The 70,554-nt window shown below is 50.0% G+C and overlaps 1 protein-coding gene and 1 pseudogene across 5 annotated transcripts; both read left to right on the top strand.

Annotated features, from left to right (window-relative positions):
* Positions 1–17,496: 17,496 nt before the first annotated feature.
* Positions 17,497–21,897, top strand: LOC132211733 (protein maelstrom homolog; annotated as a pseudogene).
* Positions 21,898–30,131: 8,234 nt separating this feature from the next.
* Positions 30,132–49,807, top strand: PTGS1 (prostaglandin-endoperoxide synthase 1). 5 transcript variants are annotated; one of them, XM_059657734.1, is made up of 11 exons: positions 30,132–30,258; positions 30,351–30,422; positions 36,612–36,728; positions 37,122–37,262; positions 37,464–37,607; positions 39,716–39,897; positions 40,010–40,093; positions 41,810–42,056; positions 44,257–44,543; positions 47,259–47,406; positions 48,726–49,807. In XM_059657734.1, exons 1-11 carry the CDS (start codon positions 30,159–30,161, stop codon positions 49,079–49,081), a joined length of 1,878 nt encoding a protein of 625 aa, XP_059513717.1. In that variant the 5' UTR covers positions 30,132–30,158; the 3' UTR covers positions 49,082–49,807. The 5 variants fall into 5 exon arrangements, with proteins under 5 accessions (XP_059513717.1, XP_059513718.1, XP_059513719.1 ...); XM_059657735.1 differs by lacking the exon at positions 37,464–37,607; XM_059657737.1 differs by lacking the exons at positions 30,132–30,258; positions 30,351–30,422 and adding an exon at positions 31,307–31,428.
* Positions 49,808–70,554: the final 20,747 nt, after the last annotated feature.

Here is a 70,554-nt window from a genome sequence, read left to right as displayed (position 1 = left end):
CAAGGTTTGACCTGGACGGCCTTCCAACCTCCCCCTTGCTCTGGCTCCAGACACACTGACTTCTCTCACTTTCTGTACATCCTTTCTCTGACTTGCTCACTTCTGTACATCCTTTAGGTCTCAACCCAATGTCACTGCTTCCAGGCAGCCTTCCCTGACCGCCCCAGGTTGGGTTCCCACCCCCTGTCAGCTGCTCCCACAGCCTAGGACTATCCCCAGCCCCTTCCTGGCCCATTTGATTATAGGTAATGTCTTCCATGTCTGTCTCCTTCCCCAACGCTGAGCTGCAGGAGGGCAGGGACTATCTTATCGGCATCACCAGCTCGGTGCCCGGAGTGAAGCCTGGCACCCATGTGCACTCCACAGGTATTTGCTGAGTGATTGAACACACCTATTTGGCTGTTCATTGAAATGGATTTATTCATTCAACAAATATTTATTGAGCATCTACTAAGTGTCAAGTCGGGTTCTCTACACTCCACAGTAGTGAACAAACCTCAGAATCTCCCCCCCCCCCCACTCCTGGGGATCACATTCTACTTGGAGGACGCAGACATTAAACAGATAAAGAAATAATACAATGGCAGACACAGTTCAGTGCTATGAAGGAAAACAAAGCAGCTGTAAGGGAAGAACAGTGTGTGTGTGTGTGTGTGTGTGTGTGTGTGTGTGTGTGTGTGTGTGTGTTAGTGACACTTCTGTGAGGAGGGGAGGGTCCTGAGAGACCCCGGACCCTCCCCCCTCTTGGGCAGGCTGGGCCCCAGTTGTGTCCAGGTGTGACAGTCCCAGATCCCCACATCCTCCCTGCCTTCCAGGGTGGGAGCAAGGAAGCCCGAAGAGGCCTTTGGGAGGGAGGCTATGGAGCGAGTGCGACAGCCGAAGCTGCTCTTCACAGCAGCTGTGATTGGGCTCTTTCTGCGCGGCGACAGGCGGCGATTGCTTTGTGCGGGGAGGACTGATTGTGGCCGGGCGATTGGCACCCACAGATCGCGGCCGCCCGGGTTTACCGCGCACCCCCAGCGCCGCGGCGGGCCGTGCGCAACGCGCCAGCCCAATCTCGCCTCCTATATTCAGAGTTGATTAGACGCTATTTCTGCCTGGATTTTCAGAAGGCTCAAGAGCTTTTTTAATCACTACAGTGGCTCATTACGGTTTCGCAGTGACACTCATGTCCTTCAGTTCTCTTCTCAGATTAGATTCTATAGTCAGATGAATATTGGATGATTTCATTACATACAAATGCAATCAACAGTTTTGCATAAATTTCTTCTCTTTTCTTGAGTTTCAATTGACCCCAGCACCCATGGTGGCAGGCGCGATCCACATGCAAATGAGCTGCGTTTGCAGCCGCGGAGAGGGAGCGGGAGGAGGCGGCTCTTGCGCCAGCCCTGGAGCGAGCCAGCCTTGATTGCTCAGCTTTGGGCGAGGCCCTTGGAGGAGGGGGCGCAGCTCCAGGGGCAGCCGCCATGGCCCAGGGCACCCCGTGCGGGGCTGAGGTACCTGCTGGCGAACCGAGGCGCGGAGATGCTCAGAGTGGGGCCGGCTCTCTCTGGGCGGAGGAGTGTGGAGATGGAGCCTGGCAGCCCGGCCCTTAGCCGTGTGCTCAGGGTGCTTGGGCGGGGGGGGGGGGGGGGGGGGGGGGGGGCGCTAGTTAACAGCTGGTATGGACATGTTTCAACATTTTAACAACTGGTAGGGCCTTAACAGTGCGTTCCTGCTGGTTGCTAGCTCTAAGCCAATGAATGCCGCCGCCATTACCATCATCCACACCACCACCACCACCACCACCACCACCACCATCATCATCATCATCATCATCATCATGATCATCATCATCATCATCATCATGGTTTCCCCGGTAGGGCTCAGGGCTCAAGCCATGGCCGTGAATGAGGACAACCAGCCAAAGTCAAAGCCAGCCCAAGGCAGATGGGAAAGGGGAGCCTGGGAAAATACCCCCCCTTCTTGATTTCTCTCCTTTTGTGGATGGAGAAGCAGGATGGTCTCCGAAGGCCTCCTTTACCAGGAGACTGAATCCCATGCACAGCTATGGCAGCCGGGGCTTGCTCCCCCCTGCGGCCGGGAGCTCTCTCCCTGAGCAGCCTCGCCGCTTACTCAGCACCTTGCTGAGAAGCCGCTTCTGTGAGCTCCCCGGCCCTGGCCCTGTGCTGTCTGATCCCACAGCCCCTTCTCCTGAGGTCAGCCGTGGGGATGTGCTCTGAGGAGTCACCTTTTCTGGGGCTGCAGCCTCCCACCTGGTCTGTCCTCCAGACGCTCCTAGTGGCTGTCACAGTTCAAAATCCAAGCCCAGACTCAACACCAGGCACGAGGCTGGAAGATCACATGCGGAGAGCTGTGTGTGGTCAGGGCACCCAGGCTAAGAGCTGCGCCCCTGGGGTGCGGGGAGGGGAAGCCCCAAATGGAAGCTGTGGATCTGAGGTTCTGCCGGGACAGGGGTCTGTGCATCCCGAACCTCACTTCCCTCAGCAGGTTCTTTATGAAAGCTCAGTGACATGACACAGTGTAGGATCCCGACCCAGAGAGAGACATGCGATTGATAGACAAGGAGTCAGGGACCCAGGAGAGATGGGACCCAGCTCCAGTCATCATCATGGACACGATGGAGCCCTGAAGTGGGTGGAGCCAGAGCCACAGCCATGGATGCGGCCCAGGCCCCTATCACTGCCTCCCTAGATCAGAATCCGAACTACTGAGGTCTGGAGAGAGGAGAGTTGGGCATAGAGTCACAGCATCGAAGCCAGAGCCTCCTGCTGCAGTCTGGGGGCTGCTTCCCTCTCCTCTGGCCCCCTGAGGACCACTCCCTGGTCATTCTGTCCTTCTGTGCACAGTCTCTCGACACCTTCTTCCCAGCGGAAGGGACCCACCCCGCACTGCCTGTGCGTCTGCCTTCTGTTGCTCTCCGCTTCCCCACACCCCCTTCCTGTGCAGCTCTGCGTGCCTCTCTCTGCCCTGCCTCTCCCGGTCTCCATCCTTAACTCTGCCTGCCTTTCCGTCTCTGTGTCCCTTCCTCTCCTTCCTCCCTCTCTGCCCCTGGTCCTCTCTCCGTCTCTCTGTGTCTGTTCCTTGCTCTTAGTGCCTGTGTTTCCAGAGCTGGCCTCTGATGGGATTGGTAGATTTGAGACCTTGGGCTGCCCCCCTGGGAGCTCTGGCCCCTGGAAGGAGGAGGCTGTGGGTGGGGATTGGTTTCTGAACTCCCTGAGCCTCCGTGTGGTGGCCAGTCCTGGGCCATCCATTTCTCTCCCAGTCAAGGATCACGGGAGAGCCATCCTGTTTCTTTCATCACAGGACTTTCCTCACTCTGGCCTGCAAGAGGGGGTGGGAGGCAGGGGTGGGCAGGGGCGAGGAAGGACTCCTCCACTTGACTGGGGTCATGCTATCCAGGCTGATCTTCAAGTTGGGTCCAGACCTGCTGCTGTTGGTGGCAGGCTCCCCCCATGGGAGCGCCCCTCCTGCCCACCCTCCCTGCAGCTCCTCCTGGCCCAGTGGAAATCTGGTCCGCTCCCCCCTCCCTTCCCCCTCTCCTCCCCCCTCACCTCTCTCTCACCCAGGCATGGAGGATTGCTTTCCTAGGATTCCCCTGCTTCCCAACCCCCGGCCTTGGCAGACAGGAAAGAGCGGGGCTCTAGAGGCTGGCAGGCCTGGGCTCTAGAGGCTGGCAGGTCCGTGCCAACCCCAGTCCTGCCACTTGCTGCTGGATCATCTCAGGTGAGAGATGTAAGCTTCCTGAGCCCAGTTTCCTCCTGTGAAAATGCAGGTAACCCTTCTCTCCTGGCAAGACTGGTGTGAGAAAAGTTACGTAAGCGTACCTGGTACAGAGTTGGGCACAGAGTAGACATGCATTAAAGCACTGTTATGAATACAGGAATGAGTAAATGATGAATGAATGGCAGAATTTAGACATGCATAAATGGGGCACGGGGGGAGGAAGACCAGGCATCAAAAATGGCACAAGCGAGGGCATGGAGGGCAGAAATCTTAGAGAGGGAACAGGGAGCCGTGAGTGCTCAGCACGAATGCAGAGCCCGGAGTCCCAGTGCAGAGCCCAGAGTCTCGGGGAGTGGGGACAGGACCGGGCAGAGCAGAAGGGCCTCCTGAGTGCCAGCGAGGCACGAGGCCCCACGTGTGATTGCAGCAGCAGCTACCGGGAGCAGAGGCCCCATGCTAACGCATTCATGAGCGCTACCTCGGTTCACCTTCACCACAGCCCTCTGAGGGAGGTGCCATTATTCCCACTGACAGAGGAGGAAATGGAGACTTAGAGAAGTCAAGTGGTTTTCCTGGGTCACACAGCTAAAAACAGTCCCAGCCAGGACTGGATTTGAGAGAGAGAGGAAGGGAAAGAGAGAGAAAAAGAATGGTTGCCTTTGTATATGCCCCAACCGGGAATCAAACCGGCAAACATGGGACTGTGCCCTGACTGGGAACTGAGTCCAGCACTTTTTGGTGCACGGGGAGACACTCCAACCAACGGAGCCACGCTGGCCAGGGCCCCAGCCAGGATTTGAATGCTGGTCTCCAAAGCTTGTCCTCAGTCCCCTTCCAAAGGGAGGGCCCCTTCTCCCCCAATTTCTGGGCGGGTAATGCCATGAGAATAAAATGGCTTAAAAAGACTCCCCGTTAGTGAAGGCGAGTGAAGAAGTGCATGATGAAAAGCTCCAAATAAATATCAAGAAGAGAGCAGCTTGGCACAAATGCACCAGGGAAGGCTTCCTGGAGGGAGCTGGGCACAGAGGCAGAGACAGGGCCCTGAGTAAGGGTGGCGGTGGGGTGTGCACCCGGATGACACGGGAGCACAATGGCTCTGCTGCCCCACAGCCTGGGCTGGGGCTCCTGACTGGGACCTGCTTTTTCCTGGGGTCCAGTTCCTTGGCCCCAGAAAAGCAGGACGGACAGGTTTCCAGTGACTCCGGACCTGGGCCCATTCCCAGCCCTGCCGCCCTCTTGCTGCAGGATTTGGGCCTTGCCCACCTTGTCCACCTGAGAAAGGGGGGCTGTGCTCACAAGCTGGGTGCAGCTGAAGGTCAGAGCGAGCAGAGCAGCACGCGGCCAGGTTCAGGGCCAGCTCTGAGCAATGTGGCCCCTCCCTTCCAGGGCACCGTACCCCTGGAGCAGGCGCAGAACCCCACTTCAGAGCGTGTGTGCGGTGGTCAGACCCTGAAGCCAGGCTGCCCCACTCCTTCTTGCTGTGAGAGCTTGAATGTTACTTAACCTAGTTCTATACAGTTTCCTCATCTGTACAATAAAGATGACAGAGTAAGCCAGGGTCCCTTATTTAAAACCAGTGACGGCAGATGGTTTCAGAGCTTTTCTGATTGTGAAGTCTAACACCCAAACCCCATCTACTGTACAGCCGAGCTGTGGGGTCTGGGGCATTTCTTATAATCAAATTTATTCATCATTTTTTTTTCAACGAAACATATAAATGTCCATACCAGGGAGTGAAATGAAGACCAAAAATAGTCATTTTGGCACCACATAATTTGACACCAAACCGAGGTGAAACTTTCTGGCCACCTAAGCTTTTAGGACTTCAGCCTTGCGGAGAAGGGCTTGTGGGTCTGGAGTATTTGTCTGATGGGGCTGGCGTGTGGATAAAACGAGTTAGTACACGCAAGGCACTCAGAGCCAGGCCTGGCACAGCGTGAGTGCGCAATGCTCAAGGTCCTCCCATGGCTCCCCTGTCCTCAGGGTAATGTGCAGTCAATTTCACATGAGGCCCTTCATGACTGGAGCCCTGTCTCCAGCCTCAGGTCTTCCTCTGCCCTGCACACCCTACACTTTAGCTTCGCTATCTCTTTTCAGTTTCTCAGATACACTGGGCTCTCTCTGCAGGCCGGTGCACTTGCTGTGTCTTCTGCCTGAAACGCTCCCCTTCCTGATCCCCTTTTCTTCCTTCCTTCCTTCCTGCCTTCCTTCCTTCCTTCCTGCCTTCCTTCCTTCCTTCCTTCCTTCCTTAAATATATTTTTATTGATTTCAGAGAGGAAGAGAGAGGAAGAGATAGAAACATCAATGATGAGAGGGAATCATTGATTGGCTGCTTCCTGCACGCCCTCCACTGGGGATTGAGCCCGAAACCTGGGCTTGTGCCCTGACTAGCAATCGAACCCGTGACCTCCTGGTTTATAGGTTGATGTTCAACCACTGGCCCCGCCGGCTGGGCCCAACCCCCTTTTCTTTTTTTTTTTTAAAATATATTTTATTGATTTTTTACAGAGAGCAAGGGAGAGAGATAGAGAGTTAGAAACATCGATGAGAGAGAAACATCGATCAGCTGCCCCCTGCACATCTCCCACTGGGGATATGCCCGCAACCCAGGCACAGGCCCCTGACCAGAATCGAACCCAGGACCCTTCAGTCCGCAGGCCGACGCTCTATCCACTGAGCCAAACGGGTTCCGGCCCTTTTCTTAATTGTTTCTTCCTGTAGGTTTCACAGCTCTCACCTAAGCACAAATCACATGCTGGGAAAGTTGCTGGTCTCCTCCGCAGCTTTCTGGGAAAGCAGTAGCCACATGCACATCTGTCTCTGGCATACAGTCGGCGTTGAATAAATGAGCATCCTCACCCGTCAGTGGCATTGTCATTAGCCCAGGGACTGAATATGTGTTTGTTGAATGAAACACAAGTCTGGAAGGAAGATCCCACCCCCCCTATGCACCCCAGGAGAAGATTCTTGGAATGTTCTTTCCCTCCCTCCTCCCCTTCCTTCCTCCTTCCCTTCTTTCCTCTCCAAATTCCTTAAGTGATTTTTAAACAGGGACCCAGTCCATGCAGGGGGCCAGTGAGGCCTCCAGGATCACAGGCCCTGGGGGAGGTGGAATGAGTACATTAGGCAGAAACCATTGTTCAGGGTTAGTAGAGGCCTCTGGGGCCTGGGGAGCAGGGGGGTGGGGTGAAGGGGGCCTCTGGAATCCTGGACAATTGCTATAAAATAAACTCCATAATCAGGTAAACGCGCTCGTGTGGGGGATGGTTGCTCTGCAGCTGTGGGCATCCTCCCGGCCGGAGGGGACCTGTCTAATCTCAGGGTAATGAGAACGTGGGTCCAATTACGACGAAGGGCCGGGCCCAGGCTGGGCCGGAGTCGGGGAGCTGGGCCCCTGGCAGCGGAATTAGAACATTTAAGCTGTCAGGCCGAATCCGGGACAGGCCTGATTACCTGGTCCACTGAGGGGCCGCTTTGGTTTGGTGTCGACTATAATTTCCTGGCCGCCAGCCGTGAAGCCAGGGGCCACCTTCTCTCCTATGCGATGGGGGTCTAGCCCCTGCCTCTCTGACCTCCATCCCGCCAGACCCGCCCAGGGGGGCTCCGCTGGGCCTCCCAAGGTGTCTGTGTGGGACAGGAAGCGGAACAGGTACATGAGTGTGTGTGATCCGTGGACACAGGTTAAGGCCGTGTATGAATGACACGTGCACAAGAGGTGGCTACGGTACACGTGGTATGGATACTCTGGGTATGTGTCAGTGATACAAGACACGTGTCCACATGGATTATGTGCAGCAGAACCAGCAATGGGGTGTGTGGGGGATTCATGCACATGGGCTCTATGTACAGGATACCTGTGTGTGGACAAGTGTACAGAGCAGGGCCGCATGTACATAGGTTATATGTGGTGTGTGCTCACAGTTGTGTGTCCTGATCTGTAAGGGCCATGAAAGCAGGGATCAAGTCCACCTTGCAGACTGCTGACCCCCCAGCACCTGTCTGGTGAATAGGTGCTGATTGCACAAATGCTGAGAGAATTCATATCTGTAGGAAATGGGAGCTATGTGGTGCATGTATTAAAGGCAAGAGCGTATGGAGTTGGCATGGAACGGGCTGGCGTGTGTGTGTGTGTGTACGCGCGTGTGTGTGTGTGCGCGCGCATGTTACTTGTCCTCGTTGTGTGACAGGGGGCATGAGCAGTGGAATGCTTCAAGGATCTGAACTATGTGAGCTCGAGGCCTGCCTCCTCCACTCAGACTGTGTGATCGCAGACAAATCATTTAGCCTCTCTGAGCCTGACTTTTCTCAGCTGTGAAATGGATTATAATAAGACTCACAGCTAGCATTCATTGAGCTCTTACTATGCGCCATTGCTGTACTCTCCAGGCTTCTCAGGCATGATGGTCTTACTGACTTTTCACAATAACCCTCGTACTAAGTTTGGCTATTGCCCCACTTTACAGGCGGGGAGGCCGACGCTCTCAGATGTTAGAGATGGTGAAGCCAGGGCTCAAACATGGGCAACCTGACTGCAAGGTGAGCTTTTACTGCCAGGATAGCAGACAGTGCCTATTGCATAGGGCTGTCCTAAGGATTGACCGTGACCATACAAGTAACGCACTTAGTGCTGCCTCTTGTCATGTAGTAAGCGCTGTGAATGTTACTATATTATTCGCACAACACGTGTGTATGGGATGTGTAAAACAGGTGCAAAGACTGTGTGGGAAATGTGCATGTAGTATATCTGAGTAAGAGAGTCCATAGGTAGGTGTATTTGTGGATGTGTATAGTATATGCCATCCATTCAAACAAGGTTTATGATACATGTACTTGCGTATATGCACGTGATATATTTCACACAATGAACACAAGATGTGTAAATAGTGTATTATGAAATTGACAAGTTGCTTATGAAATGAGAAAAAAATGCATACTTGAGGTGTTGGATATATAAGCCGACATTGGCCCTGTCCTTATGCCTTGAGGAACATTTGCAAATGGGGTGGTCATAGATATCTGAGCTGCACAGAGGTGACAAACAGATATAGATATGCACAGAGTGTATATGCACAGATATACATGCCACCCATATGCAATGCATTGTATGTGGTCTGGCATGGGCACATGTATGCAAAGTGCTTATGCACAGGTAGAAAGAGAGGCACTCCGACAGACACGCTGTGTTTGTGTAATGCACGCACTTGAGGGCAGACTGTAGTCTCTTTTAGATGAATATATTTGTTTCATGTTCTGTGTCTCTGCTTAAATGTTGCCTTCTCAGTTGAAATACCCATAACCACCCTATTGAGAACAGACCCAGTTTCCCATGCCAGGCCCTTCTTTACTTTCTCTCCCCGCAAAATACTATCCCTTTTAAATATACTATACAATTCAGTTGTTGATGATGTTCATTGCTTTCTCCCTAGAATGTAAGTTCAGGGAACCAAGGACTTATCTCAGGTTTGTTCACGGCGGAATCCCCCAGCACAGGACCCGGCACCTTAGAGATGCCCACGCACCATCTGTGGCGTCGACAAGTGGATGTCTGCGCGCCTGCAATGCAGCTGCAGGGGCCGATGCGGGCAGGCGCTGGGACCCAGGCGCACAGCTCAGCCAGGTGGCTGAGCCCCAGGGCAGGGTGACCACCAGGGTGGCGGGCTGGGCGCACGTACACACGCACTTAAACGGAGAGCTCTGTGCACGTGTAAGTGACAGACGTGCACCAGCTGCCGCCAGGCCAGCGCTGGGTCACCTCCGCCCCTGCCCGTGGCCCTGGGTCGGCCCCGAGGCCCCTCCCCGCCCCTGCAGTCTCCCGGGGCGCGACCCGGTGTACCGGCGCGGGCGGCCGGGCTCCGGCCCATTTCCCGGCGGCCCAGGGCGGGGAGCGGGAGCTGGAGCGCGGCCGGCCCGGCCGGGCGGCAGGAAGCGGCGCATTGTTCGCGGGCCGCGGCCCCGGGCAGGGAGTTCCCGGCCCCGCGCGGACATAAAAGGAGAAAGCAGCGCCCGCGCAGCGGCCGATCTCCCGCGGCCTGGGCGCCCGAGGAAGCGCGGCCCCGCGCTCCGCTGACCCCGGCATCCGCTCCGCCCGCCCGGGAAGGTGGGACGCGCCCCGCCCTGCGGCTCGCGAGGCCCGGGTTCGAGTCCTGGCCCGCCGCCGCCCGAGCTGCGTGTTCTCACGTGAAAATGAAACAAGCGCGTGGAAGCCCCCTGAGCGAGTCCCCCGCCGCCCCCCCATCTCCCCAGCCCCCACTCCAGCTTGCTTGTCCCACTGAAACCTCGCTGGGTGCCTCCCTCAGTCCCTGCAGGAGAAAAGCGCACAGAGATCCAGGCTGCATGGGGAACCCTCCTACCGACCAAAGGAAACCCACCAGCCCAGCTGGAGCGACACCCCTTTGTGCAAACGGGCTGCCCAGGACAGGGAACTACACTTGGGGGGGGAACTCGGTCTGCAGGCACCGTATGGATGGGGAAACTGAGGTCTGGAGAGGAAACACTTGCTCAAGGTCATCAAGCACAGAACTGTATCCTGCAGACATTTTACACATCCGGGCTTCCTCCCTGAGCTTAGAAATACGGCCATTTTTTGTGGCTGTTGGTTGTAAAATAGATCAAACGAACATGGTTACTGATCTGTATCTTTTCAAACCAGCTCTACCCTGTTACCTCTGGAGGTGGGCATGGGTAAACTGAGGCCCAGAGAGGTAAAGTGTCCGGCCCAAGCAGGTTGGGGAGTGGGGTGGGGTGCGGCAAGAAGGTCTTCTCCTGGGCCTGCTTTAGGAGATGTTAGTTCTGACAACTCTGGCACCTTAACTTTGGGTGGGGATGTACTTACACGAGGATTAAGATCTAATCAAGGCAGGAAAAGTAAGGGATTAGCAAGCCCAGCCCAGCTCAGCCCAGCCCTGCCCACAGCACTGAGCTTTGTTCTCCAGGCTTGGATACTCTTGCCTCCCCGAGAAGGAAAAGGCAGCATTTCCACCATTTCCACAGAGGCCCAGAGAGGCTAAGTGACTTGCACCAAGTCACACAGCAAAAGGCTATGAAGCAGTGGCCCTGCACCCACAGTCAGACCTCTCCCCCTAGAGAGAACCCCTCCATTGAGTCCTACAAGGTGAGGGACCTGTCTTGGGGTGCCTTCCCCTCGCTGGGCCAGGATATTCTGATTATAGAGAATGGCCTTCCCTCCACCCCTGCCCCCGCCCAGCCCGGGAATCCTACACCCGGGGTAATTGAGATCAGATGCGGCTGTGACCCATGGCATGCTCCCCAGGAACCTGGAAGCATTTATTGTCTGGAAGGGAATCCAGGGCCCACTCTCGGCCGCCCTCCCTCCCTTGCTGCCTTCTCCCAGGCGGCTGAAGGTGGACGGGGGCTCTGAGGAGCCTCTGGTGCTGCTCGGGGGTTAGTGCAATGGCCTTGATGAATACGACTGCTGAAAGCGCCTTCCTGGCTTCCTCTTTCCTGGGGATACGGTTACAGGGGGCCCGACTTCCTGCCCAGCCCGCCCAACTGTGCAGTGTGGATCTGTAGGCTCTCCAGCCAGGCAGCTCCACAGCCTCCTGTCAGCGGGGGCAGCAGCGGGCCCCATCTCATTCAGAGCTCAGCTCAAATGTCACCTCCTCAGGGAGGCCCTCCCTGACCACCCTATCTGAACTAGCCCACCTACTGGCAGTCTCGCCCTCTCCCTCTGTTTAATTTTCTTCACGTGACGTATCTCTAGCTGGTTCAGCTGGTTGATTCCTTTTTCTTTTCTTATAAGTATTTATGTCTTGACATTCCCACTCTCCCCTCAAGAATCTGAGCCCCGTGAGGCTTTGTCTTGTTCACTGCTCTATTTGTGGAGCCTAGAACTGTGTCTGGAACACTGTAGGTGCTCAGTAAATACCGACCGAGTGAACAAAGCCATGCGTGGGTCCCCACCTTTGGCCTCTGAATTTGAAACTTGACTGTGAATCTCTGCTCTGAGCTGAGGGTTGTCATCCTTGATCTCCACCCTCTGGTTCAGGGGTCCTCAAACTACGGCCCGCAGGCCACATGCAAATACAAATATTGTATTTGTTCCCGTTTTGTTTTTTTACTTCAAAATAAGATATGTGCGGTGTGCATAGGAATTTGTTCATAGTTTTTTTTTTTTTTAAACTATAGTCCGGCCCTCCAACGGTCTGAGGGACAGTGAACTGGCCCCCTGTTTAAAAAGTTTGAGGACCCCTGCTCTAGTTTATCTCGCTTCCTCCGCCTCCATTTCACATTTCTGGAATAAAATTCCAGTTTCTGATGCTCACTCTTCTAATGCTCCTGTATTTTTTTGGCTCAGGGTCTCATCGAGGAGCCGCGGGCTGACTCTGGCCTCACATCCCTGATCCCTCGTCTTTGCCTTCGTCTCCCCAGCCGGTACTGTGTGGCTGTGGGCACCTCTCGCTCTTCCTAAGCCAGCAGAACTGTTCTTCAGACAGAAGCTTACATGAGAAGCCCAGTATATGAGACAGATGAGAGCGAAGGTGGGTGGTGGGGGAGGGGCCGATCCGGATGCCTGGCTTTTCCCATGCCCTCCCCCCCGCCCCCCTGTTGTCCTGACACACCTTTGCAGGTCCCTACAGCTTCGAAGAACATCGTTTGAAAAACCCTGGATTTGATGATTTCTCAGTCCCTTTTAGTTCCGTAATTCCCCAATGTCATTTCCCAGAGGCCTGGTCCTAGGCGTTCGTTTTAGTCATTCGTTTACGGGACATTAATAGGCCACAGTTGTGTTCTAGGCTTTTGCTCTGATCCCTTCTCTCCAATTTCTTGTGTCCAGTTTCTGGCTCCCTTTCCTCATGCAACAAGCAGTCTGGGAGCACAGTTCGCGTGCCAGGGCCAGGGCATCTCAGAGAAGGTGGGCAGGGTGACTTAAGAAAAAGGCACTCCCTACTGGACAAATGCAGCTCGCTGGACCCCTGCAGACCCGGCAGAAAGTGCCCTTGAGTAAAGAGAAAGGTGACTGCCTTCTTGGTGGACTGTGCCGTGCCAGCACGGCCACGGGTGAACCTGAGAGGGGGCAGTGAAGGATTGAGAAAAGACAGACAAGAGGATGAAAGCTGGGTCTAGCTGCTTTCTGATGGAGAGACAGCATCACGGCCTGCAAGCCGAGCCTTTATTTTATAGCCAGATTTCACGAGGCAAAATAAGGGCGTGGTCAAGATGTTTACAACGTTCTCGTTCTCGTGGGGTTCGAATCTACTCAGTTACTTGCACCTGATCAAGCTTTGTTTACTTGCTGCACCTCCGGCAGCTCGCGGCTGATATCACTTAGCCACGTGGGACCACAGGTTCCGACCATAACCTGTCCAAACACCGTAGCCGCTCTCCGCAGTGGACAAAGCGCCAGGTGCAGGCTGGCTGGATTTCAGGCCCCTCGTGTGTGCAGGAACTTCATGGGTGGCTCCCTGGGTGTGCAACCTATGCCTGGTTTAATGCCCTGTCATTGTTCTGAAATTTAAAAATAATTTGCAACAAGGGATGGCGCATTTTCATCGGCCCCGCGAATTATGTAGCGAGTCCTGACCCTGCACACAGTGCTGCTTAGATGACAGCAGCCCCCATTCCACAGAGGGGAAGCCGAGGCCAGGAAAGGTGGACGATCTGCTAGTGCGGCTGGGGGAGGCCTGGACACACTCAGCTACGGGGCAGTCGGGCCTGGCCCCCCCCCCCCGCCCCCCGAGACGCTCAGGAGCAGGAGGGAGAGACGTGGGAGGCACATGTAGAACGTGAGGTGTGCAGAGCCAGAGGAAGTGCTGTTGGCTTGTTGGGAGTGCTGACCACAGCAGGGGCTGGTGACTGAGGTATGGGACCCTGTGGGGGAGGGATGACTCTCTCCATCCGGGGCTTTGGAGAAGGCTTCTTGGGGCAGGTGACAAAAGACCTGATTAAGGGATGAGGAGGCTTTGAAGCAGGAGTGGGGAGGGAAGGGCCGCCCCAAGGGAAAGTCCAGCACAGGCAGAGACAGAGAAGCAGGGGAGAGTGTGGTGTGGATGGGAGAGTGGGGGTTGGAGGGTGGGCGATGGCACTGGAGAGGCAGAGAGTGAAGGACCTCGAATGCCGAATGCCGGGGTGAGGGGTCTGGCCTTTATCCTTTGTGTTGGCTTGGGAGGGCCCCAACCCCCAAGACTAGAACAGATTCACATACATTTTGTCTATTTTATATATGGGGTGGAGGTGGGGGACACAGGATTTTGTTTGTAAAAGAAGATGTTACCTGGGCCTGGCCGGTGTGGCCCATTTGGTTGTAGCATCATCCCTAAAGGTGGTGGGTTTGATTCCTCGTCAGGGCACGCACCCATGTTTGGGTTCCATCCCGGTGTGTATGCATCAGGCTACCAATGATGTTTCTCTCTCCCTTCCTCTCTCTGAAATTAATAATAATAAAAATAGATGTTGCTTCTACAAATGTGTGTGAAAGCCATGGCCGATAGGGGTGAAAAGCCAGAGAAGGGGTTAAAAGTTCCCCTGTCAGCTTCTGGCTCCCTTGCAAGGCTCGCACTCGACCGGGGAGAAACGGGAGCCTGAGAGAGCGGCAGGAGCTGGCTCCCGGTCACAGGCAATACTTAGAACCCAGGACTCCTGTCTCCTAGATCAGGGCTCTGTTGACGCTGTAGGTGCGGGAACTCAGTCACAGGCCCCTGGGTGAGGCTTTCCTAGTGGGTCTGCATGCCCAGCTGAGAGCTTCTCCCTCCTCCAGCCAGCCTTCCTGGAAAAGGGCGGCCTGTGCTGCCACCTGGTGGCCACTGTGAGGTAGGTGAGGACGCCGCCTCTGCTCTGGAACTAGAACACTAGTTCTATGCCTGGGGCGTGGGGGTGGCCCTGTTCTGGGCCATTGACCCTGTGGAACTCTGGGGTCATTAATGATGGTGTAGCCCACCCCAAATCGGTTCTTCCTTCTGTCTTCCCTGCCTTAGTCTTCTAATTGTCTAATCTGGAAGTCTGGGTGTTACCCTCAGCTCCTCCTGCCCCCTTCTGCCCTAACTCCAGTCTGTCCCTAAGTCCTGTCAAGTCTACCTTTTAGGCAGACCTGGAGCATGTCCAGAGCTCTCCATCCCCAAGACCATGGCTCAGGTCCGGCTGCCATCGTCCTCACCTGCTCCGCTGCAGTAGCCTCGCGTTTGGTCTTCTCCCCACTTGGGCCTGTCTGCAGTCCAGTCTGCATTTGCATCCAGAGGGACCTTGCTAAAGCCCTCCGCTGTGCATGCCACTCTCTGCTGAAACCATCGATGGATCCTCATTGACCTCAGGACAAAGATCAGCCTCTTTGCAAGGAAACCCCTCTGGGAAATGCTCCCGGCAAAGCCGCCAGTCCCACCTCTCTGCCGCCCCCAGGTGGGCAGTATGTGCAGTGGCTACAGGCACAGACTCCAGTGCATGGATACATGCTTTCAAATCGCACCTCTGTCTGTGGCTTGCCAACTGTGTGACGTAGGCCAGGCAACCTGGGGCTATTGTGAGGATTAAATGAATGATCAGGGAAGCAGCTGCTGTAAGTTAGGCCCATGACAAGCTTGAGGGCACAGTCTGCCCGTGAAGCTGCCCTCCCTCCTGACACCAACCGGAAGTTCAGGAGGTGCCCTCAAATGGCCCTCAGGTCTGGCAATTTGCTGGAAACATTCTCAAAACTCAACGAAACTCTCACACGGACAGTTATGGGTCAGCAGGGGGAAAGGATAAGACGCAGGTCGGCCAAAGGAAGAGCTCTACAGGGCAGAGTCCCTGGGGCCCACAGCTAGAAGGGCAGAGGCAGGGCCGGACCTCCTGGAGGAATCTAGCCTCCCGAAGCAGTCATGAAGGTGACCGCAGCCGGCCCACCTCTGAGGGGCCATCGCCATCCCTCAGAGGAAGCCACCTGCGCCCTGAGGCCTGCGGCAAAGCCAGGGAAGCAGACTTCAGTTTCAGGTGTCAGGACCTTTCAGGAATGACTGCCTGGTGGCGGGTGTGAACAAGGCCAGTCCCGTGAGATCTGACACAGGGACAGCGACCTGGCCTGTCTTGAGGTCCAGGCAGGCGCTGAGAGGGGTGGAAGCAGGGCTCAGATCCCTCCTCCTTGTCTACCCCCAGCTCTGCTGGGCCCAGGGTAGGGGTGGAGAGAGGGGTGCTGGGAAAGGAGAAGGAAGAGCAGAGGTCAGCGGGGAGCAGCAGGAAGAGGGAAGGAGGGCCTCTGGAGGGAGCTGGGACTCTGGCTGAGCTGTTGGTTCTGAGGAGCAGGGCACTCCGAGTCGTGGGGTGAGAATTTGGCCTCTTGGGCGTAAGGGGCAAGCACTCTGCCCTGAGAGCCTGCTGGGGAAGGGCCCATCAAAGGCCAGGAGCCCCGGATTCAGGCTGTTTCTCTGCCTCGTGTCCTTTGGCAAACGCCTTCCCTCTCTGGGCTGCAGTCTCCTGGTCTGTTCAGTGGAGGTTTGGGCCCAGTGATGTGAGCCCCTTCTGCAGAGTCAGGAAGCAGGGGGCTTAGAGAAGTGGCGTGAGGGTACTGGAGGTCAGGTCAGGACTGGCCCTGGTGGCCCCTGTCCATGGGTCTAGATAGAATCTAGTTCCTCCCCCTGCCCCCCCTCCCCCTCCCAGCTTCTCTTCTGCTCTCCCCTGCCACCCCCAACCCCCCAGCCTTTTCTTCTCCTTTTCTATTTTCAGACATCCTAGAGTTATGAGAGAGGCCCAGGCCGGTGTCTTCCCAGGAACCTGAGCTGCTGAGACAGGCTCAGGCCAGTGTCTTCCTAGGAACCTGAGCTGCTGAGAGAGGCCCAGGCCAGTGTCTTCCTAGGAACCTGAGCTGCTGAGAGAGGCATCTTCAGCCCAGTTAGACCGGCAGGGAGTCCTGGCTTAGGAGAGAGCTGGGCCCTCACTTCTGGCTGGAGAAGGGCCTTTCCCCTGGCCTTGCTCTGGCCCAGGCCCTTGGGGCACCGGTTTCTGCTGGAGCCCAGATAAACCTGGAGCTGGTCGTGGGTGGATCCGGGGAGGAATGCAGTCCTCGCCCCGCCCTCGCCCATCAGGGTTCAGCCTGACCAACACCAGGAGAGTCTTGGGGGCTGTGCCTGGCTGGGCAGGGAGCCGGAGGCCAAGGGCTGAACTCCAGTCTGGCTGAACTGCCAGCCCTGCCCCTCAGGCACCCGGCTCTGTTTCAGGACTCCAGCCCTGGCTTCCTCCTCCCCCTGGACTAGGTGGGCTTCCCCTTGGCTCTTAGAATCACTACACACTGGGTCCTGACTCCAAGAGGTGAGAAGGTCAGGGTGAGAGATGAATGACCCTCACCAAAGGGGCACCCAGGATGCTTCTTGCCTCCTTTCTTCCCTGACCCCCAGCAAATACATTTTACTATCGGGGGGAGGGGGAGTCAGGGGGAGGCACTGCTCTGTGATGGTGTGCAAGGCAGGCCTCCCTTGATTGTGGAGGTGACCTTTGGGGGTGGACGCTTGGTTCTTCCACATCCCTCCCAGCCAGTCCTTCCTTCCCTGGGGTCAGAGTCCAGGGCCTCCACCTCAGGCGGCCTCCTCCTCTCTCCACGAACTCTGAATGGCCGGGGAGAGTCCCCTGCAGTCTCTGGGACTCGGTTTCCCCATCCGTAAAATGAGAAGATTGGCCTGAATTCCCTTCCAGCTCCATTGTATTCTGATTTCCGAAGGGGGCAGCAGTTTTCGCTCCTGGGTTCAGGTGGCCTGGGTGGCTATTGCTCCCTTGACAGGGAAGAGGTTTAGGGGGTGAAGGATGGAGGCCTCTCTGTTCGGGAGCAATAACTCCCAGCCAGAACGTGGAACATGAAGCAGATTGTGCCAGAAGTAGAGACCGAGATGGAGAGGAACGCAGTCAGCAAGAGGGACACAGATAGCAACACAGACACAGTGAAAGAGGAAGAGAGCGTCCCAGAGATGAAGAGACAGGGCCCTCCCCCAAGACTGAGGCAGAGATAATGGCAGAGACAGAGATCAGAGACCAGACAGAGATAAAGGTAGGGATAGGGCAGAGCCATAAAGGAGTAGAAAAATAGCCAGGAACAGTGTTCTGTTCCCTGAGGGTGGGGTTGGGTCAAGCCAGATCTTGCTTTTGTCTGCAAGGTGATCCTTCTGCCCATTACATCGTACCCTCCCTGCCCCTAACCTAAATGTCCTCCAGACCTCACCTCCCTGGGGTAGTGGGTACAGATATGAGAACCCACGTAGGCTTGGCATCTCTGAGGCTTCATGGCCGTGGAGTTTCATTAAAGTGTAGGGGTAAATGGTGGGGCATCAGAGAGGAATGAAGGTTATTGCCTGCAGGGGGATGTGATTAAAAAGAGCAAGGAGGTGGGAAGCCCAAAGAAAAATGTCCTTCTTTCTTAAAAAAAATTTTTTTTATTGCTGATAGTGTTACAGATATTCCCATTCACCCCCATTTACTCCCCTCGTCCCAGCCTCTAACGTCCACCCCCCCCCCCCCAAGATATTCACTATCTTATTGCCTGTGTCTATGGACTATGCATATAAGTTCTTTGGTTTATCTCTCCTCATCCCCCCAACCCCACATCAAGGTATGTCAGTCCTCATCTTTCTTTAGATCAGGCATTGACCCCCTGTCTCACTATTTAAGGAATAATGGGGAATCTGGTAGTGGGGGGAGGGTTGAGAGGCAGGTATTTAGTGTTGGAAGGAAGGAGGAGATATAAAAGGAGAGCCGAGCCAGGTAGACATGGGATCAGTTGAGTTAGGTTAAGTGTCGTTGGTTTGGTTTGGGTGGAGTGGAATAGAATTGTGTTATTTCATATTGGGGTGGGTTTGGTTGGATAGAATGGAGTTGGATTTGGGTGGAGCTGAGTTGAGCTGGCTTGCCATGAATTTAGTAGAGTTAAGCCAACTTGGGTTGTGTCAAAATGGGTTAGGTTTGGTTGAGTGGAGTGGAGTTTGATTGATTTGGGTGGATTGAGTGGAAAGAAGTCGAGCTGGGTTGGTTTGAGTTGAATTTAGGATAATTGAGGTGGACTGAATTGAGTTGAATTAGGTTGGGTTGGCCTGTATAAGAAAGTTTAAAGATGCCAAGTAGACAGGTGTAAGGAGGAGTCCAGATCCAGCATAATTTAGATTATGCTGCCAGGGGGAAAAAAAGGTGGAGTGAGATACCAATGGGGAGAGAGCTGATGAGGGGAGATATCCAAGGCTGACATCCTGGCAGATTTGTGAGTCTGGGTTTGGGATATAAATTATCTAGTTCAGTGTTTCTCCATCTTTTTATACTACACATCTGTGGTGTGGAAGCTCACTATAGCTGTGATCTGCATCTTGGCATGGGAGGAGGGGAATACCAGAGTTTCATCACATGTATGTATATGCTCACGTGTGCACTCCCAGTGCTCTGCCCTTCCCCATCCTCTGTCTCTGTTCCTCTGAGGCTCACCCCCTTGTCTGAGAGCTCTCTGAGAGCACATGTCTTCTGCATCCCAGCTAGAGGTTGGCCAAGATGCCATCTCACGCATCTTTGTAGGATGGATGGAGCGGAATTGAAAGGAATCACAGAGTAGGGCGGTCACTTCTTGTGCTGCACCAGCATGGCCACGGGTGAACCTGAGTGGGGACGGCTGAAAGGCTTAGAAAAGACAGACAAGAGAATGAAAGCTGGGTCTCGGTGGGACGCTGCTTCTCTGAGAGACAGCGCCAGCGCCCACAAGCCGTGTCTTTATTTTATAGCAGATTCCACAAGGCAAAGTAAGGGCGTGATCAAGATGTTTACAACATCCTCATGGGTTTCAATCCTACTCAACTACATGCACCTGAACTCTATCAAGCCCACATCACTCAGGCACGTGGGGCCACGTGTTCGGACCATAGGTTCACGCTTTCAACTACAGCTGTTGGCTATAATTGTGCTGGGAGGGCCTTGCCCTCCAAGCTGGGACTTGCACGTGGCAATGAGAGGACTGTGCCTTCTCATCAGTCCAAGGCTTGAACCTGTCCAAAACACTGTAGCAGCTCCCCACAACTCCTGTGCGCTGGGTGCTAGGTGCCCCAAGGAGACACCCAGTTCCTTTCCTGAGAGTGGCTTGGGGGAGGAGTACAGGTGTGGAGGCTTTGGAGCGACCACAGAGATCGTGCTCCTCTCCGCAAAGAGTGGGAGACTGTGGGCAGACAGCTCACCAGCCTTCACTCACCACCCAGTTCTTTCTTGTGGTCCTGTGGTCCTGGCCACATGGCTGGGCCTCCTCCCTCCCAACCCGTTGGTGAATCACATACACGCACACACACACCACAGCACTGGGCAGCCCCATGAGAGCTCAGGTTGGACAGAGTGGAGACTGGAAAGCCCCTCCCTGTGCAGGAACTCTGAGACGTAGGAATCCCTGCAGCTCCTCTCACTCGTTCATTCTTGGCTTAAGAATCTGTATTTGTAGGGGAAGGAAAACGCAGAGAAGACAGAATTCTGGGGCTGCAGTTGAACAACCAGAAAACCTTAGCCAAGTGACCTCACCTCTTGAGTGAGTTTCTTCAAGTGTAAAGTGTGCATAATGTGCTCTTACAGGGTAAGGGGGACAGTCAAGGAAGATAACAAATATGAAAGTTTTTGTAAACAGAAAATGTGTGTGTGTGTGTGTGTGTGTAAAGTCATTCATTCATTGGCTCACTTATTTAACAAACAGTGCTCTTGAAATATCAGTCAATGTCCTAAGCATTTCACAAGAATTAACCCATTTAATACTCTTAACAACCCTCTAAAGATGTTACTAATACTGTCCCCATTTTCTAGACAAGGAAACTGAGGCACAGAAGTGTTAAGCAATTTGCTCAATACCGTAAAGCCAGTCAGTGGTAGTGTTGGGGTTTGTAACCAGTCCTGTTTGACTTCAGTTCCTTCTTTCCTTCCTTCCTTCCTTCCTTCCTTCCTTCCTTCCTTCCTTCCTTCCTTCCTTCCTTCCTTCCTCCCTCCCTCCCTCCCTCCCTCCCTCCCTCCCTCCCTCCCTCCCTTCCTTCCTTCCTTCCTTCCTTCCTTCCTTCCTTCCTTCCTTCCTTCCTTCCTTCCTTCCTTCCCTCGTTCCATTCCTTGGTCACATATTTATTAAGCGGTCTCTGTGTCACGCCCTGGGTCTGCTGAAAGGGACCAGACTTGGTCAGTGTGCTGTGGTGGGCCCTGTACAGAGGCAGAAGTGGCCTCCTGCAGGGGTGGGGTTTGGAATCACATTGTCAGGCTGCAAGTGATTCAAGTCACAAGATTCCTATTTCAAACTTTGAATCTGGATGTGACCAAGCAACTGTGCTACAAAACCTCTATGGGTTCATTCATCCGAACCCAGGGAAGTGGCCACCTATCTACTGTAAGTCTGACGATCGAGCCAGAGTCAACTGGTGCCTGAAGCACATGGAGAAGGGGTCGGAAATCAGGCAAAATCTGGAACTTCTCACTGTCGAGGATCTTGCAGTGGGGATCTACCAGCAAAAGTTCCTCAAGGAGCCCTCCAAGACCTGGGTTTGGAGCCTCCTCGACGTGGCCATGGGGGATTATTCTAGCAACACAAGGTGCAAGTGGCACGAGGAAAATGACATTCTCTTCTGCGCCTTAGCTGTTTGCAAGAAAATTGCGTACGGCATCAGCAATTCTCTGGCCACGCTCTTTGGAATCCAGCTCACAGGGGCCCACGTGCCCTTGCAGGATGACGAGGCCAGCAACAGGGTGACACCCAAAATGGTCATATTGGATGCAGGGCGGTGCCAGAAGCTAAGGTTTGAGAGCTCAGGATTCTCTCATTTCAACTATTCTAATCAGGAACCAAGATCAAACACCCCCCCTGGTGACTACCCTTCTGAGGTGAAGGTTTCAGGCCCGAAAAGCAGTGTTGGGGGGGGGGGGCAAGAGGGATCACGCGCCTGCTAGAGCGCATCTCGGGCTCCTCCAGCAGCGTCCCCAGGTTCTCCAGCTGTGAGACCGCGCTCTCTCCTTCCCTGTCCCCGAAGGATGGGTACAAGTCCTTCTCCCCCCTGTCTTAATGATGGTACTTCTTCAATTCTGGGAAAATAGCAGGCCCGCTTCCCTCTGATTGCAGTCCCGGACGGCAGAGCAGGCCCCTGGTACATGCCGCCCTCTGAAACGGCCTGCCTTGCAGAGAATCCTGTTTCGTAGATTAAAAGTAATTGTGGTTGGAGAAGATTTGGCATTTTTGCTTTTTTCTCGAGGGCTTGCTCTGCTTCCTGACTGTGTAATGGGAATGAGGGGTGGGCAAACTTTTTGACTCGAGGGCCACAATGGGTTCTTAAACTGGACCAGAGGGTCGGAACAAAAGCATGGATGGAGTGTTTGTGTGAACTAATATAAATTCAAATTAAACATCATTACATAAAAGGGTACGGTCTTTTTTTTTTTTTTTTTAGTTTTATTCATTTCAAACGGGCCGGATCCGGCCCGTGGGCCGTAGTTTGCCCACGGCTGCCTTGGAAGGTTGACCTCCAAGGACCAAACTGGCCTTTTCAGAGGAGTGCTTTTGCAAATGTTACATTGTGCTCATCTTTTCCTCCACAATAAAGGTATTGAATGTCTGTTATGAAAGGTGTTAAAATAGTGTTGCTGTACTTCTTCCCATTATGACATGTAGAACCTTTCTCTTTAGACCTGCTGGCTGTTTTCATTGCAAATATCTAAAAAATTTGCCTTTAATAAAAATAAAGTTTTGTTAAAAAAAACACCTTTTTTTTTAAACAAAAAAACCTGAGTGGGCTCCTGATACATTCCCAGGCAGCATGGGCAGTTCTTGGCTGTGGCCATGACTGAGTGTACTCGTAGCCAGCTAAACTTCCTGCCCTGTGTGGGGCAACCCTACACGAAATGTCAATGGTGCCTCATGGAGAAGTCATTCAGAGAAACAGCACTGGTGCTTGAGTCCTCCCTGCCAGTTGAAACTGCATGGCTTGGACAAGTGGCTTTACCTTTCCGAGTCTCAGCTTCCATCCATCTCTGAGAAGCACGGTTGGAGTGAGTATGCCTGTCTAGTACCCAGCAGTATCTGGCGTGCTTTGGTTGTTCAACAAACCTGAACATCTTTTCCTGCTCGAGGCAATACCAGAAATGCGGAGGAGAAGCAGCTAGGAGTCCAGCATCCCTCCAAACCCTCCCCCCTCCCTCTGGGGACGTTCTGATGCCTGCTGGGCTCCAGGCAGGCTGGAGAGCTCGCTCCCACATGGTCCTTCTCTCCATCCAGGCTCCTCACCAAAGGCAAGACAGCCCCCCTTCCTACCAGCCCAGGGGCTGCAGGCAAAAGCCACCGCACCTTGCTGAGCCTGGCTTCCTTGTCCGTCACAGGGAGAAACAGAGCACTGGTGGGCATCAGTTGCTTCTGGCTGTCCCTCGTCCCTTCCTTCTTCTTTTGATAATAGCACCCAGTTTTCTTTGGGGGAACATCCCTCTCCCATTTGCAGTTCACGTGGGCACACAGTCTAGGACTGGCCAGTCAGAATCAGGCATTTGGTTCAGGGAGGCACATGAGCTAAGCCAGAGCAATCAGAAGTGCCAAGTAAAGGGGCATTTTCCTTTCATTTGGGATTGGGGTACCAGGGCAGAGTCCTTGGGGAGCACCCCTGAGAGTGAAGCTAACTAGAGGGGAACAAAAAGATGAGAGAGAGAGAAGGAGTGAAGGAGGAAGAGCTAGAGCTAGAGCTAGAGCGAGAGACTGACACCTGGATGCAGCCATACCTGTCTCTAGATTTCCAGCTTGGGAGCCAACATTTCCCCTTCTTTTGCTAAAATCAGTTGGAAACAGGTATCTGTCACTTGTAATAGAAATAATCCTGACTTACTCAGGGGCTAAACACACCTACGTCAAAAGATTGTCACGTGGATCAAAAGATAATAACACAAGTGAGAATGTTTTTGTAAACTGTACTGGCGGCACCGAATGACGATAAAATATTAATGAGGCGTTAAAGCAGGAACACACATTCCAGGCGAACGATGAGTCAGTCCAGCTCTACTAGTATTTGAAAGGCTCAAGAAAATGGACTTTTCAGGCTCATGCCTGAGAACCGAAGAGTTCTTTAGAAGCTCGAATTATTGCCCATTACACGTTCAGTTTGCTGGGTGTGAATTTTCAAAGGATGAGATGTCTCCTGGCATTGGGGCACGTCTGTGTCTCATGTGACTTATTCTGAGGTTGGTCATTTTACAGGAGGCCTTGGGACAGAGGAAAGATACCTGGCCTGTTTGGACAAGTCCCTGCCTTGCTCTGAGTCTCCGAGTCTGCCACCAGAGGCAGGTGGGTTGGACCTTCTAGGGAGCTCCTGGCTCTGACCTGCTGTGGTCCTGCAATTCTCAGACCCCGTTCTGGGACAAAGAAGGTCTGCCCACCTCTGGAGTCTGCAGCGCATACCTGCTCCTGGATTCTCCGGAGAAACCACACATCAGAAACACAGCCCACACAGGAGACGCTGGAGTCTGGCTCAGTCTCCATTTCCAACTCCCTGTGCCTTCCTGCCACATCCAAAAACTCGATTTCCCAAGCCCCTCTGCAGCCAAGCGAGGTCACATGACACAGTTCTGGTGAAGGGGATGTCAGAGGGACTCTGCTGGGGCCACCTCTGAGGGTATGGAACAGAGGGGTGGAGAGAGCGTGGGCTCCTGATACATTCTCAGGCAGCAGCAGCAGCCTGGGCTGCTCACCTTAGACTTGTCATTGGAGAAGAAGAATTGCTCCACCCTTTTCTTTTGTTTAAGTTTCCATGTTTGGGACTTCGTTGTGTGTAGCGAGATGCATTCCTGGTACTGTAGGCTAGCAACCACTTGCCTGCAACCACTCTCTCTTAAATTCTTTTTACATATCTAGTACAAGCACCCCCCCCTCCCATTTAGGACCACACTGACAGAATTCGATTAATTATATAATTAGTAGTAATAACAATAATTCCACCAATACTGCTCATTTACTGAGTGCCTTCTACGTGCCAGGCATTGAGCTAAGTGATTTTATCCCAACACTGCTCCCAGGAAATAGACACTATTACTGTCCTTATTTTTGGACGAGGGAATGGAGGCTCAGGGATGACATATATATGGTTGGCTCCAAGTCATCCAGTTAGAATACTGAAGCCAGGCTCCAAATCCAGTTCGCCTGAGTCTGAAACCTCTGCTCCCGATCTTTGAACACATCTAAGGAGAGGGGCTTATTTAACAAGCAGGGAAACTGAGGTTCAAGAGGGCGAGTGACTTGCCCAAGGTCACAGAATGAGCTCAGGGGGTCACGTTAATAGAAACCAGGCTTTCTGGGTCTCCATACAGGGCTCCTTCTGTGACCTCGTGCTGCTCGGGGAATGATGAGTCTTGAAGGCCGGGCTAAGGTCTCAGGCAGTGGGAGCTACTGATGGTTCTGAGCAGAGGTAGGAGGGAAACAGTTCCTCTTTCTTCAGCTGTGGTGGAGGAGGAGGGGGACATGGGGACTGACATGTTACAGCCCCAGCAACCTCCACAGCAACTGCTGTCCCTTAGCAAGACAATGGCTCTTTCCCAGGCTCCTCTGGTTAATCCGTCACAGGCAGTTGGTCTCCTGGAGCTGATGACTGATGCTCTTCAGATTAGGCTGCCGGTGGGGGCGGGCTGGGGAGGAAGCCAGTGGCGTGAGCATGCGGCCATCCTGTGTTGATCAGATGGCGCCAGCTGCCTAGCGGTGAGGTCTGTAGGACAGGGGACCCTGCAGTGGAAACTCCCCAGATGAGCTCGGGGACTCTCCACTCACCAAACTCCTGCTTGTTTATCTGCCTTCTTGGCCAGCCTCCACCAGGATTTGGGTGTTTGTTTTTTTTAAACATTCAGGGCTTGGGATCCAGAGCCAGGGATGGAGGGTGACATCAAACAGACCAGGACTCAGATCCCATCTCTCTCCTATTAGCCTGTGGCCTTTAACAAGTCAGCTTTTCTGTTTGCAATAATGAGGGCAAGAAGGCCTACCTCATGGAGCTGTTATGAGTTACAGAGGACATGATGCACCCAAGCCTCTTCGCACAATGCCTACCACACAGCAAGGGTTCCAGCCATGGGTCTGACTCCTCCTCTTCTTCCTCCTCACCACAGGCAACGTCTACTCCCTATACTCTAGGGAGATCTTTGAGCCTCAGTTTCCTTTTTTGCACAATGGGGATAACGGTACCTTCCTCTTGGAGCTGCTGTGAGGATTCAATGAGAGAGGGATGTAAAAATATTTTGTGACTCTCAGTTCTTAGCTTCTCAGCTGAACTATGTTGTTTATTTGGACCCCCACTCCTCACACCCAGCTGACCAATCGCCTTAAAGGTGCATTTCTGTCTCCTCCAAATGCTGGCTGGCTGTGCTGGGACTCAGGTGCTTGGTACCTAGTATTCAGAACGCAGGGATTAGTGGTGCCACCTCGGGCCAGTCCCTTAAACTCTCTGGACTTCAGGTTCTTTCTCTGTAAATTGGAGGTGAAAATATGCCTTAGGGCTGCTGAGTAATGTCATGTGATACTGCATGTAAAATACATAGCATTCTACCTGGCACATAGTAGGTGGTCAAGAAATAGTAGCAATTACTATTCTTACCACCCATGCCCCACCCTAGGCTGGCACAGAGCAGGTGAAGAGGAGGAGGAAGAGAATGTTGCACAAAACTTTCCTGCTCAGGTAGGGAATGGAGGGAGAGCAGGTGAAAAACGAGCATTGGGCTCCTACTGGAGCCCGCGTGTGCTCCCATGGACCACCCTTTTCATCCTCACACTAACTCTTGCAAGAATGGAATTAACTCCATTTTATAGAGGGGAAACTGAGACCCCAAAAGGGCAGTTGGTTGCCTAAGGTTGCACTGAGGGCTGGTCAGGAATAGGAGGGCTGGGAGCTGAAGCTGCTGGGTTGATTCCAGGCAGTTGCTTGCCTGCTTGTGAAGCTGCCTCCAGAGGTGGGGCTGGGTGGGGCTGGTCCCTGAGTGATTCAGGTAAGAGTCAGCTCTGGATTTCCAAACAGTGGGTGGGACCCAGGAGGGGGGGAGACCTCTCCAGGGCACTAAATTCAGGCTCTCCCCAGAGCCTCTGGTAGGGTTGCCAGGAGGGCATGTGTTGTGGTGGAGCTGCAGGTGGGAGTTTGCGGAGGGAGAAACTTCACTCCATGTCACCAATGGGGTTTAGGGAAGAGGGAAGGAGGGGGGTGTCCTTGTTCTCTTTTCTGGGGGAGGGTCTCAAGGTCTAGAGTAGAACTGTGAGTGTTGGGGGTGCTGGTCAGTGGACCCAGCTGGGGAAGGCAGGGAAACTGAGGCAGGGCACTGCCACTGCTGGTGGTGGTCACAGCAGATAGGTGGGCTGGCGGTCACCTTGCTGAGACTGGCTCTGGACCCTCACTCACTCAGAGAAGGTCTATATGTTTCCATGTATTCAATCTCTCATACAGACACCCATTCATTCCTTCACTCAACCAGCACCGGCCGCATGTCTTCTATGTGCCACAGCTGTGCTTGGCGCTGGAGGTACAACAGTCACCGCGATGCCTGCAGCTTCATAAGGGAAAGAGGAGGACATGTGACCCAGTGTGCTACCTGCTTGGGGCAGGGACAGCCCAGAAAAAGGAGGGGCCCTGGCAGAGGAGGTTTCCCTGGAACAAGGGAGCGGGGCGGAGTGGAAGTTCACCATCCTGAAGATTAGGAAAACTCCCCGGATGCTGAAGGACAGGTGACCCTGTGCTGTGCCCTTCCCCAGGGCTGGGACAAGGGCTAGCCCAGACCTCTCCCCTGGATCCAGCTGCCTGCCGGACCCTGCTGCTGAGATGGACCAAACACAGGTCCACATGGGAACACCACACACCCCAGCCTGCTCCCCCTCCCTGGGTCCTTCCCTGGGGTTGTCACCAGGACAGGCCAGAGACCCAGTGTCTGCCTAAAGACCTCTCCCCTGAAGCCCCAGGGCCCATCGGTCACCCAGCCCAGGTACTTCTCTGCCACCATTTCCCTCATCTTCCTCTCCCCCACTCCACCCTCTGGGTCTGTCCTGTCCCCGGAGGACCGCACTGGCCTCCTGCCTGCGCCTCTCTCTGGCCTCCCCTTCGCTGCCTCTGTCGGGAGATTTCCAGGGCTGGTCACAGAGCCTGGCCACAGTGAGGGCTTGATCCCTCCATGCTGGACCTGTTCTTAGACACCATCTGATCTGACCTTTCTTTTGTTCAAATGGGGAACCAGAGGCCTCTTGTTCCCACCCCACGCCAGGGTCAAATCATGGAAGAGCTGAGGCCTGAGAACTGATATTCTCCTGATTCGCAGTCTAAGGCTCTTTCTTCCAGTGCCAGGACCACACACGTGTTTGTGGGTGACTTGGCATGAAGGAGTCGGCAGGAGGTACAAGCATGGCAATTGCTGGGCCCGGGTGTGGGGGGCTGTTTCTCTCTTCTCCATGTCCCGCATGGAAAAGGAAACAGTCCATTTGCTGAGTGGAGGAGCTGGGGATTAAGAAATTAAAGAAAGACCAAGACGCAGAAATAGAGTTTAAGCTGGGGCCAGGTGGGCGCCATCCTCTCTGATGGAGAGGCGGCAAAAAGCGGGCTGAGCCACACAGCAGGTTTATTTTAAAGGCCTAGATTTACGTATCTAGTTCCGCCCTTGCCTGATTAACATGTCCACCCTTATTGGGGAAGCATGTTCCCAGGGCGTGGCTCTGCCTATGCTCTGAGTTCAGCTGACAATAATTATAAGAAAATGCCTAGATGCCTCCCAGGCAGCCCTCTACACCCGGGGCCTGAAGGAAGGAAGGAAGGACCTGGGAGTGAAAGAGGGGGCCTCATTCAAGCTCTTCTCTCCTCTCTTCATCACCAGAAAGTTCCCTCTTCTTTGGGTAGCTGGACTCCTGAATCTTCACCCCAAGAGGGAAGAGGGAACTAGCCAACCTGCTTGCCTCTTTCCCCAGGTATTTGCGCTGTTTCCTCTGAAAGAGGCCCCCACAGGAAACAGTGGTGCTATTGGGCAGTTGGGGGCCCAGAACACACAGGTGAGGGGGTTGGATAATCCATCCCTTACACACTCCGCCCCCCCCCCCCCCCGCCCCCTGTGTGGGTCGTTACCAGGGACTCTGGATCTGATGTTGGAGGGAAGGCTGCAGCCTGTCCCAGTACCCCAGGGCCCTCCACTCGGCCCGCTCCCTCCCCACTCTGCCCTGACTTGCCCTTTCTCCCTGGGGCTGCCGGCGTGTGTCCCAGTGGAGCATGGGAACAGCTCCGGTGGGGATGGAGACAGGGCTTCCCAGCAGCTCTCACTTCTCCACCTGTTATGGTTCCCACCCCACACCTGAGGATGCCTGGGAGCAAGCACAGGGCCTCTGAGCCCTCCCACCAGGCCTTCCCCATTGCAAGGCCCACAGCTGGCTGGGTGTGCTGGGGAAACGCAGGGAGAAAACCTGACCAGGAGACTCGGAGTGACCTCGGTGATCCCTGGCCCCTGCTACGATCAGTTTCTCCAGCTACAAGGAGAGCTGGATGCTGGGATTCTGTAAAGTCGGCAGGCAGATGTGAGACTAGCTAGAGCAGCGGTTCTCAATCTGTGGGTTGCGACCCCTTTGGGGGTCGAACCACCCTTTCACAGGGGTCGCCTAAGACTATCAGAAAACACATATATAATTACATATTGTTTTTGTGATTAATCACTATGCTTTAATTATGTTCAACTTGTAACAATGAAGTTGGGGGTCACCACAACATGAGGAACTGTATTAAAGGGTCGCGGCATTAGGAAGGTTGAGAACCACTGAGCTAGAGCATCGACCCTGGCCAGCCCTAGAATATGAGTTAGATCGTTGAAAACTATGCCTCCTGATAATTGAGCACCTACTATGTGCGTGGATAATGCACACATACACACACCCCCCCCCCAAAAAAAAAACTCCTGCTCCAGGATAATGTGTGTGCATTATCCCACTGAATCTTACAACCACCCTCTGGGATGGTTCTTATTATCCCCATTTTACAGAGGAGAATGCTGAGGACCAGAGACTGAGAGTAAGTACCTGGTCCAGGGCAACACAGCCAGCAAACCCAGGTCTCCTGGACCCGGGGCCTCTGCTCTTCATTTCTGGTGGCAGAAGCGCAGGCAGAGACATGTGGCTTCAGAGGGCAGAGCCCAGACTTTCTTGTTGGATCCGTGTGAGGAAGCCAGGCTGGACTCCTCCTTTCCAGCCCCCTTTCTTCTCTGGGCAGCAGGTGTGAGGTCCAGACCTGCAGCTTCCAGCCTCAGATACTCAGCTCTGCCCCTAAGCCTTGGGTGACCTCCGCATCGCACATCAGCGCTGGGCCTCGGTTTCCTAGCTACCAAATGGACACAATTCTGGCACCACCGGGCTTTGACAAGCTCAAGCGCATCAGGTGAAAAATCGCCTCGGTGGCAATCATGGAATAATGAATAAGTTATTGATTTATTAATAATCTTGGCTGGGGCCGGGAGTAGAGGAAGTAAGTGGGTGGTGGCCGAGGTGACAGCCGGCTGGAGGGGTGGAGCCAAGGGAATGGGTAGGGAGGGGCGGGCCAGGCCGGCCAGAGCTCCCGCGGAGTTAGGGGCACGCGAGGTTCCGGCAGCTTGTATCTGGCTCCGCTGCACCATGAACCGTGAGTCCCGCCTTGGTGCCCCAGGAATCCCCTCTGCCTCCTGGCGGAGCCTTGAATGCCAGGCTCAGCCCTCCACCTCTCTCTCCCCGCAGGATGGAGTCTTTCGTCCTGGTTCCCACTGCTCCTGCTGCTGCTGCCCGCGGGCGCCGGGGAGCCCTCGCCGGGTAGGCAGTCCCCCATCCCCTGTGTCCCTGGCCTGGCCCGGCCCCTCTTCCTCCTTTCCGCGCCAGCCGGTCCGGGTTCCCCTTTCTGCTCTTGGCGCCAGGAGAAGGGTGGGGAGGGAGCTCAGTCTGTTGATGGGATGGGGCTCTGAACACCCCCGGGGAGTATGGCCTGGGCTGCGGGGAGGGTCGGGGAGGGGAGGGTGCTGCAGGGTTCGTTTGGGGGGAAGGGGCGGAATCTCGCGCCGGCTTTGGGAGGACTGGCTCCGCTCCAGCCCCCTCACCTGTGTGTTCTGGGCCCCCAGCTGCCCAAGAACACCGCTGCTTCCTGTGGGGGACTCTCTCGGAGGAAGCAGCGCAACTGCCCGGGGAAAGAGGTGAGCGGGCTGGCTAGTTCCCTCTCTCCAGCCTCCAACTTTCTGGGGGATCCATCCGATGGCTAGCCCCCGTGAGGACCTGGCCACACCACTCCTCTGGGCAGAGGGAGCTGGAAAGACATGGACAGGGCTGGGTTCCTCCGTGGAGGCTCAGATCCTCTCCCATGATGTCCCCACGGGGCAGAGGAGGAAACCGAGGCTCTGATAGGTGCCACAACCCCCCCAAGCTCACAGTGCTCCTGGGCTCAGGGTTTGACTGCTGGGCTCTTTGCAAGGTTTTCTCACAGATCTTTACCTTTTCATCAACCCAAAGAGGATGGGGAAAGTCAGATCCCATAAAACCCTCCACCCCTGGCCACCACCCTGCAGCGCACGGGTCCAGGCGCAGGAATTCAGCTCCTCCCTCAGCGCCCCTCCCCCACTTACTGCTTCTGTGCACGTGCGTGTGCACGTGTGTGTTCACACATGTGCAAGGCCCGGGCATCATTTCCTCCCCTCCCCCACGATGAGATCTGCCCTCTCCGGGTCTCCATTTCCCATTTATAAAATGGGGGGAACAGAGGATGGGAGCGGGGGCCTGAGCTCTCTACCCTGATGCTGCAGGGGCGCGGTGCTCAGGGGAGAGAGGAAAGGTATTTATGGACTGGGGATCAGACCAGGTTTCCTGGAGGAGAGGGTTTGAGGGGGTGGCATCTGGGGAAGCCAGGGAGAGGATGGAGGGGGCTCCAGGCAAGAGTGAAGGACTAGTTTGTGGGAAGAACAGGAGGAAGAGGCATGTGGCCAGCCCTTTATAGTTTGCAAAGCCCGGCGGTGGGTGCTCACAGTGGCCCTGGAGATGTGACAGTCCCAGTCTACAGAAGGGGCTCTGAGGCCCAGAGCGGCACGCTCATTTGTCTGAGTCTCCGGAAGCAGAGCCGGGTGACCAGGCTGCCCAGTGCCCAGTCTTTCGGCTCCTGGATCAGCCCAGGGCTCCATCTGAGGCCCCCTCTGCCCCATGCAGAACCCCTGGGGTAACCAGGCTGGTCTGCCTGGCTTCCCGCGCCTGTTCATTGAGGCCCAGTGAGCCATGGTCGACGTCGTTTTGTTTTGTTTTTTGCCTTTTCTACCTATCTTTATATCATTATATGTTTAAACAGAATGTTTTTTTTTTTTCATTCCACAAATATTCCCAAAGGTTTGCTTTCTGCTGGTCTGTGGCTGGAGCCTGAGACACAGAGCTGGGAGAAGCTCACCATCTATTGGGGGAGACAGAAATGCCAACAGATTGCATCCAAGGGGCTCAGGGGAGGGAGCAGTCACCTCTCAAGTGTGAGGAACTAAGGGAGGCTTCTTGGAGGCTGAAATGGGTGACCTAGACCTTGAGGAGGGGGCGAGTGGGGGGAAATACCGTGAGACTCTACTGTGAAGCTCTGTGAGGGTCTCTCTGGTGGCCACACAGGAGCTGAGCCACAGGTCTGAACCACGGGAGGCAGATGGGAACATAGGGAGCAGTGGAAGGCCTGGCTGCCAGAGGCCTTTGAGCACCAGGCCTTGGGTGTGAGCATAACTGGGGGAGTGGGTTGGATGGATGAGTTGGAGGGTGAGACTGGAGGTGGGGAACCATTGAGGAGGCTGCTGCAAGGGTCAAGGAGAGAAGGGGTGACGAGCTGGGTGCAGGGGCAGAGGTTTGGGCTGTACTTCCAAGTCTATGAATGAATTGAGGTCCTAGGTGCCTGGGCATCTGGCATGGGAATCCAATGCCTGTGTTTTCCCCCAGAGGAGCAGCAAAAGGCCCATAAGATGAGGGCTGCAGATGGACCTGGGGGCAGGTGTCAGGGAGGATGCTGCTTCTGCCTCTTGTGTGGTAGCAGGCGGAGTCCAGCACAGAGGGGCAGGCAGTGCCAGGGGATCCTTAATGCTCAAGTTCATTGTCTCCAGCTTCTGGACTTGGCTTGGTGCTCTCTCCTTGGTTAGGGATAGGGCACGGCCTCGGTGTCAGGCAGAGGCCCCGAGGTCTAACCCTGACATATGGCGTGGGAACCCAGCCTATCCCAAGGCCTCCCTGCTGCTCACGCAGGCGCCTGCTATCTGCAGCACCAGCCGGGTCTGTGGGCGGGGATGGGGCTTCCTCTCCAGTTGTCCTCCTCCAGCTGTGGGAGCAGCTGTCGAGCCTAATGTGGTGGTGCCTGCCTCTGGCTGCCACCTTGTAGGGGCTGGAGCCCAGGTCTGGCCAGTAGGTCCTTTTTTCCCCTCGGTGGCTGCCAAGCCCCTGGAGTTTCTCTAAATATTATTCTTAGGGGATTTCATTCCAGCCTCTCGCTGCCTGGCGCCTTGCATCCTGGAGGACTTGGTGTTCCCCGCTGTGTCTAGAGCCCTGATTCCTAGGCAAGGGGACACTTCCATGCCTGAATCCTCAGATGGTTCTGAGCCCAGGCTCTCCTGGATAGTCCTTGTCCGTGGGAACGTGTGCCGTATGGGCCTGCTGACCAAGCCCACCTCTGGGAAGGCTTGAAGACTCAGCGAGGGCAAGTTGCAAGGTTGTCTGCTGATGGGACCGGGCCAGAGAGAGGAGGAATCACATCAATGGAGAGGGAGAGACTTCTCTACCCAAACCAGAAAAGAAGGGGGGATGTAAAGGGAGGTCTCTTCAGAGCTGGTCAGTTCCATCCCCTTCGTGGGATACACAGAAAAATGAGGTCCAGAGGATGGAAAGGACTTGACCAAGGACGTTGAGCCAGCAAAGAACATCTACTGTCTGGCACATCTTTCCCCAGCACCTACTTGGTGGCTGGCCCTGTGCTGGGTGTGGGAACTCAAGACTCGGTGCCTGCATCTCCCCAGTTCTCTTTCTTGGTGGTTTATTACACAAGGTGTCCTCTACTGAGCCCGGAACTGGGCTGGTGTGAAAGCATGTGGGCTTTAAGTTAGACTGAAGGAACGCCTTCTTTAGCTCTGGTTGTGGCAGGGGATGGTGAGCTCTCAGGAGTTCTGGTTTCATTCATTTAGGATTTTCAGGTCCATCTCAAAGGAAGGGTGACAAACCTACCTCCCCTGGGATCATTCTGATCAAAGTGACTCTCCCTCCCGAACCCTTCCCCAAATCCAGGCCTGGAAACCTGGAGGACAAGGAAGCGGGGAGAGAAAGGGGCTCTGTGACCTTGAAGCAGTGGGGCTTGGGCAAGCTCCTGCCTCTGGAGCCTCGCATTCCTCATCTGCGCCATAGAAAGGCCTCACAGACCCCTCCCAGGGAGTGCTGAGCAGAGAAACTTGAATGGTGACTACGCAAGGCTCTGCCCACCCTGAGCCCCAACAGCAGCTGCTGTCCTGGCTGGGGAGAACTTTTCCTACCCTGGGGCAGCTGGTGTTTGTGGAAAGATTGCGGAGGAGGAGGGAGGGAAAGTTGGACAGCCAGCCTTGAGGGGAGGAGCGTGGGTTCGGCACGAGGCCTCTCCTGGCAGGAGAGGCATTTCTGCTCCTGCCGGGGCAGGACTCTCGGGCTATGCAGGAAGTTTTCAAGCTAGATTCCGAGCCGGCGGCCCAGGCTGGGAAGATCAGAGGTCTCTTTGGGCGAACTTGAGGTGGCCTGTTTCTTAGCTTCATTTAATTAATTCCACAAACGCTTGTTGCGCTCTGGCCACCACATCTGGATCCCTTGTGTGGCTGGATCTCTCCAGGACCCGGGTTGAGCGCCAGCTGTGTGCCTGGAGGAGAAAGTCGGGGCAGAGTGTGGGCTTATGGTGGAGAAGAGCAGGCTGACTCAGAGCCTGGAGCCCGGCTGAGGGACAGCGGGAGGAGTTCCGTGTGGATATTCAGGGGAGACTGATTGCTGGGGGCAAGGTGTGGGCTCAGTCGGGAGGGTCAGGTAGACTTGGAGGGAATTTTCAGGGAGGAGCAGCAGTCTGGCAAAGGAAGAAGAGCTTTCGGTTTTGGGACTAAGGGACAGGACCCCATAGAATGGGCTGTAAGGACCTCTTGAGATCCTTTTGAGATCCCTGCTGTGGGAGGGATGGGGAGACTGGGCTGCAGGGTGGTGTGAGGGCCTTGTGTGTCCAGGTTGGGAGGTGGGAAGTGGGGTTCCGGGGCAGGGGAATTAGGCAGGCGAGCAGTGCCCTGAGCGGGAGGGATCAATGAGGAGAGTTCCAGATCCCTGAGCCTCCTTGGCATTTCTGGGCCTGTGGTTGTGGGAGGGGGAGGCTGGGTCCTGCCAGGTCCTTGCCCTGGGTCCTGGCTGCTGCCAGTCCGCCTGTGTCAGCCTGATAAGGCCTTTTGTCCAGCCTTCTTTCCTTTCCATTGGCCCCTCCTTCCTACACCCCTGCAGGGGTCACAAAGATACCATTGTGGGGGTGGTGGGGAGTTGCCAGGGTTTAAGCAAAATTATTTGCATGATTTTTATGATTTGCTTCTAGCTTGCTTGTGTGTGTGCGTGATGGAAGGGGTTGGTGGTGGTGCTGGGGCCCCTCTCAAGGGTGGGGGGAGGAAGACCCTGCTGCCCGGGCCTCAGGCTGTGAAGTGAGAAGGGGTCACAGCTTGCCCGGGGTCATGCCCTCTGATCACAGCACCCTGAGATGACTTCCCAGCCTTCTCTTGCCTCTTGACCCCCTACAATCAGTTTCATAAAGAAGAGAAGTTCCCCATAACATTGGCTCTGGGCCCAGATGAGGAAGTACTGCATGTTTGCCGAGGGGAGCCTGGTGTTTCCTGCGGGAGGCTGGGGAAGGAGCCCCTGCCAGGAGCAGGACCCTGGGTCTGTAGGAGGGCCCTCTCTACCTCTCTCGGAGCCTCGGTTTCCCTTGCTCTGTAGTGAATGAACACTGAGCGAGCTCTAAGGAGCTCTGACTTCGCTCTTGTAGAATCACGGAGCCAGTGAAGATTGGGCCAGGGGGCTGTGCTCAACGAGGCCTGTGTTAGACTCAAGGAGGGACTTCCTGATGGGGGTTTCTCCAGGAGGCAGGGGGCTGATGCCAGAGTGCTGCTCACTCTCTCAGTAGATTTTTCCAGCCACCTGTCTCCTGTTCCCTTGGTCCCTGACCTACCTCAAGATCCTATAGGGCAGACCTACCTCCTCTCTCTGCTCCCTGGTGCCCCCCCTCCCCCGCCCCGTCAGGAATGGGAGCTGAGACAGCTGAAGTCCTCTCAAACCCATACTCTCTTCAGGGTTCTGGGAAACCTCTTTCCTTGGACTTGATCGCTGAGTCTGTGAGGTGGGCTGGAAGTGAAGGGATGGCAGTTGGCCTGGTATGACTTGCTAGGTGACCCTCCTGGGTTTCCCTCTATCTGGGCCTCAGTTTCCCCATCTGCAAGTGGACATCAGGATACCTGCTCTTCCTTCCCTTCTGCAAAAATAGGGGGCTGGTGGGCGATCTCATCTTCCTAGTGTCCTGGTGCCCAGAGGTTGGGAGCTGGTTTGAGAGAGACCCCCATCCTTGTCCCTTTCCCCAATGCTGCAAACCCTGCCCTTAGGGCTGGGCCCTGACTTGGTAGGAAGTGAACGTTCTAGAGGCATGTGGCTTCAGGGTCTTATCAGCTGTTTCCTAGCCTTTGATGCTACAGCCTGGGGCCTGGACTCTTCCCCTGCACGTCCCCCCCCCCCCATTGGTGGCAGCAGGGAGGGAGGGGGGACTTCCCCTGGGGACCCTGATGAGGCCACACTGGAGATCAGAGCAGGGCCTAGAGGCAGCAGGGCTGGGGTTTTGCTCATAGCTGTGGGACAGAGAAGGTCCTTAGGGGAACATTGAAGTCTAGTGAGTTAGGACAGAACTGCCATCTGAGTCCATGCCTTTGGCCCCAATGAGAGGTCACCCAAGGGTGGTCTCTGATCTCTGTTTCTCACCCACAGTGAACCCCTGTTGCTACTACCCATGCCAGCACCAGGGCATCTGTGTCCGCTTTGGCCTTGACCGCTACCAGTGTGACTGCACCCGCACGGGCTATTCTGGCCCCAACTGCACCATCCGTGAGCTGGGCCTGCAGCCCCAACTCCTTCTATCTTGGGCCCTTCCCTAGGCTCATCCTCTGAGACTCCACTTCCTTCCCTCACCTCTGGCCATGGCCCGTCTCTTTCCTTGCCTGGCTTTGATCCCTGACTCTCCCTGACCTCAGTCTTCACTCCCTGGTCTGGGCTCTGTGGCCAGTCCTCACTGCCCAGCCCCACCCTCACTCCCTGGCCCTGTCCCGTCCTCACACCAGGTTCTGGCTTTATCATGTGTCATCACTCCCATCCTTACCTCCACCCCAGATGTTCTGCCCTATCCCATCCTGGCCCTGGTTCCCAGTTCCCATCTCCCACCCTGGCTACTTCTGACCCTGCCTGGAGGGCAGGACTGAATGGCTCCCACTGCCCTTGCAGCTGATCTGTGGACCTGGCTCCGGAATTCATTGCGGCCCAGCCCCTCTTTCGCCCACTTCCTGCTGACACATGGGCGCTGGTTCTGGGAGTTTATCAATGCCACCTTCATCCGTGACATGCTCATGCGCCTGGTACTCACAGGTGGGTGGGGACAAGGTCCCCCTAATCTGGAGGAGCAAGAAATCCTGCCAGTTCTTGGAACTCTTGGCATCTGATAAGGGCAGTGGGTGGGGAGACTCTGAGATGCCAGATAAAACAAGTCCAACTCAAGAGAAAGCTGGGAAGGGGGTGTATGCCTGGGGGTGGGAACTCCCTTGTCACCATCATCTTTGCCCTTTACAGCGCGTTCCAACCTTATTCCCAGCCCCCCCACCTACAACGTAGCCCATGATTACATCAGCTGGGAGGCCTTCTCCAACTTGACCTATTACACTCGTGTTCTGCCCTCCGTGCCCCAAGACTGCCCCACACCCATGGGGACCAAAGGTAATGGAGGTGGGGCTGGGGGCTGGGGAATCACAGGAGATGCTCAGTTCTCCTCTCAAGGAAAAAGCGATGTCACCGATAGGTGGACCAAGGCAAGACACATGACATATTCAGAACCAGGGCCCAGGACAGGAAAGGGTGGTAGAGGGTCTTGCCTGAGGTCACCAGAGAGTCAGTGGCAAAGTCAGACCAGCGTTTCGTGTTTCCAGGTTGCCTCTTTGCCTGAACCTTGTCTACTGAATGGGTGGGATCCTGCTGGTATGGGAGTGACTTAAAAGTTACAATGTGGGAGGGAGGTAATAGTGTGCTCTTTAGTTGGTTCTTCACTAATGTAAACAGCTTTACATCAGTGATGGCGAACCTCTGACACGCGAACTCATTCTTTTGGTTGATTTTTCTTTGTTAAATGGCATTTAACTATATAAAATAAATATCAAAAATATAAATCTTTGTTTTACTATGGTTGCAAATATCAAAAAATGTCTATATGTGACACGGCACCAGAGTTAAGTTAGGGTTTTTCAAAATGCTGACACGCCGAGCTCAAAAGGTTCGCCCTCACTGCTTTACATGCTTCATTAGTGCAGTGTACATAGACGGTCAGATTGTCTTTCTTTAGTTGCCCAAACCCCACTCGGTCTCACTGGCAGGGGTCTTTCTTGACTGTCCAAACACCTGAGAGTTTACCCAGTTCAGAGCCATCACTCCAGCTTCAAGGACAGAGAGGACCAGAGGCATCAGTCTGCCACTGCCATCACTCCAGTCCCCACCACATGGTGTCGCTGTGGAGCCCCGATCCTGGGTTGTGTGCAGGCCCAGGGCTGTGTGCTTCCCTGGTTCAAACAGGCAAACATATAGGTGTCCTTACTTGGGCCTCAAGGGCGCTATGCTGATGGTTTACACTCAGGTGTAGCTACTCTTCCCAAAGCACAACCATTCTGCCAGAATAGCTGGGTCTCGCAGAGCTTCTGGACCCTGCCAACACTTTGCTGGGACCTGTTCAAGTTCCCTTTTGGGGAGTTCCCTTCGGGGGGCTAGATACCCTTTCCTGCTAGAGGAAACTAGTCAGCCATTTCCATTCAAAGGGCTAGTCTACTGGTCTTTAACTGTCAGTCCTGGGCCTCACATGAGGTGACATGCAAGGATGCCTTTACCAAAACACAAAAATTTAGTTACTCTTTTCTGCAAATGCATTGGGTACTGACTTATCTGACATTGGCATAATTATGTAAGGTCCCTTAACACCTATTCTCACCATGACAGACACCTGCTTCAAGGCGACTGTTGTCTTTACCCCAGACATAGAAAGACTGGCATTGTTTAAAATAGGTTGGCAAACTCCAGTCTGCAGGCCAAACCCGGCCCAATCTCCGTTTTGTAAATAAAGCTTTGCTGGAACCCAGTCACACTCATGAAGTATAGTGTATGGCTCGTTTCCTGCTACAATAGTGCAGCTGAGTAGATGGGACAGAGACCATATGTTGGCAAAGCCTCACGTATTGGCTATCTTGTCTTTTACAGAAAAAGTTCGCTGACCCTTGATTTAAAAGATCTCACCTCACCAGTTCTCTGTTCATGCTTACATTACTTCACGCACTTCTCCAACCCGCTGCATAAAAAAAAGTTTCATTTGTCCTATTTTAGAGATGAGGAAGTTGAAGCTCAGGGGGATGATATGACTTATCTGTGTTCACACGGTTTGTGAATGTCATAGCCAGGCTACCCCGTTCCAGGGCTGGGGAGTCCAAGTTCTTTAGTTTCTTTGTGTTTTTTCTTTCTTCTTTCTCTTTGGTTAACTTCTTCAAAGTTACCAACACACGCAAAAGTTGAGAGGAAAGGAAAATGATCCATGTATCCATCTTCCAGTTTTAAGACTTGTGCCCCATTTGCCAATCTTATTAAATTCCAGATATCCTGCCACTTCACCCAGATATACTTCTAGGGCCTTTTGTTAGAGAAAGTGCAAGGGGCCATCTGGTGGGAGGGAGGTGGCCCTTAGAGGCTGCTCTGGGCTTCCTGCATGGACCAACTTGGTCTGGTGAGCCCCGAGGCCCTAGGGCAGGTGCAGGGAGGCGGCAGCGACCGCTCTTTTCCACCTCCCCAACCAGGAAAGCAGCAGCTGCCAGATCCCCAGCTCCTGAGCCGTCGCTTCCTGCTCAGGAAGAAGTTCATACCTGACCCCCAAGGTGCCAACCTCATGTTTGCCTTCTTCGCCCAACACTTCACCCACCAGTTCTTCAAAACTTCTGGCAAGATGGGTGCTGGCTTCACCAAGGCCTTGGGCCATGGGGTAAGTACCTAGGAGGGGCTTAGGGCTTCTCTGGGCCTAATTTGGCACGTGCTGTTGTCACTGTGGGGCAGAACCACCTGAGGATCTGATTGGGCCCCTTCTCTGTCCTCAGGTAGACCTTGGCCACATTTATGGGGACAGTCTGGACCGTCAGTATCAGCTGCGGCTCTTTAAGGATGGGAAACTCAAGTACCAGGTAGCGATGGACACGGGGATGGAGCTTTGGGAAGGGCTGTTGGGGACTCGGGTGGTGTTCTGAGAGGGCCAGCTTCAGGAGCTGGAGGTGTGTGAGGGGAGGAGAGACAATAGACCCTGGAGAAGGTGCCAGGCCTGAGATGCAGACAAGGAACAGAAATGGCCCCTCGTGTTTCCTGGGAGATAGATTTTAGGGCTCGGTAGGAGATGGGCATTTTCAGTTTGCCTTTGTTCATTTACTTTCCCCACCATATTAATTGGGCTCTATGAGGTGCCTGGCACAGGTTAGGGAGCAGTGACCATGATAATTTGGGGACCTACCCTCCGGGAACTCACAGCCAATCAGAGGCCACAGACATAAAACTAGGATGCTTGTTCCACAAAGTCACTTTGTCTGAAAAGTTTTAGCACTGTCCAATAGAATTATGATGTGAACCACAGATACAATTAAAACTTTCCTAGTGGCCACATTAAAAGAGAGAAAAGGAAACATGAAATTGATCGTAATAATATATTTCATTTAACCCATATATATTCAGAATGTTATCATTTCTAAATGTAATCAATACCAAAATTATTAACAAAATATCTCACAGTCTTTTTTTAATGCTAGATCTTAGAAATCTGATCTATATTTTATACTTATAGCACATCTTAATTTGGCTGCCAAATTTTCATTGGGGATATCTGATCTGTATTTAGATTTCATAAAACTTAGAGTTGAATACAGTAGATTCATTTGCCCCAGTTGTTTTAAGTGCACTTAAAGATTTTCCAATAGCTGAAGTTTCCGCTTCAAAATTTAAATAGAAATTAAGTAAAATAAACAATTCACATCCACGTCTTCATTCACACCAGCCACGTTTCTAGTCCTCCACAGCTACGCATGAACGTCTAAACAAATGAAAACCCAAAATAAAAGTCCAGGGCTGAATCTTTAGGACTAAAAACAGCCCTTGGCACATAGTAGGTCCTCGGTGTATATTTATTGAACGAATAAAGAAACTGCCATATAACCGGTTACACTGGTGATAACTGCCACCAGGGAGAAGCCACGAGAGGTCACAGGATGGGGAAGTCTTTCCTGGGAATTACACATAAACCAAGAGTTGCATGATGTTTGAGGAGGATTTCGGGAGGTTAAGAAGGGAAAGGGCCTTCCTGGGTAGCATGTGCCAAGGAGTGGGGGGTTGTGGGGGGGAGGGAAGCAGCCTGAGTGACTTGAAGGGAGTGAAATAAGGAAGGTGCTCCTGGGCATCTAAATGATGGGGGTCGGGATGGGGATGGGGATGGGGATGGGGATGGGGACGGGGATGGGGATGGGGATGGAGACATCTGTGGGGCTGTGTTAAGGATTTCTGATGTTTTTCCCAAGAACAGAGAGAGAACTTGGAAAGGGTTTAAGCCAGGGTGTGATACAAGATATGTTCTCAGGCTACAATGCTGAGAACAGACTGCTTGGGGGCAGGAGGAAGAGTAAGGAGCCGCGTTGAGAGGAGCCAGGGTGGTTTGGAAGCTGCCGGTGGTAATGGGGACAGGGAGAAAGGGACCCATTTTAAGAGAGATTTAGGCAGTGGAATCAACAAGCCTTGGTTAGGGAGGGTGGGAAGGGACCCTGTGTGATACGCAGCTGTAAGCAGGAGCGGGAGGGAGTCAGATGTGGTAGGTGCAGGCGCCCTGCCCCATCCCCAGGTTGCCAGGTGGCCCCATCCTGCAGATGCTGGGCGGAGAGATGTACCCGCCATCGGTGGAAGAGGCGCCTGTGTTGATGCACTACCCAAAGGGCATTCCGCCCAAGAGCCGGATGGCTGTGGGCCAGGAGGTGTTTGGACTGCTTCCCGGGCTCATGCTTTATGCCACGCTCTGGCTGCGCGAACACAACCGCGTGTGTGACCTGCTGAAGGCTGAGCACCCCACCTGGGGAGATGAACAGCTCTTCCAGACGGCCCGCCTCATCCTCATAGGTGAGGACTCCGAACCAGCCCTGTCCTGAAAGGTCAGGCCCTCCATTCTGAGAAGCAGGGGGTGGCAGGTTTACTATCTATGAGACTCAGAGCAGGCCCATTCCCCTTTGTGAGCCTCAGTTTCCAAATGTGGACACTGGGGATAATGATGATTGTAAGGACTTGTTGAGATGAGGAATGAGAAAGCACTCAACACATAGTAGGCCTTCAGGAAACGGCTGTGATGGTTGATATTAGCTGGGTGACTCGCAGCCAATTTCATTACTCCTCCCAAGCCTCAGTTTCCCAGTGTACTGCACAGATTGACATCCCTGGCATGTGCAGGGCAAACCCCAGCTCTCTGGCCTTCAGAAATCCTCTTGTTTCCTGCCCTGCATGTGTCTGCCTTCCTGGAGTTTGGTAGCTTCTAGATGACTCAGGGACAGGATATTTTTGTGTTTCCTAAGGGGACGAGTCTGCAGCCTAAAATGTCAGATGGCTTCCTGCTTGGGAGCTTGGCCTCTGACACCCCATCCAGGTCTTATTTACTCTGAGTCACCAGTAAGCCCCTTCCCTCACCTCTGGGCACCCCTGGGGAGGGCTGGTCCCAATTATAGTGCCTGATTCACTGGAGCCTGGAAGAGCCAGGCAACAGGAATAGATACAGACTAAAGAAGAAGAAGGGCTGGTTCTGAAGTTCCAGCATTGCAGAGACCTTGACCAGAGAGGGCAAGTCTGTGGCTGGAGGCTGCCCAGCATCTCACTGGTGATAGAGCTGTGACCAAAGGTGATAAAGCCGTATATCCAGTGCTTCATTTAACCCTCCCCAAATGCCTTATGCACCAGATATGATTACTCTTCCTGTGAAAATTAAGATTCAGAGAGGGCAAGTGAATTCTCCAAGACCACTCAGCAGAAGACTTGAACCAGGTCTGGCTGCCACCAAGGTTTATGCTATTTCCACCACTTCACAGGGGCAGCTCGTTCCTGAGTGGGGAGGGGATGCAAGCCTTAGTCTGACCTTTCGTGAATGTGCGAGTTTGGGGAGGGCATTCTCCCCTCACACCTACACTTGGTGCTGCTGCTCCTCACCTGCGTGTATTGACACTCCCTGTGATGCCAGGCCCTGTGCCAAGCAGTTTAGATGCTTTCATTCTCTACTCCTCCCAACAACCCTATGACCATTATTGTACTGACATTATTATAATACACATTTCACAGGTAAGGAAAGTCAAGTTCAGAGAGATCAGGTAACGGGGCCCAAGCACAAGTGGCTAGAAATGGGGAGGCCAGGATTTGGACAAAGGTCAGCTGATTGCAAATCCAGTGGGTCCAGATCAATTTGCTAAAAGCCCGTTTGTCTAATGGCTGATTGGGCAAAATACCTGTTTCTTTTCATAGCTAGGTGACCAGTTTTCATTTTGGTATGGGATGCCCAATTTGTTTCTTCCCTTGCTCTTTGCTTTGTAGCTGGTTTCTAAGGGAGCAGAGGAAAATCTCTGCATCAGAATTCTGATGTGTAAGAACATGTAAGAAATATATTTGGGACTAGATTGTCCTCAGTGTCGGTCTTACTGCTACAGCTGCTTTTAGGGGTGTTTCTTCCAATCCCCTTCCCCACTCCCCGTACACACACTCTGAGAGTCCTCACTAAGTTGGCCTCCACTTTCCCATCTTTTATGGCCTCTCCAACTTCTTTTTTTCTCTTTTAAATATATTTTTATTGATTTCAGAGAGAAAGGGAGAGGGAGAGAGAGTTAGAAACATCAATGATGAGAAAGAATCACTGGTCGGCTGCCTCCTGCAGGCCCCCTACTGGGGATCGAGCCCTCAACCTGGGCATGTGCCCTGACTGGGAATTGAACCCAGGACTGCTTGGTCCATGGGACAATGCTCGATCCACTGAGTCACCACAGCCGGGCTTCAGCTTCTTTAAACGGGCTGGGGGGCGGGGGTGGTCACCCAGGAGTCACAGAACCAGTTCTCAGACACTTTCTTTGCATGTCCCGGTTAGCTGGGCCATAACTTCCCCTTGGAAGGTAGGGGCTGCCCGAGACAGGCAGTTCCATTTTCACACCCCCTACTCCAAAGACAAGTGTATGTAGCCAAATAAAGCAAAACAACAACAGCAGCAATACAGAAGCACTAAGCAACCCTGTTTATGAACTGGCCTGCTTCCCAAGCGGGGCTATATCGTGTGCTCTGCTGACCCTGCTCCCAGGGGAGACCATCAAGATCGTCATCGAGGAGTACGTGCAGCAGCTGAGCGGCTACTTCCTGCAGCTCAAGTTCGACCCGGAGCTGCTGTTCAGCGTCCAGTTCCAGTACCAGAACCGCATCGCCTTGGAGTTCAACCATCTCTACCACTGGCACCCGCTCATGCCCGACTCCTTCACGGTGGGCTCCCAGGACTACAGCTATGAGCAGTTCCTGTTCAACACCTCCATACTGGTGGACCATGGGGTGGAGGCCCTGGTGGACGCCTTCTCTCGCCAGAGTGCTGGCCGGGTAAGCCTTGGAGGAGCCGTGGTGAGGGTGGGTGGGCTCTGGGATCCAGCAGACCTGGATCCAAATCCCAGTTTTCTTTTCTGCAGAATGGGGACAGTGCCACTCCTGCAGAGTAGCTGTGAGCATGCCTTCATTCATTCTCTTGTCCCTTTGTCCGTTTGGCGATGCCAGGCATTGCTCCAGCTGCTGGGGACATAGTGGTGACCAAGACCAGTGTGGTTCTTGGGTCCTTGTCCTTTTGGTGCTTTTCCTTAGAAAGGAACAGTAGTCGTATGACGGCTGACATCATTTGAGCACTATTGCATGTTAGACCCTGTACCAGATGCTTCTCTGGTGTGAATTTTTAAAAAAGAGCATGTTAGAAACCACAGTCCACAAAACTCCACAAAGCCCACAGTGCATTGGGACCTTGGAGAGGGGCTCCTGAGCCAGGCTTGGGGATTGTGGACGAGGAAGTGTTGTTTGAGCAGAGATCGCTGCACAGGGATTGCCCAGGGAATGGCAGGGATGATTGCATTCCAGATGGAGGGGACAGCATGGCAAAGGCCCTGAAGTCAGAGGCATGGCAATTTGAGGACCAGGAGGACATTCGGGGTATGGTCATATATGTGAAGGTGCCTGCACCTACTAGGTCTTTATTACATCATAGGCCTCTGTTATGTTTTGAATGTCCTCCCTACTAATTCACATGGTGAAAGTCCTCCCCCCTCCCCACTCCAATATCTCTGTCCTAACCCCCAGTGACTGTATTTGGAGATAGGGTCTTTAAAGGGGAAATTAAGATTAAATGGGGGTCATTGGGTGGGCCCTGGTCTGATCGGTGTTCTGATAAGAAGAGATTAGGATATAGACATGCACACAGAGAAGACATAGAGAGATGATGGCCATCTATGAGCCTCAGAATGAAATCAACCCTGCTGACACCTTGATGTTGGACTTGTAGCCTCCAGAATTGTGAGGAAATAAGTTTCTGTTGTTTAGGTTGTCCAGTTGGTGATACTTTGTAATGGCTTCCCTAACAAATGAATACAGCCTTTTGCCCTGGAATTCCTAACCAACTCCCTCCTCAATCTCCTTGTGTCCACACTTGGAAGCTCCCCTTTATCTTAGCTCCCCTCATCCTGTTTGTCTCTAATTCTTGTCCCTAAGATGTATCATGAAGTTGTGGCACCGTATGGATTGAAGTTTCCTTCTGGCAATTTGGCTGAAATTAGCATATGCTGCCATCAGCGGCCAGCTGCTGGCTGCGTTATGGCCTCTCTTTAGAGACAATAGCTTTTGTGTGTGGCTGCATGGTTTCTGAAGAAATTTTAAGGCATGACCATGATAATGCATGTGAAAGCCCTGTTGTTTTCTGGCACAAGGCAGAAGGGCAATGAAGTGTGTTGACTCCCAGGATATTAAAGAGAGGATGAGAGCCCTAGCCTGTTTGGCTCAGTGGATAGAGCGTCGGCCTGCGGACTGAAGGGTCCCAAGTTCGATTCTGGCCAAGGGCACATACCTGGATTGCGGGCTCGCAATCCCCAGTAGGGGGCATGCAGGAGGCAGCCGATCAATGATTCTCTTTCATCACTGATGTTTCTATCTCTCTCTCCCTCTTCCTTCCTCTCTGAAATCAATAAAGAAATATATTTAAAAAAATAAAAAATATAAAGAGAGTGTGAGAAGTGATAAAACAGGTCTTCCCTTGATAATCACCACACATGGCTACTATCTTGGGGTCAGCATGTGACCAACACTCTGCTAACTGCTTTGCATGCTTTATCTGGCTTATTTCACAACCATATCAGGTGCATGCTCTTACCTTCCCCATTTTTGCATAGGAGGGAACTGAGACTTGCCCAAGGTCCCTGTGTTAGTTTCCTGTAGCTGCAAAAGGACCACAAATGAGGTGGCTTTAAACAGCAGAAATTTATTCTTTACTAGTTCAGGAGGCTAAAAGTCCAAAATCAAGGTGTCAGCCGAGCCAAGTTCTCTCTGAAGGTTCCAAGGGAGAACCTGTTCCATGCCTTTCTCTCCGCTCCTGGCAGTTTCCAGCAATTCTTGGTGTTCTTTGGTTTGTAGAAGCATCGCTTCAACATGGTGTTCTACCTGTGCCTCTGGTTTTTCTTTTGATCAGGACATCAGATGTTGGATTAGGGCCCACCCCACTAGAGTATGACCTCTAATTACATCTATTTCCATGTAAGGTCATATTTATCAGTTCTGGGGGTTAGGACTTCAACATATCTTTTTGGGGGCGCACAATTCAACCACAACAGCCCCACAGTTTGTAAATGGTCAAGCTGAGATCACCACCAGCCTCTGCTAGCTTTGCTCCAACTTGTATGATTTCACCCAAATATGTGTTTCCTCGTTTCCATCCTATTATACTTGTTCTACCCGAACAGAACCTTCCTTAATAGGATGTTGGGGTTTCCCACCTAAATTGAGATGGTTGGGGAACGGTGTGGCTGGTGAGTTACTACAGTGGTCCTCCTGGCTCATTCCACAGTTAGAGATGGGGAGGATGTGTAGCTTATCCCTATTGTAGACTCCCAGGGGGTCCTTGAGAAAGCATGGCAGTGGCAGACCTAGCATCAGGTTCCTGGCATGGTGAGGGCTAGGTTGAGCCATACTTTCTGTCCCAGCTCAGGAAGCACTCCTGACCTGCAGTTCTTTTCCAGGGCAATGTGGCCAGGCTCTCAGACCACGGCTGTGTTTGTCTCTTGGCAGATTGGTGGGGGTAGGAACATAGACCACCACATCCTGCACGTGGCCATGGACGTCATCAAGGAATCTCGAGAGCAGCGGCTGCAGCCTTTCAATGAGTACCGCAAGAGGTTTGGCATGAAGCCCTACACCTCTTTCCAGGAGTTCACAGGTGAGAAGCTGCTTCCTGGATACGGTCCATGCCCTCAATCAAATTGCACTGAAGTGTAGGAGACATTGAGGAAGCAGAATGGGCCAATACATGTGGCCAGGCCTGTGACTGGGATTACAGGGGTGTGGGATGGTAAATACCCTTCTAGGGGAGAGAAGGTAGCTTTTGAGCTGGGTTTGAAGGATAAATAGGGATATTCGGGGTAAAGAATAGAGGGAACAGCATTCGAGGTAAAGGAACAGAGAGTACAAAAGCACAGAGGTCATAAAAAACAAATCTACTATGGAGAATAGTCATAGTTGTGGCTGGACAAGGAGCTTATGTGGGAGTGGGGTAAAGGTAGTGATAGGAGGTTGGGGCCAAATTGTATAGAATCTTGGATTTTGTGCTAAAGATTTTGGGTTTTATTCTGTCGAGTTGATCTTAAATACCCATTTATAGACCAGTTACCTAAGAATCACTTATAAAACTGATTAAAAATACTGAACTCTGGATATCTATTCCAGAGATTCTGACTCAGTAGGCCTGGATAGTCCCCAAGACTGTGTGTGTGTGTGTGTGTGTGTGTGTGTGTGTGTGTGTGTTATTGCTATTGCTGATCCCCAGCTGCTGGGCAGCCAAGTTTGGAAACCTTTGTCACAGACAATGGGAAGCCACTGAAGGGTTTTGACAAGAGTGTAACATGACCTACCCATAGCTGTGTACTGTGTGCCTTGTGGGAGGGTGGATTTGAGGAAACAGGTAGGAAAGTTCAATATCTGTCTCCTGTGACAGTCCAGAGAGGCAGAAATAGCTCTATCACTCAATCTCTGTGTGAGGTTGGACTAGTTACATTATGTCTCTGAACTCCAGTAGAATGCAGGCTCTTAGACCAGGATAAGGCCTTAAAACCTGCCTGTGAAGGAAACAAGGTGGGTAGCTTCTCCCTATTGTAATGATCAGGAAATTATGGCACAGAGAAGTGAGATGAGTTGCTCAGGGTCACGTGCTGTTTGGTGGTAGACCCTTGACTCCGTAAGTAGCAAATTCCTTCCCTAGATGCAGTCCTGGAGAAGGGTCAGTCACCATTTGTCATTCTAGAATACTGAATTCCTGGTTAACCATCCAGAATGTTAAAAGTGGTTCTCATTGGCATGCCTGACACCTGGGTTCCTGTTCGACAACCTAGAATGCCAGAGTTTAGGGCATGTGCTCAATTGCTCAAGCTGTTTTTCTGAAGTCCCTTATTTTCCCCAGAGAAAGGTGGACCTAGGTTTCCTCCCCAGATTAATCTCAGTGGATAGAACAGTGATTCTGACTCCAGCTTCTTCCCCTTGCAGGAGAGAAGGAGATGGCAGCTGAATTGGAGGAGCTATATGGAGACATTGATGCCTTGGAGTTCTACCCGGGACTGCTTCTTGAGAAGTGCCATCCAAACTCCATCTTTGGGGAGAGTATGATAGAAATTGGGGCTCCCTTTTCCCTCAAGGGCCTCTTAGGGAATGCCATCTGTTCTCCCGAGTACTGGAAGTCAAGCACATTTGGTGGTGAGATGGGCTTCAACATTGTTAAGACGGCCACACTGAAGAAGCTGGTTTGCCTCAACACCAAGACGTGTCCCTATGTTTCCTTCCATGTACCTGATCCTCTCCAGGATGATGAGCCTGGTGTGGAGCGGCCATCCACAGAGCTCTGAGGGCAGCAGAATTCTGGAGGAGAGGGCTTTTTGCTCGCCTTTCCAGAGTGCTGGGGCCAAGGTGGACCGTCTTAAACATTGGGTTTCTAGTTTGGCATCGAGAATATCGGGGTTGAAATGTAGAATTTTGTGTCTTTCACCCGTTATGTTGAATGCTGTGGTCTTGTTTGTCATTCTAGAATACTGAATTCCTGGTTAACCATCCAGAATGTTAGAAGTGGTTCTCATTGGCATGCCAGAAAACTGGGTTCCTGGTTGCCAGATTTATGGTTGATTTGGAATATAGGCATTCTAAAATTCAGAGTTCCTGATGAAATAATGCAGAAAGTTAGAGGGTTCTTACTTTGCATTCTAGACTTCTGATTGGCGATTCAAAATGTTCCTGGTTGCTGATCCAAAATACTGGTTGGTATGTCAGATCAGTCTTGGTCTCAATGTCTAGATTCTAGACTCTAGAATGTTAATTTTCCTGTTCAGGGAGATATCTACAGAGCAGGAGAATCTAATGTTAACAAGAATGCATTGCCTGAATCTGTGCCTGTACAGAGGGGGCAAAGAGATGGGTGTTCTTTTGGGGGCCCCAACTTAGACTCTGGTCTGAGGATATAGAAAGAACAGGTAGGCTTTTTCCAGGCCACTGGTCAGAAGCTACCAGAGCTCTGTCTCCATCCAGGTCTTGACTCATGGCAGCTGTTCCTCATGAAATGAATAAAATTCTTTTTCCAATTGCCTGTTATGCATCTCTTCTGATCCCATCCCCAAAAGCAGAGGCAACACTGAAATGACCTTTCTCCTAGCCGCTAGCCAGATGTGCTCGAGGTTGCAGCATGGGACTTCCCCTGGGATCCCTGGGGCACATCACTGCCTAGATCTCCCACCACTGATGCTTCATTTACCCCATGAGTTAGGCATCACCTCCTCCAGGCTGTTCTCCTAAAACACTCAACTCCCCAGCTCCCACCGTCTGATGAAAAGCCTCCTCCCTTACAGAGCGTACAACAGAGATGAAGGGCAGCTGGGGAGGAGAGTGCTTACAGTTGTACACACTTAATCCTCATAAAGGAGATGGCATAAAAATCCCCCTTTCAGCCGAGGCCAGTTTGGCTCAGTGGATAGAGCGTCGGCCTGCAGACTGAAAGGTCTCAGGTTCGATCCCGGTCAAGGGCATGTACCTGGGTTGCGGGCACATCCCCAGTAGGAGATGTGCAGGAGGCAGCTGATTGGTGTTTCTCTCTCATCGATGTTTCTAACTCTCTATCTCTCTCCCTTCCTCTCTGTAAAAACTCAATAAAATATATTAAAAAAAAAAATCCCCCTTTCAAAACGGAGGAAACTGGGACTCAGGGTGGTCACGTGACATGCCCCACAGGGGCCAGAGCCAGGTTGGGACAGCCATGCAGCTTCTTCTTGCTTCCTGGTTTGACTCAGTTCCAGGCATAATCTCATCTGTCTGGCTCAGGGTTAAAGGCAGAAGGTGGGGTGCAGCCTCCCAATTACTTGCGTGCTATTTGTTTGATCACAAATATTTATTTTCTTAACTGCTTACTACATGCCAGTTATTGTCACAGGCTACTGAGTGATGAAGACAGACAAGGCTTCTGCGGGCACGGAGCTCACATTCCAGTGGGAGCTGGGCAGACGATAAATAAGTGCGATTTCCCTTCTAACTCACTCGGCTCTGCCCTCCACTGCTTGACCCCTGAGCACATATACCCTTTCCACAGCCACAAAGACCCCCTTAGCCAGCAAAGAGAAGAGAGGTCAGAAGCACAAATAAAAGGCTGAGAAAGGGCTGTGTACTTGGGCTTTAGGGGTCCTGGAGGAGAACAATAGCCCAGAAACAACGGGAGGAATAGGGTCCAAGCTGAGGGTCCCTGGGGCTGGGCCTCCTGTCCTAGGGTCCAGAAAGCCTTTGTTTCTCTTTTGTTGGCTGGAGCTGCCTCCATTCCCCCTGACCCTGTTGAATGCAGAGAATGCAGTCCTTTCCTGCTCCCACAGTTACTCTGATCTGGAAGGGTCCCTTACGTGCTGGAAAGTGGGCATGGAGTGCTTGTGTCTCATCTTACTTGCCCATATCTATTTCCCCTCTTCTGCTAATACCTTTACTTTGCCTGAGAACCCACCCATCTTGTTAATTTCAGTCTTGGTGACTCCATCAGTGGCCCTCTCCTGGCCAAAGGGTGGGCCTATGAATCAGTCCTGGCCAATCAAACACCCTCTCCTGCTACACTGGCCTCCAGTGGAGGGAGTTGCATGGAGGTTGAGATGACAGACTCTGACTGATCCCCTGTCAGAAAAGCCTGTCCATTCATTCCTTCTCCCTCTTGGAAATCACCAGGGAAGCCTGGATTCCTGACCTCAAGACTTCAGCTTTTCCTTCAATCCTCTAGGCTGCTCTTTGAATCCCTCTTGCACTGAGATGGGTCAGAGCTGGAGTCTGTTGCTTGCAACTAAACCTTAATGGCTGCTGACTTGGACAGCCAAACCTTGGGCGTAGGTGACAGAGAACTATGATGGCTCGGCAGAAATTTCATCAGCAGAGGCACAATCAGACCAGTGTTTTAGAAAGCTGGATGACACAGCAGAGCAGGAAGAACTGGAAGCCAGCAGAACAGTGAGGAGGCTGTGGCCAAGGTCCAGCTGAGAGATGGTAGCAGTGGGGGTCAGGCAAAGGGCAGTGGGATGGGATGGATTTCAGCAACAGTCTCCTCTTAAATGCAGCTGCCTAGATTGAATGGACTTTGTTTTGTATGGACAACTGTGTATGAATTTTTGGCAAGTGGAAACTTAGGTCAAATGCACCAGGAAGGCTTCTTCAGCGTGAAAGATCTTCATGCTCGTAATATCAATGCCCATTCCTGGAATTTAGATTTGGTGGTGTGATGATTAGCATTGCTTCATCTTGGCTGGGCTACAGTTATTTAATCAAAACCTAATCTAGTTGTGGCTATGAATGTATTTTTCAGACATGCATGGTTAACATCCATAATCAGTTGACTTTAGGAAAAGGAGATTATCATTTATAACTCGAGTCAGCCTTATCTAATAAACTGAAAAACCCTGAAGAACAAAAACTAAAGGCTTCAGAGAAGAAATTCTGCTTCAAGACTACAGCACTAACTCTACCTGAGTGTTCAGCCTGCTGACCTGCCCTATGGATTTCAGAGTTGCCAACCCTGACGATTAAGTGAGCCAATCCTAAAAATAGTCACATATGCATATGCGCGCGCGCACACACACACACACACACACACACACACACACACTCTGTTGGTTCTGTTTCTCTGGAGAAGGTTGGCTGACACAGTATGTCATGACTCCTTCAGGGCTGTAAGCACAAACAACAGAACATCCCTCTGCCCATTGAAGCAGGAAGGAATTTATTATAGGATGTTGCATAGCTCCTGGACACACTGGCAGGACCAGAGGATTATGCACAGAGACTTCATGCCCAGGAACAGCTGCTATTGCTCCAGGGAGATGACTACAGCTGCCACCACACACAGGCATGATGGCACCTACGCTGCTCTTGCTGCCCCTGAAAGCTGGCTGCCTCTATAGCCACCCTGGCCAGAAAATGGTTCTGCGCGATGCCTGCTTCCCTATTTTTCTCTACTTGGAATTGAAGTCATTTCTATTTTGCACCTGATTGGCAGAGCCTAGCTCACATGCCTGCACTCCAGCTCCAAGAGAGGTGGGGAAGTGAGTTTTCTGGCTTGCTCCTTGGGGGAAATTCTCCGCATGTGGGAAGGATGTTCATGGGGCTGGGAAACATGGGTGGCCTAATTCAGCAGATCTGGGTTTTTAGTTCTGTTTTGCTTCTGTGGGCCCATGCCCTAGAACCGCAAAGCACGCCACGACAGCGGCATCACAGATAACCTGGCAACAGCTCAAAATAATTGTAAGCAAAGAACTTCAGAAGTTAAATTGTGGAAGTACAGAACAGCAGTGATGCCAGGACTGTAGTCCACTCTGTAGACACACAGACCACTCTGCTAACAATGTTTGAGAAAAAAAGTGTCAACATGTTAGGCATTCTTTTCTACTTACAACCCACTTTTCTACTTACACATGCTTTTCTATAAAAATGGCCTTTAAACTTAAAATTTACATGAATGACAGTAAGGAATATTAAAACATCAAAGATGGCTTTATAGGGCACTATTAAGGGAATTATAGCGAAACACTCTCACTATCTTACCCGTTAATCATGTTTGATTTCCTTCCAGCCTAGGTCTAATAAGTTTTTTGTTCTCAATCTCTATACTTTTGCTGAAAGAACTTTTGAACCATATGTACAACTTCAGGTGTGGTACTTTGAGTTTCAGGACTATGTGGCAGGACATTACTGCAGACTTCTGTGGCAGATCCCCCTGCCACAGAAGCTCAGAAAGAAGACATTTCTATGAGGTCATAAAACCTGTAAATGTCCTTGGAGGACAACATACAACAACGTGCATGTATTTTTACATAAGTATAAACTCAAGTAACCACCAGAGAAATCAAGACAGAACATTTCCAGCACTCTAGAAGGCTTTTTTTTTGTATCTCTTCCCTGTCAAAAACCTCCAAAATATAACCATTATCCCGACTGCTATCATGGTTGGTTAGTTTTGCCTGGTTTTGAATTTCATTTGAATAGAAACACAGTACACCCTATTATGTGTATGACTTCTTTTGCTCAGCATATTGCTGTGTGTATGAGCAATTTGTCTTCATTGCTGAGTAAATATTTCATGTACGCCATAACTGACTTATCTAGTCAACAGTCAATGGGCATTTGCGGTTCCCCCCATTGTTTAACTATCCTATATCCTATTAATAAAGAGGAATGTGCTAATTGACCCCCATGCCGTTACAAAGATGGTGGCACCCACAGCCAACAAGGAGGGAATATGCTAATTGGCTGTCCCGCCCTCAAAATGGAGGCGCCCACAGCCACAAGATGACCAGCAGGGGAGGGCAGTTGTGGGCGATTAGGCCAGCAGGGGAGGGCAGTTAGGGTGATTAGGCTGGCAGGCAGAAGCAGTTAGGGACAATCAGGCAGGCAGGCAGGCAGGTAGGTGAATGGTTGGGAACCAGCAGTCCCAGATTGTGAGAGGGATGGCCGACTGCTGGTTTAGGTTCGATCCCTAAATCAGCAGTCAGACATCCCCCGAGGGGTCCCAGATTGGAGAGAGTGCAGGCTGGGCTGAGGGACACGCCCCCCCCCAGTGCATGAATTTCATGCACTGGGTCTCTAGTACTAATAATATGCAAATAGATGCGGAACAACTGGAACAACCGAACAACTGGTCACTATGACATGCGCTGACCACCAGGGGGCGTGTGCAGAACATGGTGGGTGTTGGCCACAGCAGGATGGTGGAGCAGGTGAGCAGGGGTGCCAGACCAAGGCAGGGTACCAGTCGCTGTCATCAGGGTGAGCCTCTTGTGGTTACTGAAAATTCTTTGCTCTCATGAGCCACCATCCTGCCTGGCGCTTGCATCCGCTGCAGATGCTAGAGCCGCCACTTGCACCCACTACCAGTGCCTGGCACCGGTCCTGATCACTCAGCGCCATCAATAGGTGGGAGCAGTGGCTGCTGGCCCTGATTGCCCCTGAGAGCTTCTCCACCTCCCCCTGCTCCTGAGGGGTGATTGGGGCAACAGCCGCTGCTCGCACCCACTGCTGGCGCCGGCCCCAATTGCTCACCGAAAGTGGGTGCGAGTGGGGTCGGCTCCATCAGTGTGTGGGAGCAGCGGCAGCAGGAGCGGGGCTGCCAGCAGACAGGGGACTGGGCTGCGGTTGGAGGTGCTGGGCAGGGGTGTGGAAGATGGGCCTACTGCAGCCTTGTGGCCCACAGTTCCTTTCAAGGTGCATGAATTCATGGACTGGGCCCCTAGTTATGAATAAAGCTGCCTATTTGGCAGGTTTTAACCCTTATAACAAGGGCTCTATTTAACATGTCATCTTATATACACATTTATTATGGGAAATGGTTCCTGTTCTCCATTCAAAATCCCCTGCTGTGTCTTCTCGTGCTCTCTGACCTGATGGAAATAGAAAATGAGTTCACATAACTGACATGCACCATTAAATAAGGGGTAGCGGACATGCATTTATTAAGAGCCTACTCTGTGGGCTGTGCTTTATCTGCCTACTTCATGAACTCATATGAACAGCCCTATGAGTAGCTTTTGCTGCTTCACAAAGGAGAAAGTGGAGGTGCTGAAAAATTAGGTGACTTGCCCAGAGTCCTTTGGCTACACAAAGTGGTAGGAGAGAGCAGAGAAAGTCCAACATGTGGCCAGTTTCCACCATGTGCCCCACTCAAGACGCCAGAAGCTGAACAAATCCCAGCAGGGATGGGGGAATGGAGGGTGGAGGGTGTGGTGATATGGTGCGCATGGTTGATGTTAATACACTTCCAGATGAATCTGTAGGGAGCTTCGCATGGAGACTTCTGCACTATAATGTGCTGTCTTCTGGTCATTCTTTTCCTCTTTAGGTGAGTGACACCTTCTTTCCTCTTCCATGACTCACTTTTTCCAGGCTTGCCGTCTTTCCTCTGATCTGTGACCTGCACTCTGCAAACCACGATGATGTTCAGTGAGAAGTGGTTCCCTGAAGTCGGAAAAGCTGTTCCCATTTATCTCCCCATCTGCTTCTGACTTCCCTTTTCTGGCTCCCCTCTAGCCACATCAGTGAAGCTTCACCCCCAAGCTCCCCCATTGCCACCATAGGGACATCCAAGGGCCTGTTCTTGTCTTCGTCCTCAGTTCTTTTCTTAATGAGAGGGACTCAGGACAGAGCCTAGTTTCCACCTCCTCCCCACTTACCCTATAGGGTGGAGGAGGAGTCTGCCATACTTTTTAAATTGTGGTAAAATATACGTACATTGGAATTCTTCTTGCATTTTGCAGATGAGATGTTGGAAGCTCAGGAAGAAGAGATTTCTGTAAGGTCATAAAACTTGTAAATGTCAGAACCCACAGCCAAGTGCTGTGTCCAACCTGTGCTAAGCAGCCTTTCCTATGCAGACCATGGCTTGGGTCGTGGTGCCCCCTCAACTCATGTTCTTTCCATTCTGAAGGTCAGCAGTCACAAAAACTCCAGTTGGCACATGTTCAAATGACTTATGCTCTATGAATTTTCCTGGATCTGGGATGCTGGATTGAGGGAAATAGCTTGATGGAAGAATCCCAGGTAGTGTGACCCAAGACACTGTTGGTTGCTGCCACAGATCTTGGGATGGCATGCAGGGCAGCAGAATAAGAAGAAATGGAGTGACTCCAAGTGTGCCCCAGGCTCAGGGGCTCATGCAGGGAAAGGCTCTGACAAGTGCCAGCTGCCCAGGTCTTGCCTAGTGGTTTCTCTTTAAGAGCTTGCACTCCTGGTTCCCAGGACCACATAGACTGACTTTCCTTGTGGTTCAGAAATGAAAGAAGTGATCTCTTTGTCCACAAAAAAGGAAGAGGCATTTATTAGATGTACCAGAAAAGTTACAATATGGCATGTAATCAGGGCAATGATTTTCTGGCCTTCATCTGGTTAAGGAAAATCTGTTTTTGGATAACTCATCCTATATAATACCAAACATATTAAAATGCATCCACATGCCCCACTTCATATAATTTACATATATGTCAAGGCAGGTATTAGTTGACTAGTTAACACATTGCATTTTGTAGGCATTTCACTAAACATTTATAATTTTAATTTTATAATTTTAATTTTAAACATTTTATCAATTTATTTTAGAACTAGAGGCCTGGTGCACGAAATTCGTGCATGGGGGGTATCCCACAGCCTGGCTTGCACCCTCTCCAAAATGGGACCCCTCAGGGGATGTCCAACTTCCGGTTTAGGCCTGATCCCAGGATAGGGATTAAACCGGCAGTCGGACATCCCTCTCACAATATGGGACTGCTGGCTCCTAACCGCTCACCTGCCTGCCTGCCTGATTGCCCCTAACTGCTCTGCTGCCAGCCTGATTGACGCCTAACTGCTCCCCTGCCGGCCCAATCACCCACAACTGCCCTCCCCTGCTGGCCTGGTCGCCCCCAAGTGCCTTCCCCTGCTGGCCCGATCGTCCCCAGCTGCCTTCCCCTGCTGGCCCAATTGCCCCCAACTGCCCTCCCCTGCCAGCCATCTTGTGGAGGCCATCTTGTGACAATGTCACGTGAGGGTGTTGCGCAAGGGCATGATGCTACCTAGGCTTTTATTATATAGGATTTCAGACAATACATTATTTCTTCTAAGTCTCAAGTAATTCCAAAAGCCTTTGAAAAGCTCAGGGACCCATCAGGCAATGTATCTGTGGGTTTATTGAATAACCTGGCTTTGTGGCCTCTATGGGTGACCATGCATCATCATTGTTGAGGAACCTTCTTCTCCTTGGTCTAAATCTGACCATCCTTCTATTGCAGCCAGACAAGAGATCAGAGGTGAGTTCTCTGCTGGTTTGAAAAAATATGGATATACGTTCCTCAATTAAGTGTCTCCAATGAAATACTTTTACATACCCTGATTTGTAAATATAGCTGAACTGTATGTGCCATTCAGAATGGCAGTTGTACTGTATGCATTAGCTGGTATGGACATTTATAATTGCTGAGAAAATAGGGCATCTCAACATTGAAGTGATGGTAAGCAGTGTAAAAGTTCGCAAAGTATAGGAGTACCTGTGGGCATAACCTTGCTAGTGGAAGATCAGGGATAGAGAATCACTTGTAATTACTATTCTGACTTCTAACACCATAGATTAGCTTGTTCCTCCACCCCCTTCATGTATTCCCATTTTTAAAAATTGAGATATAATTTGATGTACAACATTATATAAGTTTCAGGTGTACAACATAATGATTCAATATTTGTATTTATTGTGAAAATCTTATTCTCGAACTGCATATGAATGGCATCACATAATTTGTACATTTTGTTTCTGGCTTCCTCTGCTCAATGTAATGTCTTGTCAGATTACCCATGGTTTTGTGTTTATCAATAGTTTGTTCCTTTTTAATCTGGGAAGCTTTCTATTCTGTAAATATACAGACATTTGTTTATCCTTTTACTTGCTGATGGACATTTGGATTATTTCTAGTTTTGGCTACTATGAATACAATTATTATGAACATTTGATACAAGTCATTTCTTGATATATGTCTTCATTTCTCTTAGATAAATATTTGGAGTAGAATATCTGGATCATATGGTAAGTGTATACTTAACTTTACAAGAAACTGCTAAATAGTTCTCCAAATACCATGTTGCACTCCCATCAGCAAGGTATGAGAGTTTTGGTTGTCCTTCATCTTTGGACAACATTTGATTATTATACGTTTTTTAATTTTAGTCATTCTCCTGGTGGAGATTAAGTGGAATCGCACTGTAGTTTTAACTTTCATTTTCCTCACGATGATTGATGTTGAGGATTGTTGATCATTTGCATATCTCCTTTTATGATGGGTCCAAATTTTTTGCCAAACAAATTAGGTTGTTTGTCTTGTTGTTATCATTATAAGTCATAGATATTGCAAACATTTTCTACTCATTGGTGGTTTGTTCTTTCATTTTATAAAATGTAATTTTTAAAGAACATAATTGAAAACATCTTGATAAAATCCAATTTATCATCTTCCCTTTATGGTTAGTGTTTTGTTTAGTTTTCTTTATCCAGGATATTTTGCTTACTACAAAGTGAAAAAAGATATTCTCCCATGTTTTTCTAAACTTTATAGACTTTATTCTCAGAAAGAGTTTATGTCAGATTGGTATTAAATCATTTTTAAATGTTTGATAGAACTTATCAATGAAGCCATCTAGGCTTGGGGGTTTTGCTTGGGAAAGGTTTTAAATTATGAACTTAATTTTTAAAAGAGACATTAAATTATTTAGCTTTTCCTTTTCATCTTGAGTTTGTCTTTATCATTTGTGACTTTCAAGGCATTTGTTCATAGGTTGTTGAATTTATCAGCATAAAATTGTCCATACTATTCCTTCATTATGCTTTTCATGTCTGGAGGACATGCAGAGGGTAGCCCTCTTCTATCATTCTCAATACTGACTTATTGGCTTTTGCTTGAGTGTCAGCCCCTCTGCTTTATGCAATCTGTAGAACACCCGCAGGAGAAAAGCTAATCCAATAGGAATCCCGCTCAGTGTGGTCCCTGCTTGTAAAGTTAATTTATCTCCATTTTCTACCCGCCTTTGCTTACTGTCCAAAACCTTCAAACAGATATTTTCCCTCCATGTTTCCTTCCCAATAATTTACAATTATTAACATAGGAGGGTCAGTCTGAGACAAGCTGATTTGCCACTACTGGAATCAGAATTCTACCATCTTGCTACATATTTCCTATTTGTCCTGCTGTTCTCTCTTTTCCTGTCTTCTTTTGGGTTAGTTATTTTTTAGTATTCAATTTTTGCCATTCTAGTAGTTTGTTATTTACAGATTTTAAACTATTCTCTTAGTGCATATTACACATACATCCTTTACTTATTAATGTCCAATTTATATTAGGTTATTTTTTTAAAAAACCATATCCTGGTAAATGCAAGAACCCCAGAACACTTTAACTCCTTTCCTTCCCTCTTGCCTTATGAGCTATAGTTTTAATGTATTTAATTCAACATGCATTTTAAATCTCAAAAGACATCTTTACTATTAATTTAAATGGGCAATATTCATTTGGATTTACCTATCACTGCATGTCATTTCTTCCTGCATTTTGTGCTTCCACCTGGGATAATTTCCCTTTTCCTTTCATGTTTCCTGTTAGTGCAGAACTGTTCCTTATATGTGATTATGCTCTTCTCTTCACTGATTACTCACTCTGCTTGCAACATCCTGGGCTATTATGTAGCTGAGCCCTCATCGGTATCTGTAAGGAGGAGGGCCTCTCAATTTTTGGCCATTCTTACAGGTTCTATTTTTGTCTTCCTATTCCCCCCTGAAAATGTCTCTATTCTTTCTATTTTCCTTTGCCCACTAGAGCAACACTACCAGTCCTTTTTGTGACAAGAATATTTCTCTTCAGAAGTTATTCTTGCATGCCACCCCAATTGCTCAGCTCATGCAATACTTGCCACAAAAAGCACAATGGAGAGAGTTGTTAATCTCACTGGGACCCAAGATAAGGAAAAATGCTAAATCAATAGAGGAGAAGTCGGGCTTTAAGGATGACAGCTAGGCATTAATTAAGTGGAGAAGAGGTAAGGATATTACAATCACATAGGAAAACACGGAGGTGTAGAGAAGTGTTAAGTGTGTGGGGGACGCATATGGATTGGGATTTGGGAGAGAGCATGGATGGTGAACCCTTAGCGGGCATGCTACAATCCCTCCCATTCCGCATCCACGGCAAACATGGCTAATCCATCACAGAGCACTAATTCTCACTGGGATTGGGTTTTGAATCACTCCCAAGTTAGCACTCCAGACAATTAAATAGTGGTAGCATAAGCGATGAAAACTATTCATTATTCTGGGAATGGAAGAATGATGTCAGGCTGAGAAATGAGGCCGGGGAGTCAGGCAGGACACAGACTGGGAAGATGCTTTTGATAATAGTGTTGGTGATTAAACCCCTCGAGGAAGCCAGAAGGCTTTGAATGTGAAATACTTTAAGAAAAGTTTCAGTGCTCTTGGAGCTGCCTCTGTGGGGCCTGGTCTATTCTCTGATCTTGTTAACGAGGCCCCAGGGAAACACCATTTGAGAATTTTCTGGCTACACTGCTTTGGCACTAATTAGCTACTCAGGAAAGTTCTTTATGGTTTAATTAAGTGACATCTCTAGTTAAAAGTTTGGCTTCTCCTAATTAGTGAGCGGTGATCAGGAATTAAGCATGGTCTCTCAGTGGATCAGTCTCTTAATTGGAACCCATAGCCTTTGGCTGTCACAAACTCCAAGTACTGCAGAAACAGAGATCCTTTCTCAGGGTACCCCTCCTCCCCACACTTCCCAATGAGAGGTGCAGGGTCATCATGGGTCTGGTCTGGAATGACGCCTAGAATTGAAGCACCAAGTTGGAGGGTGGGTCTTGGATGGTCATCTCTAGAGACTTCCTTTCTGTTGAAGTCAGCGAATGAGTGTAAGATGGGGTTGGTAAAAGCTCTGAGGCAAAGTGTGTCTGGTGTGTTTGAGGAACATGAAACTGAATGAGCAGAAAGAGGCAGGACATGAGGCCAGAGAAGTCAGATGGCCAGTTCATGTGGAACCCTGTAGACCATTGCAGATTATGGCTTTAATGCTGAACCACCTTTATCAATATTTTCTCGTCAATACATTTTTATCTTATTTTAAAAAACCACTTCCCTAGCCCAAAGTCTAAAATATAACTACCTTTGTTTTCTACAAAGTATTTTATTTCTTAAAGTATAATTTATGTACAATACAATTGATCCATGTTTAATATCCCATTCGATGACTTTTGACAAATGTATACTGTTATGCAACAATCACAGCCAAGATATTGCCATAACCCTGAAAATTCCGCTCTTGCCCCTTTGTAGTCACTACCTTTTTCCCTCTCTTAGCTCCAGGCAAACACTGATTTCCTGTTTCCTATTCCTGAATGTCATATAAACAGAATCATATATTATGTAGTCTTTTGTGTTATTTTATTTGGCTTCTTTCACTTTGCCTACTGCTTTTGAGAGTCATCCAAGTTGCTGCACATATCAGTAGCTCATTCCTTTTAATTACTGAGTAATATTCCAGGTATGAATATATCAGCATTTGCTCATCCATTCATCACTTGCTAGACTGTCTCCAATTTTTTGGCTACTATGAATAAAGCTGCTATCACCATTGGGCCACAGTTCTTTGCGTAAACATATATTTTTATTTCTCTTGGATAAATACCTAGGAGTGGGATTGCTCGGTTGTATGGTTAAATGTTTGAAGAAACTGTCAAAGCATTTTAAACAACTGCCAAAATGGAAAGTGGTTATTCCATTTTGCAATGGGTAAGATTTCCAGACACTCCCCTCACTAGCACTTGGTATTTTAGTGGATGTGGAATGGTATCTCATTGTGGTTTTAATCTGCATTTCTCTAATGACTAATGATGTTGAACATCTTTTCATATGCTTATTTGCCATCTGTCTGACTTTTGTCTGTTCAGATCTTTTGCCCCTTATTTAATTGGGTTGTTTGTCTTATTATTAATTTTGAGAGTTTTTTAAAAATCTATTTGGATACAAGTCCTTAGCAGATATGTATTTTTGCAAACATATTCTCCCAGTCTGTAGCTGTCTTTGCATTTTCTAAACAGAGTCTTTCAAATAGCAGAAGTTTTATATTTTGATAAAGCTGAATTTATCATTTTTTTCTATTATGGTGTGTGCTTTTTATTTCTTATTAAAAAGAAATATTTGCTTAGTCCAAGATTACAAACATTTTCTCTATATTTTCTCCTAGAAGTTTTATAGCTTTAGTTCTTAAATGTAAGTCTATGATCTATTTTGAATTAATTTTTTAAAATGGGGTGAGTTAAGGATTGAAGTCTTTATTTTTTAAAATCATATTGATAGCCAATTGTTCTAGCACCAATTGTTGAAAAAAAAACTATGCTTTCTCTATTAAATTGCCTTGGCACTTTCATAAAAAATCAATTGACCATATACGTGTGGATATATTTCTGAAATATTCTCTTCTGTTTCATTGACCTATAAAATCAATAGTAAACTCTCTTGATTCTTAGAGTTTAGTATGTCTTGAAATTGGGTAGTGTAAGTCCTCTTTCCCCTCACACATTTATTTTTATTTTTCTAGATTCTTTGGCATTTCCATATAAATTTTAGGATAAGTTTTCCAATTTCTACAAAAAAGGTTGGTAGAATTAAATATATATTTTTTTGGCTTTTGATATTTTATTTATCTATTTTTGACAAATAAAAATTACGTACATTTAAGATGTACATTCTTACAGTTCTAGTGTGATAGGATTTTGATTGAAATTGCATTGAACCAATATATCGGGGTCAGCAAACTATGACCCATTGCCCAAATCTTGCCCATCCCTATTTTTTGTATAGTCTGCAAGCTTATAATGGTTTTTACATTTTTATAAGGTTGAAAAAATCAAAAGGAGACTATTTTGTAACATAAAAATCATATGAAATTCAAATTTCAGTGTTCATAAAGTTTTACTGGGACACAGTCATGCTCATCTGTTTCTGTGTTGTCTATGGCTGCCTTTGCACTACAGTGGCACAAGTGACTAGTTTGACAGAAACCATAGGACCTATAAAGCCTAAACTATTTATATGTAGCTACTTAAAGAAAAAAATTGCTGACTCTGGCAATGGATCAACTAACAGGTAACTGAAATCTCAACAATATTGAGTCTTCTGATCCACTAACATGGTATATCTCTGTATTAGGCAGAGTTCTCCAGAGAAACTGAACCAACTATATAACCAACTTTAAGAGTGATTTTAAAAAATTTTTAAGGAATTGACTCATGATTATGGAAGCTTGGTAAATCCAAAATCCACAAGGTAGGCTGGCAGGCTGGAGACTGGGGAAAGGGTTGTCAGTTCCAGTCTAAAAGTAGTCTGCTGACACAATTCCTTCTTGCTTTGGGAAGGTTAGTCTTTTTTCTATTAAGATGTTCAACAGATTGGATGGGGCCCTCTCACATCAAGGAGGACAATCTGTGTTATTAAAAGTTCACTGATTTAAATGTTAATCTCATCCAAAAAAGACCTTCATAGACAATCCAGAACAATGTTCAACCGAATATCTGGGCACCATGGCCCAGCCAAGTAGATACATGAAGTTAACTACCACAGTCCCCCTCCTTAAAAATGTCTCTGTCTTCACCTTCAACTTCCACTAATGAACTGCACTTTTACCAATATCCTAAACAAATAATATTAGATAGAATTTTATAGTTTTTAATCAAAAAATATATTTTTGTATTTATAAAAGAAACAATGTTTATGGTCAGAGAGCGGGGACCCTTTATGAAGAAGCAAAATTTAAAAATCATATACTTCCACTCTCCAGGGATAACCATTGTTTCTAAATTTTGATGGATTTCCTTCTCTGATTTAAAATTATTTATATTTAACTAAGTCTTATTTCTGGAGAGTTTAAGAAAGCTTGAAATAAAGTACAAAATACAAGATAAAATACACTGAACTTTATGTTAGACAATAAAAAAAAGAGGGAATAAACAAGAGTGGAGACATAGCATTGAGCCAGGAATGACTGTGAAAGTGCAGACTATAATGGCCCTTGTGGCTCCAAATCTGAGTTGGTCAGTCACTGAGTTCACAGTGAACAAAGGAAAAACAAATGGGTGACTTAGGTGAAATATTAACATCTGTGTTCTAAGAACAGACATATTGCCTGGATTTCTTTTAAACCATCTTCAAGTTAGGCTTTTGGCAATCTTTGGTGCATAAAAATTCACATAAACAACAGTTTGTAGGCAAAAATAATGCTGTCTGGTGCTCAGGTCTCCAGTGACCTGGGTTGATATATGTGGGATTTCGAGGTTTGAGAAAGTATGGGTGGGCTCTGAGTGTCCTTTGGGCAATTTTCCCTGAATAATGTTTTCCTTTAGTTAAACTTTATTAACACTAAGTATTAATATTATTCTCTGGTTGGTGCTTTAACTATGGCTGGTGTTTATTGCTAATTACACATAGATGAGTTCCATTTTGAGTTGGCAATCAACATATTGAGGGCAAGGTTTTGGGTCAGACAGATATTTCAAATCCCAACTCCATAATTCTACTAACTGTGTTTGTAGCAAGTTATAGAATTTAACTATATCCCAGAGTCCTCATGTAAAATGGGAATAATGTTAGCACCGATCTTGCAGGATTCTGGTGGAAATTAAATGAAATAATAAACATAAAATATTTAACACATTAAGCATAGTAAATGGACCTAATGAGGACTTGTGCCTAGAAAAGAATGCCATTAGACATCGCTTCAAGGTGAGCTGAGGTAGCACCCTCCCGATATGCTCCAGGACCAAAGCAAAATCTCAACCTCAGATCACAGAGTCTGTGAACTACCTCCCATGTTCCAGTGTGTTCCACACCACTGTTTCTCAAATGTTCACCTGTAGACTAGTGGTGTTCCATGATGAAGTAGAGAAGAACTGCATATTTGCAGTGGCTACCATCCCTATGCCTTCCTCTATCTTTATGTTTAAAGCATATTTCTTGTAAAAAGCATGTAATTCTTTTTAAAATCTGCTGATAATCTTTTTAAAATCTCTGCTAAGGAGGCTGTTAGAATAATTACATTTAATTATTAATAGTTTGGGGTTTAAAGCTACCATTCCATTTTGGTGTTTGTTTTCCATTTGTCCCATCTGATTTTTCTTCTCTGTTCTTTCCAGCCTCTTTTTGGGTAGGTTGATTATTTTTTTAGTATTCTATCTTATTTCTTCTAGTGACTGTTTAGCTACGCCTCTGTGTTTATGGCTGCTCTAGAGATTACAATAGGCACTTTCACACACAGACACACATGTAATTTCAGAGACATTGAAATTGCTGCAAATTGAACAACTTGATTGCAGCTGTTTCTTAAAAATATGTAAGGATACTGGGAACTCAAATTTATTGAAAAAGGAGAAATTTGGTCAAGAAAAATTAATGAAAAATATTAGTTTTCACTGTTCTTGGAAGGAATGAATAGGAAAAGAGAATGGGAGGGGGGGGGGAATGAGGAATGGTGCAAAGACCTTGGGTCATTTAGGGGCCCTAATAAGGTGGCTTGGCTGGTGGATATATGTACAAGATGGAAATATATAGGGTGTCTCGAAAAATGTATATACATACTTCTAATGATTTAAAGGCAATGTTTATTAAAATACATTCTGTGTTGGCAAAAGCCAAGAAAAATACATCTGGATCATACACTCAGCATAGGACTTTTTCTTTGACAGAAAGTTCATCAGCATCTTGGGAACAATGGTTGTGTAGCAAACGTCAATGAAGATAAGATGCTAAAGGAAAAACACATGGATGTCTGGAGCTGCTGGCCAGGATGATGAGCAAGTTCCCCACCACGATGACTATGTACATGATGAAGAAAAGGGCAAAATGTAGCTTTTTGTCCTCGGGCTGGAGGAGCGTCCCAGGAGGGTGAACTTGGAGACACTGCTGGTTTGGTTGTCTGTCTCCATGATCCTGCATACACCAATGGATACAGAAAATCCTAGAATTTCCAATTCCACAAGTTATTATTGCTCTCTTCTAGGATTCCTTTAAATGGTCCATGATTCTATCTTCTCGTCCACAATCCCCAAAAGGTTGAATAATAAAAAAGTTTAACCTGCATCAGAGTGGAAATTCATCAGAGTGGATTTCCTTTCAGAAAGAATACCAGGTGGACCTCAGGGATGCATTTTCTTCTAGTTCCCTATAAATACTTATTTAGATATGTCAGGTTGAGGCTCATCTCTCTACTACCCTTGTAATCAAAACACATAAACAAAAAGAAACAAACAATTAAGTGGATCGGGTAAATAAGATGCCTGCTGACTTAGGCACATGGTGTTTATGATCATCCTTTCAGCCAAAATTTTCATTAACAGCCAGCAAAAAGCTATATTATATATGAACATATTTCTAAAACACTCCTAATCACTGGGGATTTATGCTCTCATGATTATCCAATATCATTGTATTAAATACTCACTGAGAGTAAAAATATGAGTGATTCTATTCCTGATCTTGGCTTGTAGATGCATCACTTCAATCTCTGCCTCCGTCTTCATATGGCTGCCTTTTCTCTGTCTTCCCTCTGTGTCTGTGTCTTCATGTGGCATTCTCCTCTCCATATGTCCAAATTTCCCTCTTCTTATAAGGTTTCCAGTCATTGGATTAGAACCCATTTAAATCCAGTATGGCCTCAGCTTAACTTGATTATTTCTATAAAGACCCTTTTGGCAAGTAAGGGCCCATTCTAAGGTTCTGGTGAGTATGAATTTTAGGAGGACATTGCTTAAGCCAGCACAAAGTCCCTCTTCAGTACTTGTTGAATCCCTACTCCTCTCCAGCCTCCCCTCAGGCTTATTTGCCTCAGGGGCTTCATCCAGGTCCTCAAATGTGTCAGGCTCCTCCCTGCACTGGCTCCCTGCACTTGCCCTACATGCTTTTCTTCTCTATTGTCCTTTGGATCTCATTCAGCCCAGCCAATACTTTCCTGGATCAAGTCACCCTGCTTTATGCTGTCATAGAACTCTTTCCTTCCTTCAGACCACAGTCTGTAATGAGTCATTTATTTATGTAATCAATATTGGTTTTCTTGACATATTACGCAGCCATCCTGTTTCCTTTACCTCACCATTATATCCTCAGAGGTCAGTAGAGTGTCTGGCACATTGTGAGTGGTCAATAAATATTTGTGGAGAAAACGAACTCACATGCATTAAGCTAGGCGGAACCTCAAGATCAAAGTCAGAACTGGTTGCAAGCTGAATGTGGTTACTCTTCTGTGTGCCCCTAAGTTGCCTGTATTATAGAACTCATGCCTGTGGTTCGGGATGGAGTGGATGACTAGCCTTTACTCCGGCCACATGTTTATCTGAACTACCGACATGGACCAGGCCCTGCCCTTGATTCCTCATTTCCTCCCATTTCTCAACCTATGACGATATCCTGGAGATTTTACCTCTACAACCTCTCCCAGTCTGCTGTTCTCTCTTTCTTTGCCATCACTGCCCTCATGAAGACCTTTATCATCTCCTCCTTCAAAACAGCCTCCTTGCAGCCATTCTTGTCCCCTTTCAATGTGTTCTCTATACTATAGACAGCTCAATTGTTCAAAAAATGCAAATTTGAAGAAGTCACTGTATTAGTTTGGTAGGTAACAAAGTACCACAAATTGAGGGACATTAACAAAAGTTTATTATCTCGCAAGTCTGAAGGGTAGAAGTCCACAATTAAGGTACTGGCAGGGCTGGTTCTTTCTGAGGGCTGTGAGGTAAGGGTCTCATCCACGCCTCTCTCCTTGGCTTGTAGACCACCTTGGTGGTCTTCTCCCTGTGTCCCTTCACAACCTCTTCCAGTATTCATGTATGTTTCTGTGTTCAAATGTCCCCTTTTTATGAGGACACCAGTCATGTTGGATTAGAACTCACCCTAATGACCTCATTTTAACGTGATTACCCCCCGTGAAGATCCTATCTTCAAATGAGGTCACATTCTTAGATACTAGGAAATGGGACTCCAATATATCTATTTTGGGGGACACAATTCAACCCATAACAGTCACTTTCCTGCTGCATAATCCTCCCATAACCTACAGACTAAAGGCCAGCTCCTTCCTGTGGCCCAATGAGCTTGCCCTGATGGGCTTCTACTGGGCCACTGGCCTCGTCTTGTCTGCCTCCCTCCTCTTTTGCATTCCATGTTCTAGTTGTAAGACATTTCTTGCTTCTTCTTGCCTCAGGGACTTAATATTGCATTTGCCTGAAATGCCCATTCTTCTTCTGTCAGCCTAGGTGACAAATCATTTAGGCTCAGAATAGCTCTCACATCCTTTCAGAAGCCTGACTGACCATTCTTCCACCAATTCTGGGTTAGGCAATGCTCTTGCACACGCAACATGGAACTTAATCTTAATACTGACAACATTGTCTTCCCCACTAGACTCTGAGCTGCCCAAGTATGAGGACCGTGTCTGGTTCTTGGTTACACCACCCGCCCTGGAACGGTGCCTGGAACAGAATAGTCCCTTGATAAATATTTGCAGGATGAAAGAATGCCTGGATAGTCACTTAAGATTCTGAGCAGATGTAAGGAAGAAACACAGTGGACCTCAAGCTGCCGTCTAAAGAGCAATATTTCATTTAATTCACTGTGGGTGGGGCGGAGACCAGCCTGGAATGGCAGGATCCTTCCTTTTCTCCCGGAAGGTGCCTCTGGTTTCTTATTGCTCAAACTTGAAAATGACTCATAGAAACTCTGAGCTGGAGAAACTCTTAGAGACCATGTAGTTTAACCCCTTCATTTTAAAGAAGAGGAAACTTTGAGGACTGGTGGAAGGAAGGACCTAAATTATCATGACATTTTATTGTTAGAACCAAGACTGGAATCCAGGCCTCTTGGCTTCTCCCTGAAGAGGGAAAATGCTTTGGCTGTTATAGAGGTGTCACTGCATGGAGACCAAGAGCGTGGCCCACTTTCTGGGTATGGGCCCTGTCCTTATTACGTAAGTGGTCTAGGGCAAGTTACTTAATCTCTCTGTGACACAGTTTCTCCATCAGTCAAGTGGGGACAATGGGAGTACCCAACTCATAGAGTTATCGGGAGGATTCAATGGATGTAGAAGCACAATGCCTGGCTGGTGGTCGGCACCCTCACCCCCCAAAGTTAGCTATTTGTATTGTGAGACTGAGAAAAATATTTGAGTAAAGTAAGTAGCCAGTCATGGTTAAACCTTGGAAGTCTGCCCAGTCTGCACGTAGGTTAATCAAACATGTGAGAACCAGAGGCTGAGTCATAGTGACCACCCATTCCTTTTTGTACACACAGATAACCCTCAATTTTGTTCGGTGAATTCTGACAATAATACATGGATACCCCTTTCCTGATTCATTGATATCTTATCAAAACACTCAAAATGAGTTTTGACAAGGTTTGATTCATGAACACTCACTGTTCTCAGATGGCAGGCCTGAGGAAGGTATACCCAGCAGGTGTGGACTGTGAAGGTGGAGTTATTTAGTCCCGGTTGCTTCCGACATCCAGATGTTTTCTCTCCACTGCAGTCTTTCCAGATGCAGAAGCCTTTTCCACACCACATCTGCAAAATTTATTCAGAACCCACACTTCAGCTAAAGGCTCCAGCCTCCTTATATTCCCCCTCACCTCAAACAAGGAGGGCAGCATGTATGGACAACAGGGATAACAGGTCCCCAGCACTTTCAAATTCCTTTCTCATTCCCTACCTCTGGTCCTTAGCCCCACACTGACTCATCATTTCAGAAGACAGAGTTACCCAGAGTCACTGAGCTCAGGACTTACATGTCCCAAGACCTCTCCAATCCTGTAATGGCTTAATCTCTGTTCATCAGGCCTCCTTGGAGTTCCTTGTGCTCTGAGGGAAAAGGGTATTCTCTCTCCATGCTGTCCCCCCCGGAAACTCTGCTCTTTGCCTTCTCCAAGTTTAAAAAGCAAAGCATAGCCAAAGGGAATGGAGAATGTGAGGTCCTTCCTACTTGGTGTTGAGAATATTCCCAGAGCCTCCTCTGAATGGTGGTCACATCTAATAGGTGTGACTCAGCTTTCCCATTAGTAGGTGACTAAGGGTTGAGAAACAATGGTGAGTATTTTGGAAGAGGGGGATGTCAATAGAGCCGACTAATTATTTTTTGGTGTGGATGGGATAGGTTAATATGGGGAGACAACAGTTTTCAGGCAACGGAAAGGTATGGGTTGGTGTGTGTCTATGTGTGTGTGCCCGCGGACACACTTGTCCAGGGACAGTCATGAAGGTAAATTGGAGTTATG

Source organism: Myotis daubentonii, chromosome 11 (genome assembly GCF_963259705.1).
Source record: "Myotis daubentonii chromosome 11, mMyoDau2.1, whole genome shotgun sequence".
In the NCBI taxonomy this organism is placed as follows: Eukaryota; Metazoa; Chordata; class Mammalia; order Chiroptera; family Vespertilionidae; genus Myotis; species Myotis daubentonii.
Note: the sequence above shows the minus strand (reverse complement) of the source record. Positions and strands in the feature narration are given on the sequence as shown.

Excerpts from the sequence above, each read along its gene's own strand:
- PTGS1 (XM_059657734.1), top strand. The coding sequence starts at position 30,159 with ATGGGTAGGGAGGGGCGGGCCAGGCCGGCCAGAGCTCCCGCGGAGTTA. Across the intron at positions 40,094-41,809 it reads ATGGGAAACTCAAGTACCAG|ATGCTGGGCGGAGAGATGTA; the intron begins GTAGCGATGGAC and ends CCCATCCTGCAG. Across the intron at positions 42,057-44,256 it reads GGCCCGCCTCATCCTCATAG|GGGAGACCATCAAGATCGTC; the intron begins GTGAGGACTCCG and ends CCCTGCTCCCAG.